The sequence below is a fragment of the Corylus avellana genome, chromosome 4 (genome assembly GCF_965113065.1).
Source record: "Corylus avellana chromosome 4, dhCorAvel1.hap1.2, whole genome shotgun sequence".
Lineage (NCBI taxonomy): Eukaryota > Viridiplantae > Streptophyta > Magnoliopsida > Fagales > Betulaceae > Corylus > Corylus avellana.
Window position 1 is genome coordinate 18,316,573 of NC_142493.1, and position 72,089 is coordinate 18,388,661.

General features: G+C 37.8%; 3 protein-coding genes across 3 annotated transcripts; 1 reads left to right on the forward strand and 2 right to left on the reverse strand.

Annotated features, from left to right (window-relative positions):
* Positions 1-4,608: 4,608 nt before the first annotated feature.
* On the forward strand, positions 4,609-22,589 carry LOC132177845 (Rubisco methyltransferase family protein). Its single transcript, XM_059590316.2, has 5 exons — positions 4,609-5,097; positions 19,449-19,615; positions 20,460-20,750; positions 20,856-21,119; positions 21,993-22,589. The coding sequence occupies exons 1-5, from the start codon at positions 4,767-4,769 to the stop codon at positions 22,368-22,370; spliced, it is 1,431 nt and encodes a 476-aa protein (XP_059446299.2). The 5' UTR covers positions 4,609-4,766; the 3' UTR covers positions 22,371-22,589.
* A 1,620-nt stretch (positions 22,590-24,209) lies between these two features.
* Positions 24,210-24,764, reverse strand: LOC148586402 (uncharacterized). The gene has a single exon (XM_088516081.1). The coding sequence runs from the start codon at positions 24,662-24,664 to the stop codon at positions 24,455-24,457; it is 210 nt and encodes a 69-aa protein (XP_088372207.1). The 5' UTR covers positions 24,665-24,764; the 3' UTR covers positions 24,210-24,454.
* A 10,052-nt stretch (positions 24,765-34,816) lies between these two features.
* Positions 34,817-35,242, reverse strand: LOC148586403 (uncharacterized). The gene has a single exon (XM_088515613.1). It carries the CDS (start codon positions 35,240-35,242, stop codon positions 34,817-34,819), a length of 426 nt encoding a protein of 141 aa, XP_088371739.1.
* Positions 35,243-72,089: the final 36,847 nt, after the last annotated feature.

Consider the following 72,089-nt stretch of genomic DNA (forward strand, 5'->3'; position numbering starts at 1 on the left):
GGAGTTCAGTACTGATACTCAGATGGAGGCGAAACCACTGAAGGAGGCTATGCAAGATGGTGGTATTCCATCAACATGACCGTTGAGTGCTCCAAGAAAGAGTTAATTGACGGTCGGGCATGGCTGAGGCCACAGTTCAGTGCCATGGTCACAAGGACCCGCAACCCTCGTACACAGGGGTAACAGTGTACATGGGCCCTAATATGAGAAAATGATAATATAATATCAACAATGATATACCATGATAATTTACAATGATGAGTTACAATGATGATTTATAATGATGCATTATGATGATGATTTATAATGATGATTTATTACTAGATGTAATAGTATGTATATGCTACGGGAGATGCAACCGTACATACATATATTATTATGGATGGATGTATATATATTTGTGAAAACATTTTTTTAAAACTGAGGACAATGAGTAAAACTATTTATGGTTGTAGACTTTACTTGCTGAGCCCCTTTGGGCTCATTCAGTTTTATTTCTTGTTTTCAGGTAGAAAGGATGGTAGAATAGGAGGCCGGAATGGGGCAGGGATAATTATTAACTTTCAAAGTCTTTTCATATCAGTTATTGTAATAATATGATATTCTGCAACTAAAGTTTAATGTTTTCTAATTTCGCTTGTAATAAAATCTCTTGAAAAATGTTCTATACATTTATCGTATCCTTTAAAATCAAGTACTTTGATAAACCTTATAGATCTTTGCAAAAACTTTTGTTGTAAAACAAGAAAAGTGGCAAACTCAGCCTTAACGGATTGGGGATGTTACAGACATAGATAGCAATAATTTAAAACCACAATCATAACTACGAGAGTGAAAACTGAAAGCATCATAACATAGATATGTCTCCAAATGTAGTTAGAGATCAGTAATCAAAATATATTACACATCACCCATAACTGTTCTAAATAAACTAAGGCCTACATTTAACTAAATAAAGCATAAAGATGATTTCAAGCATCTCCAGACGAATAAATCTGTTAGCATTCCACATCGACTTAAGCCATATAGGGTCCAAGTCCACCCTAAAAAATGATCCTAAGCAAATCCTTCATAATGACTAGGTGTCTCCCTGAATCTATCCTCAGTTAAACTATTTAAACAACAAAATTATACATAATGGAGGGAAAAGTATACAAGGGTAAGTCCGATAACTTAATAAGTAAAAATGCACATGATGTACATGCCATTTAAATGATGAGCTCAATTTTTGATAAACCACATGTAGCATTATAAAGTGACAGTTTATCATGAATGCAATATAGATATAGTATATGCTGTAATTATGAGAATCACGTCATAGTTTAAACTATATGGTCAAGCCGAGATATTACCTCTTCGTAGTAGGGTTGGTGCTATCTCAAGGGACATGTAATACAATTTTGGTGCCTCGGCCATTGTACTTTACCGTCCATCAAGCAACCCGACTAAGTCCAACCTCGGGTGGCCACACTACTAATGATGTACGTCATGTAGTGACCCACCAATCAAACATGGTTGCTTCGGTCACAAAACAACTATTGGATCTAAGGCTCATATAACACACACACACACATTTGACTATAGAGTTAACATGTATAGTAAACCCATGACCGTTATCCTGCACGTATTGATGTACCATGTCATACAATACAATTAGTCTTTTCAATATTTTACATGCATGCTCTTACAAATCTTGCTTAAACAACACACATTTTCACAAAATTGAGTTCATAGTACATTAAAATGTATTTCATGAGAGTTGTTAAGATGCATGTTTGGTACACATAAAATAGTCATGCAATGCGGGAAAAATAACAACAAGTATTCATGTGAGTTTGTACTCACTTGTGTCATAAGGCTCCTCCAAATACTCATCCAAGTGTTCCACACTCTCCAAATCTGTGGAAAGACCTATCATCAATCATAAATTTGAGCTAAAATGAGTCCTAGACCTAAAAAATGTCCAAAACAGAGTTTTTGCCTGACCACCGAACGTTTTGTCCAGATAGTGCGAATGTTCAAGCTTAAAGTCGAATGTTCGGCTAGAAGGATGAGAACATTCTCTGCTGGGCAGAAAACCTATTTCGAACCAATCTACCTCCTAACCACTTCTAAGAGAGTTTTAAGGCCACAACAAAGTTCCAAACATACTCCTAGCCCAAAATAACATTTATGTGCATAATAAAATATGTCTAATGAGAACGAAATATCAATCCATGCTTAAACCAAGATTAAAACCTAAAACAACATAAGCCCAAAACTAACAACCAAGCTATGAAAAATACTTAACCAGCATAATAACTAGGTAAGGAACAAGCTAAGGTCAGAAGGTTACCTCTATAGAATAAAGATCGCTAAGAAACCTTCATTTTTCTTCTCACAATTCACAAAACACTCAAGCATGGTTTCTCTAGGGTTTAGAGGGCAGAATGAAGCTTAGAAGGGCATGGGAGGGGGGGTATTTATAGGGCTAGAAAAGCTGGGGGCGCTGCTGTGCCAGTCCTGTAGCTTAACGAAAGTTTGGTGTTCCTAGGGCGAACATTCGGTGTATTATTTGCACAGCAGTTTTAGGGTTGTAGGTTGAACGTTTGGTCATTACCTAGTCGGTCAAAATTTGTTCAACGAACGTTCGGTGGTCCCCCTTGTGAACGTTCGGCCAGAACCCAAAAACACCAAAAATCCTATTCCCAATGAACCCTAATGAACTGAAAAATCTTGGCGTACTAAGCTAAACGCAACCTAGTAATTACCCGGGGCACTACAAAAGATACAAATGTAAGCTCACGAATTAGTGAGTAATAATACACTTGGTGTAACTGTTATTATATAAATCACTTGCAGTAATATACGGTAAGATTATTAGTTTAAAGGGCTTATGACGTGATGATGAAATATAGATATAATACATTATAATTAAGCGAAACATGTCATAGTTTAACACCATATGATCTACCTGATATATTAACTTCTTCACGGCAGGATTGATGTTGTCTTGAAAGACCTGTAATACAATACTGGTGCCCGAGATATATTATGCGTACCGTCCATGACTAGTAGCCTGATTGAGTCTGACCTCGGATGACCTACTCTCCTAATAACGCATGTCTATAACTGCCAATCAAACATGGTTGTGCCTGTCACGAAACAGCCATTGGATCCAAGGCCAAACATAAACATAAAACATCTTTTGATCATAGGGCTAACCCGTATAATTTTAGTAAGCTCATGTTCATTATCTTGCACGTACTACTGTAGCATGTCATACAATGTAATTTATTATTTACCGTCTTTTACATGCATGCATTTACAAATCTCATCTTTCATCATTTCATTAATTCAATACTTATTTTCACAAAATAGAGTTCACAGTAATATAAAATGGGTTTCATGAGAGTTGTAAACATGCATGTTGATATATAAAATAATCATGCTTATGCGGAAACAAAATAATAACAAATATCCGTGTGAGTTTTACTCATTTGTGTCGTAGGGTCCCTCCACAAAATTCTCTTGAGGCCTAGAAATCTAAGAAAAGACCTACCTTTAGACTCAAACCTGAGCTAAAACAAGTCCTAAACCTTAATACGCTCAAAATATGCTTTATGTCTGACCTTTGATCGTTTGTACAGAAGGGGTCGAATGTTCGTCTAGAGGAGGTCGAGCGTTCAATGCTGGGCAAAAACCCATTTCCGAACCCAAAACCAAGAAAACCTCATCTAGGTAAGTCGTAAGGTGTTAACATGATCTCTAACAGAGTCCTAAGTCATAATAATGTACCCATGTCAATAACTATAGAGCAAAACTGACTGAAAAGTGAAAGGGGTAGAAATAAGTTGAAGGGGCGTAGGGGAGGGGTATTTATAGATGCCCAATGGTCTGAGGATAAGGATGAAGCTTTATCCATAGTATTGCCACCTATCGAACGTTCGAGGTGTACTATTGAACATTCAGTGTACTACCGGACCAACAGTCTTAAGGTTTTAAGTGAACATTCAACTGTACTAACTTGAACGTTCGGAGCTAGGGTTTCAAGTGGACGTTCAGTTGTATGATGTTGAACGCTTGGGTCTAGGGTACATTCAAATGTTCGGACATCCAACCTTGAACGTTCAACATTCGGGTTTGCTCGAACGTTCGGCTATCCATCTTTGGACATTTGGTGCAATAGAAAAATCTTTAAAAAGTTCAAGGTCTTATTTAAAAAAAAAAAAAAAAAAAAAAAAGTTCAAGGTCTTATACTCTATCAAATGAGAACTAACCCTAACATCATTAACTCATAATTAGAGTTTACGTAACCCTAATATATATTCGGGGTATTACAGGCAATGAGCATATTCCAACCTCTTAATTTTGTTTTTAGTTTTAAATTTTAATGTATTTAAAATTTTAAAATTTTATATATTTATTATTATGAGTGACAAATGTTGTGATTTTATTGTCTCTGGCGTGGTAGCATTACATAAACAAAATCTGTCAATGTTTTTTTTTTTTTTTGACAAAATTTAACAACAAAGAGTTATTTATGCGCATACCCATATTATATATATACCTCTCAAAATATTCTGATATCACGTAAAACTGATTGCAAAACAAGTAAAATTGATTTTGCATTTTTCTCCGATTATAACCATAACTTTGAAATTCTTTCTACACGTTTCTTGCAAAACGTTGGATTTTTAAGGAAAAATAATTGGACAGAAGAAAATCCTACAGGGCTATAACCGGCGAGTGGTGGGTGAGTGAGTGAGTACTGAAGTGGCTCCAACATGGCTACCTCAAAGATGGTTATGGCCTCTCTAACCCACTGCCGCGCTCTCACTTGCGCCTCCACGGCCTCAGCGTCAGCCTCTTATCCTGCGCGCCTGGTGCCGCAGCCACCAGACCTCATAAAGTGGGTCCGGAGGGAAGGTGGCTTCGTGCACCCGGCGGTAAAGATAGCTCAGGACGACACCACCGGTCTTGGACTCATTGTCTCTGGAGACATTCCAAAAGGGTCCGACCTTATTGCCCTTCCTGATCACATACCCTTGAGGTTTGAATCGGATGGTGGACATGGGCTTGACTCTGTCTTGGCCAATTTGGCTCACCAAGTTCCCGGTATGGATTTTTGCTTATGCACTTAATTTAGTTAGTGTTGGGGCTGATTTTCTTTTCTACACCGTGTATTTGAGATGTTTTGGTTAATGGGTATCTGCATTTTGCCATTTTTGTTTCTGGAAAACCATTGTGATTGATTGTGAACCGCGATATGGGTTTTGGATTATTTGAGTTCTTGAAAATTATAGATAAAATAAATGGGTTTTGGAAATCCTTGAGTTTTCTTGTGTCGACAATATTGTGCAATTTGAATTTTTATTTGAGTTGGTCTTATGTCAAGTTTGTTTCAACTGTAATGAAATGTTGTTCCTATTTCTAAACTAAAATGTACAATGGGGCAAGCACAGAAAGTGCATAAGGTGAATCTTTTATTTATTTCAGCTGTGAACTAAATAGTGGGTTGTTATTGTTACACTCTGCTTCCCTCACAGAAGTATAAAACCAACACAAAGTGTATCACTCAAGAAAATGAGAAGAAAAACTGCAATTTCTTATTGATCAAGCTACTGTAATAGTCTCCTAACACCGAGAGTCTAACTAAACAGATTGTCTATGAAGCTAAACTAAACTAATTACAATGACATCAAAAGCTTGCATGCTTCAACAAGAATGAACTCCTACTATTTATACTACTGTTGTGATTACAAAGAAAACACCCACAGGCTATCATCACCCTTTCAGCAGTTGTAACAGAAAGAACCACCCAAAGAGCACGTGTGAATAACCTCTAACCATCGCCAGGCTGTTAAACAGTTACTTCAGTTACTGCCCTGCTGTCATTCCTCCACATGTGATAAAAGACATTTTCTGTTATACTCAAACTACCCTTCGAGCAAGCTACTGACCTCCCAAGTCCTAAGCCTTCAAGTCCTTCTATCCTCATGATAAGACTTGTAACAAATACCCTCCTGTTCAAAACACCTTGCCCACAAGGTGTGGGTAAGTAGACTTCAAATGATGAAAAGTTTCCCAAGTTGCTTCCTCTGGTAACTGCCCCTGCCAACGAATCAATAACTCCACAACAGCCTCATTGTGGACTTTTCTGGACCTTCTCTCCAACAATTCCTCAGGTTCAGGTTGAATCACTCCCTGCTGATTTACTGAAGGTAAATGAGAAATTGGAAAGACAGCTCTTCCCACTTGCAGCTTCAACTGAGACACATGGAACACAGGGTGGAATTGAGACCCTGGCCAAAAGAAGTCCTTCTTAGCTCTGTGTATGGTCTTGTCATAACCTGCATGAGCTGCCAAAGGGCTGGAATGAACAAACTGTAACCCCTTTCCCTTCAAGGTGTCTGGAATATACATTCTCTTTTGATACAGTAAAATCCCCTGTCGGATAGAGAACTTTAGGTTGGTCAGTAACCCCTCTTCAGACGTCTGCACTAAGGGTTGCAATGTAGGGTCAGTAACATAACTCTCTTGGGCTTCCAGTAACCATTCCAGAGAAGGGTATGAAATTACTGCCATTGAAGCAGTCTGCAATTCTTCTTCATTTCTTCTAAACAATGCATCAACCACCTTGTTTTCTTACCCATTTTTGTATTTCACTACAAACTCATAACCCAGCAACTTAGATACCCATCTTTGTCGCATAGGAGTGCCAAACTTCTGTTCTAACATGAACTTGAAACTCTGATGCTGCTGCTGCATTAACACTGCCCCAATACCCCTTCCAGAAGCATCACACTCAATCACAAAGGGTAAGCTGAAATTTGGTAACACTAACACCGGGGGTTTAATCACTGTTTTCTTCAACTCCTCAAAGGCTGCTTTAGCCACTTTTTTTTTGATAAGTAATAATGATATATAAAAAGTGCAGAGGGACGCAACTCACATATACGGGAAATATAAAAAGAGCGCCTAAGAGGGAGAGAAATGAAAAAGAATGTCAGAGAAACTAATCACTAAAAGAGCTAGCCAAGTGGCCGTCCAAGACTAAAAAGTAAAGAAGAAAAAAGGAGTCGGTTCCTCTATAGTCCTAGTGGAATTCTCAAAACATGTAGCATTTCTTTCATTCCATATACACCACATAAGACATAGAGGGATCATCTTCCACACCACCGCGCTGCGAGAACGTCCTCCCGACCACCAGCTATCGAACAAGTCCCTCACCATGCAAGGCATGACCCAATGCAACCCAAACTGATTAAAAATAGTATGCCAAAGAGCACTTGCAAGCTCACAGTAGAGAAGAAGATGATCGACTGACTCTCCGGTCTTCTTGCACATACAACACCACTTCACTACCACTAGGTTCCTCTTAAGCAGAGTATCGTGAGTCAAAATTTTGTCTAGGGCCGCAGTCCACCCGAAAAGAGCCACTTGCAAAGGCACCTTAGTACGCCAAATGCTCTTCTAAGGAAACACCTCATGGTTAAAATTGGACAAGGCCTTGAAGAGCGACTTAACCTCGAACTTGCCCTTCTTAGACGAGGACTAGCAAATACGATCTGCAGTGCCTATGGAAATCTTGCAAGAGTACAACTGATCAAAGAAAGGAGAAACCAAATCCATCTCCCAATCTTGGACGGGTTGTACAAAAATAACATTCCACTCGACAACCCCATTCCTCCAAGTAAAGTTATCCTTCACCCATGCTTCTTTGTGTCTAGCGATACTGAACAAGGACGAGAAGGCTTGCTTCAAAGAATTATCCCCACACCAAATATCATGTCAGAAGCGAATTTTCGAACCCTCCCCCACTTCAAACCGAATACCTTTGGCAAAAAAGTTCCAACCTTGTCGAATATGCTTCCATAAGCCCACACCATGAGAACCCGAAACCTCCTTCGTGCACCACCCACCTTCCTGGTATTCATACTTAGCTTTGATAACCTTATACCAAAGAGCCTCGCTCTCATTCGCATATCTCCAAAGCCATTTCCCCAAGAGAGCTTGATTAAATTGGTGCAACTTTCGAATGCCAAGACCACCATAGTGTAGAGGACGACAGACTTGGTTCCAATTTACAAGATGCAACTTAGGCTCATCTCCCATTCCTCCCCACAAGAAATCTCTTTGGACTTTCTCAAGCCTTTTAGCTACACTCATAGGAATTGGAAACAGAGACAAAAAGTAAGTCGGAAGATTAATTAATGTACTCTTAATGAGAGTTAAACGACCTCCTTTAGAGAGATACATTCTCTTCCAACTTGCCATTTGACGCTCCATCTTTTCGATCACATCATTCCACATAATTGTATCCTTATACGGCGCCCCAAGAGGGAGACCCAAATACTTCATAGGCAAATCGGCAACACTACACCCAAGGATATTAGCTAAAACCCCAATGTTCTCCACCTCACCAATAGCCACAATCTTTGACTTTCCAAGATTCACTCGCAAACCCAAAATAGCTTCAAAACATAAGAGAATGAGACGCACATACCGGATTTGCTTGATAGAAGCTTCACAAAAAATCAGAGTATCATCAGCAAATAAAGAGTGAGAGACCACCAACTCCGATAAGACCCTATTTCCCACCGAGAATCCAGTCAAAAAGCCTTGATCAACCGTCGCATTCACCATCTTACTCAATGCCTCCATAACAAGCACAAAAAGTAACGGAGAGAGAGGATCCCCTTGCTGAATTCCCCTTGAACTGTTAAAGAAGCCTTCCGGAGAACCATTCACAAGAATGGAAAATCTTACCGACTTAATACACCACTCTATCCAAGCCCTCCACCACTCGCCAAATCTGCACCTATGCAGCAAATACAAAACAAAGTCCCAATTCACATGGTCGTAAGCCTTTTCTAGGTCCAATTTACAAAGAACACCTGGCACCCCTGATTTCATGCGACTATCCACATATTCATTTGCAATGAGAACAGAATCTAGGATTTGCCGACCCCCAATAAAAGCATTTTGAGAGCAGGATATGACCTTACCCAAAACAGTTCTCATCCTGTTGGCAAGAACCTTAGACACAATTTTGTACACCCTTCCCACCAAGCTAATGGGCTGAAAGTCCTTCATCTTCACTGCATCCGCCTTTTTCGGTATCAATGAAATAAAAGTTGCATTCAAGCTCGTCACCAATTGACGTCTACGATGGAACTCAGCGAAAACCGCCATAACATTTTGTTTAACAACACCCTAACAAGCTTGAAAAAAAGCCATGGAGAAGCCATCTGGACCCGGTGCCTTATCACCATCAATGCCTTTTACCGCCTCCTATATACCTCATTTTCCTCAAAATCTCTTTCTAACCACCTATTATCCTCCTCATCAATGGACAAAAAAGGCTGGTTATCCATTCTAGGTCGCCAAGTGCTTTGTTCCGAGTATAAGCTTTGATAATACTGCACAATGTGATCTTTTACCTCAGCTGGATCATCAAATAATACGCCATTAATACGAAGCACTTCCACACGATTGTACCTGCGATGAGAATTAGCCACCTTGAGAAAGAAACGAGTATTTCGATCCCCCTCCTTGAGCCACAAAGCTCTTGATTTTTGGCGCCAATGAATTTCTTCACACAACAAGGTATTCTCCAAATTTTTCAACATATCCGCCTTTCGAATCTTCTCCTCCTGATCTAAGCCTCTCGACTCTGCCAACTCATCCATCTCCTGAATACCTCCCAACAACTCCTTCTTTTTCCTCCCAATATCCCCAAACACCTCCTCTTTCCACTTTTTCAAATCCAATTTAAGGGATTTCAATTTATTAGCAAGCACAAAACTAGGTAAACCCTCAAACGAATAAGACCCCCACCAAGAATTAACCTTGTCAACAAAACCTTCGGCTTTAAGCCACATATTTTCAAATTTGAAACACTTATTACCTCCGCAAGGAGCCCTACAGACCAGTAATAAAGGGAAGTGATCGGAGAGCAGGCGTTGAAGTCTTCTTTGTGACACTACTGGGTAGTGATCTTCCCAATCCGAGGATAGCAAGAACCGGTCAATTCTAGACCAAATATCATTTTTTTGATTATTAGACCAAGTAAATTGACCCCCCATCATCGGAATGTCCACCAAATTGTTCTCTGAAATGAAGTCCGAGAAATCCATCATGCCAGAAGAATAATAGGAAACACTAGAGCACTCACTAGAAAACCGTACAATATTAAAATCCCCGCCAAAACACCAAGGGACCTCCCACACATTCACCAAACCAGCCAGCTCTTCCCAGAGTGCCCTTCTCTCCACATCCTCATTCGGTCCATACACCCCCCCAAACGCCCAAACCAAGTTGTCCTCCACATTTTGAAAAGAGCATGCCAAAGTGAAATGCCCCACACACTCTTCCTTACACTTCACCACCTTCCTATCCCACATCAGTAACATCCCCCCCGACAAACCATTAGACCCTTTATACTTCCACCCCACATGTTGACCTCCCCAAAGACTATGAATCACCTCACGGGAGATAGCCTCCATCTTAGTCTCAATCAAACACACTATATCTGCTTTCCACTCTTTTAAGAGACCCATAATACGCAACCTTTTTTTGAGGGCATTCAACCCTCTTACATTCCATGCTACGATGTTAAGCTTCATGATCCACCAATTCGACCCTCTCACATTCCTCAAGCTCCTCAATTCCTTTGGGAGCGGGAACATAGGCAGAAATGCCTCCCAAATTAGAATCATACTGCATTCTAAAAGCTTCAATAGAATTGAACAAAACCGCCAACTCCTCCTTTTTCCCCTCATCAGATACACCAATTTTAGGACAAAATTTGAGGCAACTTTCAACTACCTAGCTGGAAGAAATCGTCTCTGACCCTAAATCCTCCAACCTGACTGTTACTGAGATATTGTCCTCATCCATACCTGAGCCAGGCCCAATGAGCTCCAACTCCGGCGTACGTTCCACTCTTTCCTGTCCAACTTGAAGCGACGGAACCAGACTCATTGCCTCCCCCTGACAAGCCTTCTGCGAACAGCCCGCCACAATCCTCCCAACATTCCAATGAGAGGAACTCTCCCTCAGAAGCTGCTCTGCGGACGAGCCCGTGCCCTCCCCAGCATCGCCGGACTCCACAGGGCACTCTGGCAACCTCTGATGGTTCTCTGGCGAAAGTTGCGTCTCCGGCACCCTCTGGGTATATTTCAGCTTCGGCCCAAGGATTCCTTTCAACTACCCACAAGCTGAAACAGAAGCTTCTAGTGAACCCACCAGTGCAGCGTCGCATCTCTGCGGCCTAATCTTCCTCCTCCTATATGTCAACAAAGCTTTGCCCTTACCAGTGGGCTAAGCCTCAATCACCGGACTTAAAGGTTCCCTGTTGCTGGGCTTCTCTCCGGCCAGAGACCCATCAACGCCCCATGCAGAAGTGCCGATAACCACCGTGGGTGTCCCTCCTGCTACTGACCCTGCCCCCCCTCCCATTGATGGGACCCTTTCAGCCAATGACGATGAGCTTGCCGACCTTGCCATGTATGGTCGCGAGCCTTTCGAGACTTTCTCAGTTTCCTCCGTTGAAGCCAACCCATCTGAAAAATTAACTCCTTTTGGTCCAGCTTGAACTGGGCTATTGCTATAGCCTACGCCTGAGCCCACAACTCCTTTAGGCTTAAAAACCACTTTCTTTTTCACCTGCAGCCTACTATTGGGCTTCGTAATTTTTCCTTCCAGCCCAAACTTCTCCTTCCCTTTCATTGCTGATTTCCACTGGCCACCTGATTCCTTATCTCCCTGCCCAAGCCCACTAAACTCCATCTATTTGATCACCATGTCTATCTTTGTCATCCCCACGTCACACTCCCATTTCAAACATCTCAATGACTCCTTAACATTGAGGAGCTCGAGATTTACATCAGAGTAGGTCTGACCAGCATGGTGCCCCATCCCCTCCCGTCCCTTCATGTGTTTAGAGACTGACATCGAAGCAAACTGCACCGCCGACGTTGGGGTACAACTCGCTGGAGCTTTTAACGAAACCTCCATGCAACCTCCATCCTTCAAACTAGGCAATCCAAGCTCTACATGACCTTGAATAGACTTTGCCGGACAAAAGGACTTTGTCGGAACCACCATGAGCCCTCGCTGAAGCATGGGTCTTCGTCGGAACCAACGCTTTCTTGCCAAACTCATGGGCCTGCTGTTCCATATATCCAGAAGCACCTTTTGGCCACCTTGACATCTTGATAACCGGTTCTTGGTAGGAATTGCAACATTCCTTGGTTGACTTCGACGACAGTCTCAGTGTCTCCACATAACTCCTCCGTTCCTTAAACTCCTTATCTCTCTTTTCTTCCCTGAACACTCTATGCTCACTGATCACTTGATGCTCACAGAGAGAGGAGTTTGCTGCTCGCATTTCCTCGATGAAACGATCCCACCCAAACCCACGATGTCCTTCTGGAATGATGATCGAGCCACACCTTCTTCTTCCATCAAATTCCTCTACTGTCAGAAAACATCCATGCCTATTAGAGCATTTCTAAGCGATTATTCTAGGATACCCAGCTCTGGATTGATCCCAAAAGACTTCAGAGTTGTCGACTGCCACCAAATCATCCACTATTCGCACCATCCAAGCTAGCTCATCCTTCTTCAAGAAAATTGACCTTTTGATCCTTTTACTCCTCTCAAAAATCCTCATCCCTGATTCCCCTACCTTGATCAACACCTCAAACTCCTTGGACTCTACCGACCACCTTCTCGGACCAGCCATGACACAGCCTAAAACTAGCACTAACCAGCTCTCACGCGCCCCCACGCGCCGACACAGGCGGGAGTGTATGAGAGAAGAGAGAGAGAGAAGAGAGATCAAGAACCCTAAGCGATTATTCTTGGGTTCTGTTCTGCTTCAGCCACTTCACTCCACACAACCGCATTTATTTTCAAGAAATCAGTCAAAGGTGCTGCAATGGCATCATACCCTCTTATAAATTTTCTGTAGTACCCTGTAAGCCCTAGAACCCCTCGTAAGGCTTTCAAAGACATAGGTTTTGGCCACTCCACCATAGCACTGAATTTCTTACCACCATAATGCCCCTCATGTGTCCTAAATGCTGTTATAGGTATGTTCTCAGCCTTAACCCGAATGTGGTGTTATCCAAACCTCAAACCGAACTTAGAAAAAATCTTAGATCCATGAAGCTCATCTAGTAATTCATCAATCACAGGTTCCATTTCTAACCCCAAAGGTTCCATCACAGATTCTTCCACATTATCTAACAATTGCAACAATAAACCCTTCGTACATTCACCCTTATAGCCCATCACTTCTGTTTCTTCCCATAAGTATGGAGCTATAGGTCATTGTAACAGGAAAGTATTATTAGCAATTGTAAACTCCATTGTTAGAACTTTAAAGTTCCATATGATTGAACCTAAAGATACTAGCCACTGAATCCCTAGCACCATGTCACAACCATCTAACATGATGATATATGCATCAATTTTAAAGAAAAATTCTTGCAGCTGCACATCTATATTATTACATTTCCCTTCACTTACAGCCTCTTCTTCATTAGCAAGCTTCACTATAACCCTCTGTTCTCTACAATTTGAGACTCTCACCTTCTTACCAATTGAGGAATCTATAAAGTTATGGGTGCTACCACTGTCCACTAACACTATGACCTTCTGAGTTCCAATCCATCCTGCTAGTCTCATGGTTTTAGGATGTTGGCTGCCGGTAATAGCATGTAAGGATATTTCAGGATTATCCTCAGCTCCATTAAATCCTCCTCCATTTTCAAGTTAGGAAACTCCTCTAACTCTTCTAATCCTTCCAACAAAAACATTTTAGGGTTTTGGCATTTATGCCCATATTGCCGCTTGGCATCACAATTATAACACAATCCCTTTTTCCTCCTATCATCCATCTGTGCTTGTGAAATTTTCTGGACAGGAACTGTGGCTTTAGGAGTTCCTATGGCTAAATTCTGGTTGTCATAACCCCCACACCGAGGTTCATTAGCAAAATTCCCACTTGCATTCCTATACCTCCTCCCCTGTCAAGACATGTTCCTCCTGTATTTTAGCCAAACCATAGGCTGCCAGTAAAGTTTGAGGTTTAAACATTCTTACAGGTAACCTTATCTCATCCTTTAACCCTCCTAAGAAACAACTCACTCTATTATGATCATCTACTCCCCTCACCCTATTTGATAATGCCTCAAATCTCTCCTTGTAATCATCAACACTAGTGATTTGTTTCAATTTAGAAAGTGCCTTCATAGGATCATCATAACCGGAGGGTCCAAACCTTTCTAATAAAGCCTGAGTTAATACATGCCAATTATGCAAACTACCAGATAATTCCATATCCTGAAACCAAACTAGTGCTTTGCCTTCCATATGAATAGAGGCAAGCAAGAGTTTCTGATTATATGGTTCTATGGACATGAAAAAACTTATTGGCTTTGTAAATCCACCCCGAGGGATCATTGCCATCAAATGTAGGAAATTCTACTCTTACCGGCCTGGTTATAATGGCCAACTGCTCCTTTCCTTGCTGATCACCTCCATAACCTCCATAATGATCACCTCCATAACCTCGATCTTCCTGGTATGGCCTTCTCCAGTTCTGTTGAATAGGTTGATGAATTCTCCCCTCCAGCCTCTCTTCCTGCACTTCTGGATGATAAGTATCAGCAAAGCCTTGCTGCCAACTCATCCTTCCCTCTCTGTTTCCAGGATAATGAAAATCATTGGAATGTTGCTGAATGGGAGATCTTCTCTGCCACTGCACTGGAATACTTCCACCAGGCCAGTCCACTTCCTCTCTCATCACTTCTTTATTCTTGCCTCCAGCAGCTGGTAAAGCAAACTGTTGCTTCCTTACTTCAACTTCTGCCTCCCAGCCCTTAGCATCTGCTGCTTGATGAGATGCTCCTGGATTTTTTAGTGCCCTCATCATATCACTTTAAGTCCTTCTATCCTCATGATAAGACTTGTAACAGTTATTAACGCAGTATCTTTTAAGATGAAATGGAAGTTTCTTTTGCCATGATAAAACACCAGACAATAATATTTCGATTACTTATTAAAAGAAAAAAAACACACTAGATAATGTAGGGTTTATATCATTCAATCAGGTGTTTCTGGACCTCCGATGAAATTTGAATACATTTTGTGGGCTTGCACATAGCATTTGATTGCCCAAGTTGCTAGGGTGGCTCAAAATGTCGATGATTTGCATTGACATTAAGTTCAGTTTCTTTATCAGCATTCAGTTAATATCTATTCTGGTTCATAGAGAAATGCCCTTGATATATGACTGTTTTGGGAAATAAGCAGTGATATCAATACAGATTCTGTTTAGAGATACAATGTGTTCCTACCTGTTTAACACAAGTGGTTGGTGGCAATTCTATTTTGCCAAGCTTTCAATTAAACCTGGTTACTTGACCTTATTAATAATAAATATGAGTACTGAGATATGTGAAAGTATCCATTGCTTTATGCCTCAACTCGTAATTAATGTCCCTAAGCTGTGGCCAGTTGTAGATAATTTACAGGAAGTCAACTCATATCCTTGTGTATATAAGATGTCAAAAACCACCTAGACTTCTAGTCTATGCAAGGTCCAAATTTGTTATGTGAAGAATAAGATTTAAGAAAAAGTGGTCTTCATTATTGTATCAAAGAATTTCTAGACTCCACACAGGGTATGTTGTACTTCACATACTTTTAATATATCTAACGACATGTCTTCCAACCCTGAAAGGGTACCAGTAGTGGCTGCAGTAACACTGCTGGAGAACGGACATCGTACTTGTTCAGTTGATAAACGGTGCAAGCTGCAACATTTTTGGAAATCCTTGCACTTCAACTCCCAAAAGAAAACTTGAGCTAGCTGCTTATACGTTCAGAGGACTCCTGAATGGCCACTTAGCTTGGTGTTATGGAACCCGTTGAGGAGAAGAGGTTTGAAGGGTGAATCCGGTGAGACAACGATTCTGCCCTTGTAGAATAACACCCCATCTCTGATTTGGTACTGATTTTTTTCTTCCTGGCCGTTTTTGACATGATCCATTAAGGTCTGCATATATGGGTCTGTTCTGTTGGCCTCTTTGAGTTTGGTTCACAGTTTCAGCTGGGAGTATGAGATGGCTTGAAGCTCAGGTGATCTAGCTTGTCTTGAGAATGAGTTTGCCACCAAATTCTCCACCTCATGTTGGCTGAATGTGCACTTAGAAGGCTTGATAAAAAAAACTTCTTTCTTCTCAGCACCTCGAAGGCAGTACGGATATGCAAAATATGGTCATTCCAATTCCCACTGAATGTTAGTATATCATCAAAGAAAACTAAGAGGAACTTAGAGAGGAATGTTCAAAAAATGGAGTTCATGGTGGCATGAAAAGTCGAAGGGGCATTGCATAATCCGAACAGCATCAGCAGGTATTCATAGTGGCCATTATGCATCTGGAAAGCGGTTTTGTGTATGTCATCAGGGTGGACTCTAATTTGATGGTAGCCAGCCCTTAGGTCCAATTTTATGAAGTACATGGCGTCATGGAGCTCGTCAAGCATGTCATCCACCGTTGTGACTGAAAATCGATCCTTGATAGTCACCAAGTTCAGTGCCCTATAGTCGGTGCAAAACCTCCAGTTGTCATCTTTTTTCTTCACCAACAGAACAGAGGAAGAGAAAGGATTTGTGTTGGTTTTAATGATCCCTGTAGACAACATCTTAGTCACTTGCCTTTCAATATCATTCTCCTGGAAATGGGCATACAAATATGCTCAGACATTGTTAGTGGTGACTCTATCCATGAGGGGGATGCGATGGTCAATTCCTCAAAGATGGTGGTAGTGTCCGAGGCTCTTCAAAAGTGTCTTGATATTCCTGTATGAAGATGCTAATATCGTGGGGTTATCGGTGGCTTTTCTTAACTGCTGTCTTTTTTTATGCATAAAGCAAATAAGTCACCTCCCCTTACAAATTGCAAGCCGATGTGTGTAGGGCTGCATGTTGTACTGGTCTATTGTGCTGTCCCCTGAGAACATATGTACGAGTTTTTTTGAGAGACTGGATGCCCTACATGACATCTAGACCAGATAGCAGCAAAGCGAGTAGGGAATGGCCAGAATGTAAACTGAAATTCTTGGACTCCATCCAGCCCAACCTTCAAGCCAAGCAGCTGGGCCATGCCACCGTCATGGCCCCATCAACAACATCTCCAGCCCATGGCATGCCACCCCTCATGCCTGGGCATAGTGTCCAGCAAGGGTGCAAGGCACACACACCCCAGCTGCCACGCGATGGCCATGTCATGGCTGTGACAAACTGTTCAATCAACACCCTCAAATTTCATTGGCTTGGTGGAGTAAGCCTTGGCCATGATTGTCACGATCCTCAGTTTTTGGTCCTGACCACCCTGACAGTGCATGTAAGGAAATCCTGGGGTGCTCCTGGTCCAAATCCGCTTTTGGTTCTTAATGGGCAAAGTCCTCTGAGAATGCTCAATGACACATATCTGAGGTGTTAGACACCTGTGGCCAGGTGTATACTTTTCCTTGCAGCTAAAACATAACCCTTTCTCGCTACATTTTGGCATTTCTCCCCACGAGATTCGCTTGACTGGTAGATTTGAACATGGTTTGGCATTGTTTAATACTGAGCTGGTAGTTTTTGCCACATATGCCATCTTCTGTGCTTCTGTTTTGCCTTGCTTAGTTTTTTTGGCCAATCTTTCGTCTCTCATTTGCACCACAACAAATGCTCCCCTCAGGGTCTTTTATTTGGATGAACGAACTTCAGCAACAATCTCTTCTTTCAGCCCACCTACAAAGGTTCCAATCATAGCCTTTTGTGGCCATCCCACCACTCGATTAGCAAGTCGCTTGAACTTATGTTGCTATTTCCGCAAAATCCCATGTTTGATATGAATACCATTTTGTCAAAATTTTCATATTCGGTGGAACCAAATCGGGCCTCTAACTTTCATTTGGACATATCCTAGGTAACCGCCGTTCTTTCCTCCTTGTGCACACGTTGCAACCATTGCCACCATTGGTTTGCTTCTCCTTCAAGGTGGAAAGAAGCAAGGATAACTCATTGCTTTGTTGCGGTTCCTTGGTACTCAAAGAGCTGCTCCACTTGATTGAGCCACACCGATGGATCATCCCCCGAGCATCATGGGAAGTCCATCTTAATGTACTTCGGGGGTGCAGCATGGGAGCTAGAATCTTCCTTAGGCCCCGAGGATTGCGTCGATGAACTTGTTTCAGTTGAGGATGGCTTCTTGGGTTGACCACGGTTATTCATGAGAATTCTTGCGATTTCCTTCAATGATGCCTCCATTTCCTGTGAATGCGCGTTGGCGCTCTGCATCTCGTCTTCCAGTCAGTGAATAGCTTCATGAACCTCATGCACCGCCACTTCTACCTTCTATATACGCTCCTTATTGGTAGCCATGCTCTGATACTAGAAGATGGATATTGAGACACTCTACTGGAGGAAATTATGCTGGTTTTGGATAACTGGCTCCCTTAGGGTGGGAGTAAAACCACAATACAAGTATTTGAGATTCAAAAACTACCCAACAACTAAAAAACACCCATATATATACACCACACTCAACACTAAATGTCCTCCACGTATTCCTACCAAACTCCCACATTTAAGCAGTTGTAAGCCGCCCCTGAGCTTTGTAACTTCCATGTTGCATGAACCACTGCCGACAATATTTTCAGTTACTCCTCACATTCAGCATGCATGGGTTGTTGCCCATGTGTGTATTGCTTCGTGGGGCCATGTCCTCCAACCTAGTTTCCTCCCGATTACTTTGGGTTGCTCGTAGCGAGCGTGTTTGGGTCTATCAAAGCCAAGGTTTATTCCACATCAATCATTCCTTAGCTTGGTAAATTATTTTTGGATATAATGTGATGGTATAAGGCATATAAAAGACATTTTGTTTGTTATTATGTTATGTCTGGCAGTCTGGCATTCCAGATTCCCCTTAAGAATATAAACATGATTGTTTCCCAGAACGTGCATGTAGTAGTTTACCAAGTGATGACATTTCCACCCTCTTAAGATGGGGTGGTGGATGAGAGGTCCCAGGCTCTAATCGCACAGGGTGCATGAATTAAAAAAGAGAAGTGGTTGATTTTGAGAACTTCTGTCTGCATTTTGTTTTTATAGTATGACATGTATGTATGTGTATTTTATAAATTTTACTGATGGCATAATCTGAGAAGGTGTGGTTAAGTTCTGTTTTCATTAATAACTTAGCTATGGCATGCATAACTGTGTGTTGTTCTTGTGCTATATGTTGTATGCAAATCTTCTCGTAACATAAAACTCTACTACTGCATGATAGCTCATAGGTTTCTTTATTCAGTATAGGTTAGTAACTTCAAGTTGTGCATATTAGGCTGTACTGAGTTTTGAATATGAGTAAATTGGACATTGTGGGAGCATTTGACAGAGGAACTGTGGGCAATGAAGTTGGGTTTGAAGCTTCTGCAAGAAAGAGCAAAGGTTGGGTCCTTTTGGTGGCCATACATCAGCAATCTCCCTGAAACTTACAGTGTACCCATCTTCTTTCCTGGGGAGGATATAAAGAACTTGCAGTATGCTCCTCTTCTTCACCAGGTATGTCATTTTAGCAGTTTAAAAGACAACACTTACAATGTCTTAAAACCAAAACTGCTAAAAGGCTGTGTGTGCAGCTGGAAAATCCTCTCAGAAAATCCAATTTTTCTTCAGTTTTCATCGAATGTGTTCTCTTGCTCTAATACTGTTGCAAAATTCCTTGGTTATGTTTTTGCTTGTTGTTTCTCTTGGTTATGTTTTCATATATGCACACTTATTCTTTGTTTCATGAACTCTTCAGGATGTGTCAAGTACCCACGTTAAGCATAAAAGAGATGGTATGTGTAGAGACGTGTATGGAAAAATATGGGAAAGAGAGAGTGACTAAATTGATTCAATCATAGCCCTCTCAACCCCTTTATATAGATTTGATTAAAAGGTAGAATTACGAGTGTCTTTTAACAGCTCGCTAACAAACTCGTTGCAATTTACCAAACTAACTAATTCTACCAACAGTATGAATGTGGAATATGTGTTAGAGAGCCACCAAACATATTCAAAGGGCGAATAACAAAGGAAGAAAGGAACATCTTCACTAATTCAAAATTACTTTGCATATTTGCTTTTTTGTTAAATGGCACAACAAAATCTATGAAAGCACCTATGTCAGGCATGTACACTTCACTTTCCTCTAAAATACAAAAGAACAGAATCAGGCTCCTCAATAATTTGGTCTTGTCTCCTTATTTTTAAAGCGTTAAGGAGTTAGACAAACCCTGGTACTCAGACATCTGTATCCAACACCTAAATATGAGTTGTTCTAATATAGACACTGTCGTTATTCCTTGAATACATATTGGGTTTTCAATAATATTTAAAGATGCTAGCAATTTTCTTCTACCAGGTAAACAAGAGATGTCGGTTTCTTCTTGACTTTGAGCAAGATGTCAGATATGCTCTTCAAAATCTGAAACCAGACGATCACCCTTTTGGTGGCCAAAATGTAGAGGCATCTTCCCTAGGATGGGCAATGTCAGCTGTCTCTTCTAGGGCATTTTGTTTGCATGGTAAAAAGCTCCCAGATGGAACCCACAGTGATGTCCCCATGATGCTTCCTCTCATCGATATGTGCAATCATGGCTTCAATCCAAATTCCCGAATAGTTCAGGAACAAGATGCCGGGATGCTAGTAAAGGCATGTTCTCTATTTGCTTTCCATAATTCTTTGAACCCGCAAATCTTAAATGGGTGTTGAAGTTGGATCACATTTTTCTTTGCTTAACTCTCTCTCTCAAACCAGGTTGTAGCAGAAACAGTGATCAATCAAAATGAATCTTTAGTACTTAATTATGGCTGTTTAAACAATGATCTTTTCCTGCTGGATTATGGATTTGTGATGCCGTCAAACCCCTATGACAATATCGAACTCAAATATGATGGTGCTCTATTGGATGCTGCAAGCATGGCAGCTGGAGTTTCTTCGCCCAACTTCTCTGCTCCTGCTCCATGGCAGCAAAAGTTTTTATCCCAGCTTAATTTAGATGGAGAAACTCCTCTTCTCAAGGTCTGTCTCTCTCTTACCATCATTGTTCCCCTTTGGATTTACTTTTAATTAATTGAAACGTGTTTCCTCGTGTACAACTTCTCTAGGTTGAACCAAGCTTTATTGTCTATTTTCTTTTCTCAATCTCAGGTGAAAGAAAATTCAGCTATTTTAGTCTTGCTTTAATTTTTTCCTCTTCTTTTTCCCGCTTGTATTTTGAAGTTGCATTTGGTCTCATAAATGCCACTGTTTAAGAAATCTTGTTTTGTAACTAGTCATATATGATTTTTTTTTTTTTTTAATTTTTTAATTTTTTTTTATTTAATTTTTTTTTTTTTACACTTGGCGGCTGAATTCCTTACTATAATCTGTAAGATTTGGCCAAAATAAGAAATTGGAAAAATTGGATAGCCCGAGGTAGTTAAATAAAATCAAAACCGATGAAAGCACAAGGTGTTTATTTGATATTTTCACTAAAACATCCTTGTGCCATCCCTTGTAGATTTAGACTTTGTGCTGAATGTTTGATAGAATACTCTTCCTCGTTATGTTTCAGTTTCAAAATCCTTGAACAAACTGCTCTTGTAGAGTATCCAAATAATGGTACTTCTGTGGCTGCTTGTTTATTGGGAAGGCGACAAAAATACGTTGCCTGTTGACTATCAAAAGAGTGTTGAACAAGCCTAGCCTCATTGCATATCCAACTCCCCTACAGTCATCTTATAAACATAATCTTGTAAGCTGTATATTTGCTGTTAGTGGTTTTTTTCAAGGCATAAGTTGGAGCAATACCATCAATCTAGTTGCAGTAATGCTTAACAAAAACATGAAAAACTACCTCTTTGTAGTAGTTTAAGGATGATCATTTCCATTTTCCTTCTGTTTTTCAAACAGGTCAGCTTAGGAGGGCAAGAGTTGGTGGAGGGACGCTTGCTGGCAGCCTTAAGAGTACTCCTTGCGACCGATATGGAAACAGTGCATAAACATGATTTGAACACGTTGAAATCTTTATCAGCTGAAGCTCCTCTGGGTATTGCAAACGAAGTAGCCGCTTTCCGCACTGTTATCGCACTCTGTGTGATTGCATTAGGACACTTCCCGACCAAATTAATGGATGATGAATCCCTATTGAAAGAGGGTGTATCGGGTTCAACCGAGTTGGCCATCCAGTTCAGAATGCAGAAGAAATCTGTGATCATAGATGTGATGAGAGATCTCACAAGGAGGGTGAAGTTACTATCCTCAAAGGAGGCACCAACAGCAAAATGCTAATTTATGATGGTGGGAGTCATTTTCAGTGTGCTTCTTGGCTCTCAACGATCTCACTAGTCCAACATTGTCATGTATGTTACCATTGCTAAAACTTGTTTTTTTTTTTTGCTTTTTCAGTAACCTGATGATTGGGTTTCTAGAAAATTTTGACTGTTTATACCTCCTTGTTCACTTATGGTTTTTCACAGGGGTTTATTTTAAATTTTTACTGTTTATTTATTCACTGTTTATTCTCATCTCACTGGGTTGACGTGCCAACCTCCATTAGTTATTAAATTTATTTGTTTTTTTAGAAAACTTCACTTAACCCCCTTAAATTGTCTGGCAATTACTTCTTTAAACTTCAAACAACTTTCAATATAGTGTATTCATCTTCTATTTTTTTTTTTTTTTTTTTTTCAATTTCACCCATATATTTCACGCATATGTTAGGATTTTTCGTTAAATCATGTCATAATTCTCAAAATACCTCTTTTTTTAATATATATATATATATATATTTGACACCCTTTCGTTAGTATTTAACAAAAAGTCTTAATAGATATTAAATTGGAAAAAAAAAATGAAAAATTAATATCCTAAATTGAAAGTATTTGAAGTTTAGAGAATAATTACAAATGTGATGAAAGTTTAGACGATTAAGTGAAGTTTCTTCTTTATTTTTTTAACAAGAGCTGATGAGTACATTTGCCTAATTTCATTAGGTTAAAATGGGAGAGTATAGTATCTCCTAAAAAATTGTTTAACATCTGGCCTTGTACAGATTTAAGTAATTTTTTTTAAAAAATAATAATAATAATAATAAAAAGTTTATGGAGCAGAGCAGATGCCTTGGGTTTATCGTAGCATTATTTCACACATGCACTTACGTGGGAATTAAATAAATAAAGAGACGAAAGACCGTGTTTAATGTTTATCCTCCCATAATTTCAGCAGAGTGCAATAATGTAATTATGAGATACAAGCCTCTTTTTCTTAAAGTGGGTGACACATACACGCAGACATGCTGAGTATGCGGTTTGCACTCTCAGATTCCAAGCATATCTAATTTTGTCCTCTAAGTATATTATTATTTCAAGAATAATTTTTATTTTTTATTTTTTATTAGTAAGAATAATTTGTTGAAAATAGTTGTCCAAAATATTTTAATGATGTTTTCTGTTTTGAGATTCTGGGATATTGTGTCTGTAAACAGGATTGATCCTATTTAAAATGTCTTTGCTGAAGTAATGCTACAAGTTTCTCGCTTTGTAGACTTGGTGAGCATAAAAGTTTGTTTGTTTGTTGTTGTTTTTTTTATTTTTTTTGCCATTTTTTATGAGAAAATGATATTTAGTAAATTGTTAAACGACTTTGTGGCAATTAAAACCAATCTTTAATCATTTTAATCCAGTAGGCATTACATTGTTTGATTTGAGTGAAGGATAAAGCATGTAACTTGGTAAGCAAGATTGAGCTTTGCTTGACATGCTACAATAATTATGACTTAGTGTGCAAGGAATTGGCCATTCTTGAGATACTGTAGTTCTCTCAGGTATTCCTCAAGAACTTTCAGAGCTGTGGAAAATTATATATATCATTGGGTGATGGTAGAATTAGTAAAAAAGAGGGTAAATTTTCAAAACCACCCAAAAAAAAAAGTCGTTTTTGACAGTGGGGTGGTTGAAGTGTTAGGAATCTTGCCTTGACAGAATAAACAAAATATGGTTGAAAAAAAAAACAAAAAAGAGTAAAAAATATATATATATTTTGAGATTAATCGTAGATTCGCAATCCAATACAGAAAACTATTGATGCATGCATGTTTAAGAAAAGAAGAGGTAATTTTGCATTCAGATACGTGCGTGTTACTGTTAGCGAGAGAGACAGAGGAGGAAGAAAGGTAGAACAAAATTCTGGTATTCCATGAAAACAGAGCAACAAGCGGTCTGAGATTTCAAATGGAAGTTTACGACACAAAAAAAGCCTTTCACCATATTCTTTCTAAGTTCAGACCAAATCCTCCTAAACCAAAATTAAGGATAATTTTTATTATGTACAACTAATTAAGCCCCAGAAACCAACCACATAAAACGACAAACATCCTAAGCGTTCCCAGTCAATCCGAGCGGGGAAGGGGAGCGCTCCCTGGCGAATCCCCGGAGAAGAACACGGCTCATCTCCGCCTGCTGCAGCGACGGGTGCTGGATTTTCTCGATTTCTTGCTTGATCTTCATCACTTGGCTGTGAACCGGCACGCCCCTGTATCCATCTCTGCCGCCGGCCATGCCCTTCTGGTTGGTGTTGTGCTCCATCGATCTCTGCCGCCTTGTTTTCAATTCCTTTGGGTGCAAGGAAGAAGGAACTCGAGTAGCTCTCAAATATGGGGTTTTGCCTGGGAATGGGATGGAGCTATAAAAGTTATCAGGTCAATGGTATATATACGGAAAGAAGGGAAAAAGACACACGAGTCCTTCATGAATAGCGCGGAAACAAGGAAAGGCGGTCCACAAGGGCAATAACTTTCTTCATTTGGGTGAATTTTTATTGCCAGCCGATTTCCTACCAAAATTGGCCCCTTGGGCAACTCTCGGGACTCTTTCGGTACATTGTATGTTAAGTTATCGACCGACTCCCTGTTCATCTCACATGGTCTTTTTTTTTGGTAAAATTCATCTCACATGGTCAATATAATTATTTTTGTACTTATCGGTCTGTCCATGTGGTCTTATTATATATATAATGTTTTTTCATATGAGAGGATTGTAAGAATTCTTAATCTGGTATTCAGCAAGTAATGATTTGAATACATCTTAAATAGATTTAATGTTTTAACTACATTTATTCCCCTCTAACTACCATTCTTTTTGCAATGTCTCCTCAATGATTCAATTTTTGTAATGTTTCTCCTAATCTACTATTAGAGTTGCAATGTTTTTTTTGGGTTCTGAATGGGAGACATTGCTACCCCATTCGCATAATTTTTTTTAGTTGAGGGAGTGATTTCAAAAATGATGATAGTTGTTGAAACAAATTCCTGATTAGATGAACACTTGTAAAAGAGGAATCAAGTAATCACGAGAGCTTGCCGGGATGTGTTATCACTTAAGTTAGTTATTTGTTTTAAAAAATAATGATGAGTAGACAAGAGTTTTCTATTCGGGAGTCCATAAGTCCTCATTACCTCATTGGTGCTTCCTTTTTATAGTGGCTTGCAATAACCTTTGAGCATTGATTATGGGTCCCTTGGATTGTGGGATTAATGCTTAAGACTAGGATGTTTGTTCCCTTAAGATACATGAGATTGTTGAATAGATCTCAAGAAGCGCGAGATATCTCACAAATGGATCCTGAGATTCTCTAGCTCGCAGGAATAAATCTCTAATTTTCTGGATCACACATCATACTAGATCTTGGCTAGCCTAGTTTCAAGTCTTACTTTGGTATTTGAGCCTATGACGGAGTAAGTGGAGCACATTTTTGTGGGGTGGACTTCGCTGTCAGCCTAATTTTCAACCGTAATATTCTCAAGGGGTAACTTAATCGGCTGGAGACCACGCCTTATAAAACAGAAGTTACTAATTCGAATCCTTCATCCCTCTCTTGTGTGGACATGTCAAAAAAAAAAAAAATTCCCAACCGTAATTATAGTGGGGTAAATGTAGTTTTCCCAATATTTTTAATGAATTGATTGAATATTAATGAGAATACTTCAATTAAAAATTATACTTCAAAAACTTAATGAGTTGTAAGAAACCAAAGGTGTAATTCTTGAGGTTAAAGTAACATTACAGATTGATCATGCCATCCTTGGAAGCTTGGGTATGATAATTAAGAGGGTAATTTTATTGAAGAAATAATTCACAATTCAAACAATTCTTATTAATTAGATGACAAAGAGAGTAGTTGGTTTATTTTTCTACATGCTTTCTTCCTCCTATGCACAATACATGTATAAATTCTGGCGTGGAGTATTATTTTAGGATATGAGAATATGATTGAAAAAGGAAAAATAACAAGAAAACGTGGGGAAAAAAAAAAAATCAACAATGATGTGACTCATTTCTTCCTCTATTTTGGGTGGCCAAAACAAAGCTTCTTTCCATGTGTGAAACAAGCCTTAAAATCCCACGCGTGGTAACCAAAAGTGGACTTAACAAAACAAGGTGTTATATTATTGAATCAAATAATTACATATATATTTTAATTTAATAGGTTATTAATCTAATTCTAAGCAATTAATAATTAAGTAATCTCTGGTCAAAGCATGATGGCTAGTAGTAGAGACTAGAGAGGATAGGTGTGATTGGGTGGCTAGCCAACTGCTTCTACACTTGTTGGAAGGTTCCATCACCTTCTTCATTTGACTGACTCGTATATTACAACCTTAAACCGACTCTGCCATTTGATCCACTGACATTCATTCCTGCCTCTAATTCTAGGGCTACAAAGGCAGGGACGGAATTAGAATTTTTTATTTAAAATGATCAAAATATAAATAAGAGGTCAAATTTAATTTTGATGTAGGCTAAGATTTATTTTTAATTTTTTTTTTTTTTAAAAAAAAATTGAAAATCCGAAGGAAGCATGCAGAAGGGCAGAGATTTGGTAGAAGGTTAGCTGAAAGTTATAAGAAATTTCTTGTATTATGAAAAATGAAAAAAATAATAATCTCATAATTAGGAAGATTTCTGCTATTTTTGAAGTCAAATTAATAAATAGTTGACTTTTTTAGGGTTTCAGACAAGCAAAAGGTCAAAGATGGAATACAAAAAGGAAACAAATTAAAGTGACATTTGCCGACTTTTAATTCGTGGTAATTGATATATATATATATATATATATATATGCGCTAATATGCATGGCTGCTTTGAGTGCTTCCGTGTGTTTGACTTTGACAGTTTGGCCTATTTTTCGTTCTGACTTTGATTATTATAATAAAATTAACTACGATTTTATTATAATAATCTCACATTCACACCTAATTAACTAAAATAAGCCCTTAAAAAAAAAAAAAAAAAAAACTAAAATAAGATTAGGATCCCTTTTCTACTTGCAATCAGCTTCACTAAAGAAAGAAAGAAGCGGGGGAGGATAAATGCAATTTTAAATTAATTTTTTTTAAATGAAGTTTTTGAAATTACTACTTTTTAAAATCATACAAGCTTGGTAAAACATATTAAAAATTAGGGGTAACTTCATTTTAAACTCCTGAATTACCATGCAATTTGACAAGTGCCCCTAAACTTCGAAACCTCTCAATTTGAACTCTTCTGTCAGATTTAGCTATTAATTTCTAACGGAAAAACCTAAAAGACAAAAATATCCTTAATTTTCATTTTTTTTTAAAAAAAAAAGCAAAAAAGAAAAATTGGCCAGGAAACCTGTGGGTCTGGCCGTCCCCGACGCATGGTACCCAACCTTATTGGTGCTCATGCTCGTGATCGGCCTCGTCGTCACCGCCTCTTTTTTCATGTAAGCTTGATCCGTGTGGGTTTGGCCGTCCCCGACGTGTTGTACCCAACCCTATTGGTGCTCATGCTTGCGATCGGCCTCGTCATCACCGCCTCCTTGTTGGGTGGTCCCTCTTATGTGGGGACCACATGGGCTATAAGCCTATAACAAAACAATAGGGTTTTGTTTTGTAGTATAAAAGAAACACTTATATGTGTGTTTTTTGAGTGAGATAAAGAAGAGAAAAATAAGGAGAAGAAAGAAAGAGTCGGCCCATGGAAAGTGCGGCATAGGGAGAGAGTGAGAGAAAGAAAAAGAAAAAGAAAAAGGTTTTTTCTTAATCACATCGGTCAGAGATTGGAAGGTCGTTTGTGGTCTACTTTTATGCAATTTTAGTATGTTGCTCCTGACGACGAGTGCTACGTATTGACTGGTGTCGATCGTTGGAATTCCTCTCCAGTCGCTTGGTTGCTATTACCTACTTAGTGAGATCTTTCTTTATTCTTGTTGGAATCCACTTTAGGGTGATGAGTTTATGTTTAATCCAAGAGTACATGTATTCTTGATGTGGTGATAACCTTTAGATATTTCTCTATGGAAGAAAATTGTAAACTTATTATTGTTGATAGTGAAAGATTGAACTGGACTAGGTCCCGTGGATTTTACCTCCGCATTGAAGGGTTTTCCACATAAAATCTTGGTGTCTTGCCTGTGGGTTGATTTATTATTATTATGCTACTGTGATTATTTAATTTGCACAAAGAGGGGTAGATTAATTCCGCTGAGCATCTGAAATTGGTGTTCACCCCTAACAAAGTGGTATCAGAGACTTTGGTTCATTGTTCGTGTGGAGTTCTTGTCTAAATTAAATGCAAGAGTTATCTAACAGCATGGTTAAACTTACAGCTTCCAATTATTCAATTTGGTAGACTAGGATGAAAGATATTTTGTATTGCAAAGAGTTGTTTGACCCCATTGAGTTGAAATGTGTTAAACCAGTTGCTGTAACCAACAATGATTGGAAGAAATTGAATAGGAAAGCTGCTGGGTATATTAGGCAGTGGGTTGATCAAAGTGTCTTTCATCATGTAGCCAAAGAAGTTGATGCTTACAGTCTTTGGCATATGTTAGAGAGCCTTTATGAACGAAAGACTGTTCAAAACAAAGCCTTTGTGATAAGAAGGCTTGTGAATTTAAAGTACAATGATGGGCATAGTGTAATAGAGCATCTAAGTAATTTTCAGAGATTGTTGAATGAGTTGTCTACCATGATACTTGCACTAGATGATGAGGTGCAAGCATTACTTGTGTTGACTTCTTTGCCAGACAGTTGGGAAACCTTGGTGGTGTCACTCAGTAATTCGGCTCACAACGGTGTGATAACTGTGGGTATGGTAAAAGACAGCATGTTCAACGAAAAGGCAAGAGGAAAAGAGCAAGGTATTTCTTCTCGTTCAAAGGCACTTGTTATAGAAAGGCGGGGGAGAAGTAAAAGTAAAATACCTCACAGGTATGACAGTCATGACAAGTCAAGAGGAAAGTCCTACTAAAAAACAGACATAAAATGTTTTCAGTGTGGCAAGCCTGGGCATATAAGAAGAGATTGTAGAAAGTTTAAAAGTGAACAATTAAAAGGAAAAGACGAAGAACATCAAGAAGGAAAAGACTCTGTAGCAGTTGCCTGATGGTGATGTAGTATTTGCAGCAATTCCATCTGATGGTGATGTAGTATTTGCTTTTGATGAAGCTTATGCTAATCTCGCATGTGATAAATCTACGTGGGTAGTTGATATAGTAGCATCTTTTCATATTACTCCACATAGAGATTTCTTCTCTTCCTACACCAGTGGCGATTTTGGTTGGGTCAAGATGAGAAATGAAGCAAAGTGTAAAGTTATGGGCATGAAAGATATACAGCTAGAAACCAGCATTGGGTGCAAATTGATTCTCAAGGATGTCAGACATATTCCTGAAATGTGCTTCAACTTGATTTCTATTGGGAAACTTGATGATGAAGGCCACCACAATTATCTTGGAGGTGGACAGTGGAAACTGAGTAAGGGTTCTCTTATCTTAGACAGGGGAAAGAAGATTAACACTATCTACCAAGACAAATGCAAGACTAGTCAAGGGTGATGCGATTGTTGACGAGAATGAAAACTCCACTGAGCTATGGCACAAGAGGCTTCGCCACATGAGTGAGAAGGGACTTCAGATTCTTGCCAAAGAACAGCTCCTACCTAATAATAAAGGTATATCACTAACGACCTGTACTCATTGTCTTGTTGGAAAACAAAGAAGAGTTTCATTTCAAAAATTCTCTTCATCAAGAAAGTCTACTATTCTTGATTTAATTCACATTGATGTCAGCATTATGGACACTAAAACTCTAGGTGATGCACTTTATTATGTTACTTTTATTGATGACCACTCTAGAAAGGTATGGGTGTTTACTTTGAAAACTAAAGATCAGGTATTGGGTGTGTTCAAAGTTTTTCATATGAAGGTTGAAAGAGAAATTGGAAGGCAGTTAAAATGCGTCTGTGCAGACAATGGTGGTGAATACAGAGGACCGTTTGAAGAGTATTGTAAAAGCCATGGGATCAGGCTTGAGAAAACTATGCCCAAGACTTCGCAGCATAATGGTGTAGCAGAGAGAATGAATAGAACCATCTGTGAGAGAAGGTGTATGCTCTCTCATGCAAAATTGCCTAAACATTTTTGGGGTGAGGCAATGAGGATAGCAGTTGACTTGATAAATCTTTCTCCTTCAGCTCCTTTGGATGGTGACATTCCTCAAAGGGTTTGGACAGGGAAAGATGTTTCTTTTCAGCACTTGAGAGTGTTTGGCTGCAGGGCATTCTTCTATATTCCTAGAGATGAGAGGTCAAAGCTTGATAACAAAGTCAAGCAATGTATCTTCATGGGTTATGGGCATGAGAATTTTGGTTACAGATTGTGGGATCCAGTTAATAAGAAAATCATATGAAGTAGAGATGTCGTATTCTTTGAAGATCAAACCCTTGAAGACTTGGATCAGAAAAAGGCAGAGTCTTTCAATGAATACCGTGTTGATTTGGATCTAGTTATTCCTCCTTGTATGATGCATGATGAACACATGGGAGATGTACAAGAAGAATAGGTTGATATAGTTGGTGAAAATGGTGAGTCTGCAATTGATAATGTGGAGTCAAAAGAACACCTAGAGCAAGCTTCTTCAGAACCATCCACTGAGATTCAATTGAGGAGATCTAGCAGAGACCGACAGCCTTCCAAAATGTATTTAGTTAATGAGTATGTGTTACTTTCTGATGGGAGAGAGCCAGAAAGTTATCAAGAGGTTATACTACATTACCAGAAAAATCAATGGTTAGAAGCCATGCAAGACGAGATGAAATCCTTGCATGAGAATTACACATATGATTTGGTGGAACTGCCTAAGGGCAAAAGAGCACTCAAGAATAAATGGGTGTTTAGACGCAAGATTCAACCAAACAAATCACATCCAAGGTACAAGGCGCGACTTGTCGTAAAGGGGATCGGTCAAACAAAGGGCATTGATTTTGATGAAATTTTCTCACCCGTAGTAAAGATGTCTTCTATCATAGTTGTTTTGAGTTTGGCTGCCAAAATGAATTTGGAGATCGAACAGCTTGATGTGAAGACTGCTTTCCTTCATGGTGACTTGGAGGAAGAAATTTATATGGAGCAACCAGAGGGGTTCACAGCTAATGGCAAACAACATCTAGTGTGTCGGTAGAAAAAGAGCTTGTATGGACTCAAGCAGGCACCGAGACAGTGGTATAAGAAGTTTGATTCCTTTATGGTTGATCATGGGTATAACGGAACTACAGCAGATCATTGTGTATTTGTGAATAAATTCTCTGATGGAGAATTTATTATTCTCTTGCTATATGTGGACAACATGTTGATTGTTTGTTGTGACACTAGTAAAATTGACAGACTGAAGAAAGAGTTGAGTAAGTCCTTTAATATGAAGGACTTGGGACCCGAAAAGTAGATCTTTGGTATGAAGATCTCTTGTGATAGGAAGAAAGGAAAATTGTGGCTATCGCAAGCGAGTCATAACAAGAAGGTATTGGACAGGTTTAACATGAGTAAGGCAAAAGAAGTGAGCTCTACACTTGCAGGTCATTTGAAGTTGAGTTCAAAGCAAAGTCTTACAAGTGAGAAAGAAAAAGATGAAATGAAGAAAGTGCCTTACGCATCAGCCATGGGTAGTTTAATGTACGCCATGGTGTGTATGAGGCCTGATATCACTCATGCTGTTGGAGTTATTAGTCGGTTCCTTTCTAATTATGGCAAAGAACATTGGGCAGTTGTGAAATGGAATCTCAGGTATCTCAGAGGTACTTCGAGAGTATGTTTGTGCTTCGGCAGTGGTCAACAGGTGCTTGTTGGGTTTACAGACGCATATATGGTTGGGGATATTGATTCAAAAAAATTTACTTCAGGGTACCTAATTACTAATTCAGGGGGAGCAGTGTCATGGCAATCCAGATTGCAAAAGTGTGTTTCTTTGTCTACCACAAAGGCAGAGTACATTGCAATCACTGAAGAGGCCAAAGAATTGTTTTGGATGAAAAAGTTCTTATAAGAACTGGGTCTACATCAAGAGAGGTATGTGTTTTACTATGACAGTCAGAGTGCCATCCATCTCAGTAAGAATTCAACTTTCCATTCAAGATCGAAACATATCGATGTTAAGCATCATTGGATTCGTGATGCACTGGAGGATAAGCTGTTATAGATTGAAAAAATTCATACTGATAACAATGGGTCAGATATAATAACAAAATCGTTGCCTATGGAAAAACTTGAAATTTGCAAAAGCACAGCGGGCTTGGTGGAGCCCCCACATAGTAGGGAGGGGGAGATTTGTTGGGGGGTCCCTCTTATGTGGGGATCACATGGGCTATAAGCCTATAACAAAACAATAGGGTTTTGTTTTGTAGTATAAAAGAAACACTTATATGTGTGTTTCTTGAGTGAGACAAAAGAAGAGAAAAATAAGGAGAGGAAAGAAAAAGTGCGGCGCAAGGAGAGAGAGAGAAACAAAGAGAAAAAGGTTTTTTCTTAATCACATCCATCAGAGATTGCAAGGTTGTTTGTGGTCCGATCTTGATGCAATTTTAGTATGTTGCTCTTGACAACGAGTGCTACGTATTGACTGGTGTCGATCGTTGGAATTCTTCTCTAGTCTCTTGGGTGCTAATACCTACTTGGTGAGATTTTTCTTTATTCTTGTTGGAATCCACTTTAGGGTGATGAATTTATGTTTAATCCAAGAATGCACGTATTCTTGATGTGGTGATAACCTCTAGAGAAGACAATTGTAAACTCATTATTATTGATAGTGGAAGATTTGACTCGACTAGGTCCCGTGGTTTTTACCTTCACATTGAACGGTTTTCCACATAAAATCTTGGTGTCTTGCTTGTGAGTTGCTTTATTATTATTCTGCTACTATGACTATTTAATTTGCACAAAGAGGGGTAGATTGATTTGCTACTGTGACTATTGGTGTTCACCCCTAACACTTCTTCATGTAAGCTCGATCTGATCCCCAAAGTGCACTTTCGTTTGTATTTCGAGAACAATTTGTTTTGTTCACTGCTGTTGGAATTTCTAAAGATTGTGCTAATGTGATCTAGCGCGCAGTGAAAATAAGCCACTTGGATGATAATTTGTTAGTTGTTTGTTGAAAAATAGCATGTGAGCATGTCCGATTTGTGTGTGAAAGAGATATATCGAATTGTTTTCTGAAGCAATTGCCGATGCTATGGTTTGAAATGCTAGGGTTTTGAATGGCCAAAGACCCCCCCCCCCCCCCCCCCTTTTTATCTTTCTTTTACTTAAAAAGAAATTAAAAAAAAAATTGGAATTAAGGGTAAATTTAAAATTTTATAAAAAAAGTCAAGGGTATAAACGTCATTGTTCCACTTTTAACGTTTTAAATCTGACGGAGGGGTTCAAATTGACTACAATTAAAAGTTCAGCGGTTCAAATTGAGAGGTTTTGAAGTTTTTTTTTTTTTTTTTTGGGAAGGGGGGGGGGGGGGGGGGTTCAAATCGTGTGGTAATTCACAGGTTTAAAATGAAGTTACCCCTAAAAATTATTTTTTCTATTAATTGAATATTTGGATAACATTAGTATTTAATTGCAATTTTATGGAAAAATTACCAATAAGGACATTTGTTTATAACAATAAAATAACTAAAATTGTCTATAACCCTCCAATTTAGCTAGGGGTGTAAAGGTGAGTGGTTATTTAACCGCCCGCTTAATCGTTATAACCGCCTAGCAGTTAGAGGTTAGCAGTTATTGAGTTTACTAACCGTAACCGCTAAACACCTTTTTATATAATATATTTTGATAATTATAATTATATTTATACATATAACATAATCAATTGATCATTAAATCACAATTTTTTTGGAGATAATTAAATTACAATTTGAGTATTAATATATTATCACTATAATTTAAATATATCACACGATCAATTGATCACTAAATCATTTGATTATATAATAACAAATTACGCATATATAATATGACATAAGTCATAAGTCATATGTATGCAAGTTCATACTAATATAATAATTAAGTATCTAGAGACTTAGTTCCAATGTATGTTATAAACTTATAAGTCCATATATGTTATAAATTATAATTATACATTATACATATATGCAATTATGCATATTGAATAATATAAATGTATAATATCAATACTTAATTATATGATTCAATGATAATTCAAATACTTATTAAAGTTAATCATATTATTAATGTACAATGATAATGTGATTCGTATAAATCAAATTAAGTAATTGACATTGAATTAAACAATGTGTTACTTATAACCACAATTAAAGTATTAATGTATTATTATTTTAATTTATATGATTATATAATAACAAATTATACATATTTTTTTAAAGAAACTTCATCTTCATTTCATCAAATAAATCTAGAGTATAGAAACTCTAAACAGAATTAGAAAATTGCTCTAAACTTATAATATCAAGGACAATACTAGGGATCTCCTCCATCCATATTTTATCAATCTGTTCACGTGTCGCCATTTTCGCCAAACCATGTGCCGCCCCATTTGCTTCTCTTTTAGCATAAAGTACCTCTCTCCGTCTAAAATAGACTAGGAATAATTTTATGTCTTCTATAATTTGTCCGTAGTGATACCACATAGAGTCCTTATTATTAACGGCTTTTACTACCACCTCAGCATCACCTTTAAAAAGCACCTCCTGTAACCCTATCTCCTTGCAGAATTCCATCGCTCTTAGAGCTCCTATGGCTTCTGTAATTGTAGCCTCCGTATAGATCTCCATAGTTTTACTTCGAGTTGCACATACGAGGCCTTTGAAATCCCTTATGATAATCTCGATTCCCATACGCCTTCTCTCTTTGCACAGGGCTACGTCCCAATTTGCTTTAAAACAATTGGGGGGGGGGGGGGGGGAGGGGGTGTCCACTGTTTCGTTGGCTCCAAATGCTCCTAGTAGTTGCAGCAAATAAATCCATATCCTCTCTATTACATTGTCGAAAAAGATAGTCTAGGATTTCAATAAAATTTGCAGCCTCACATGAACTCTTCTGGAAATTCCGCCCACTTACGCTCCAAACATCATGTACTGACGGGCACGTCCACAAAATGTGTGCCACTGTCTCCACCTCACTACAGCAAAACATGCACATCTCTTCTTTAACAACTCCACGTTTTGCAAGATTGCTTTTAGTGGGAAGAATATCACATCTAGCCCTCCCTAAGAAGACCATTGTTGCATTAGTAACTTGTAGCCCCCAAATATTCTTCCATATGCCAGTAAGCTCCGAGGGTTTTGATCCTTCTCCTTGCATGGATTCCACTCTCTCCTTCTCAAGATAATACGTACTATGCACCGTAAAGTCCCTAGAGTTTGTGGCTTGCCAAAACAGTTTGTCTAGGCTTCTATACTTACTCCAAGGAAGGCTACAAATAATATCTGCTTCATCTTCCCAGAAACCACTTCGAATGAGGGGGGTGTTTCATCCACTTGCTTGTGTATTTATACGAGCACTTACGGATTCATCTGCCGCCAAAATTCTGCAAGGCGTTTGAATCCAAAAGGACGTACTATTTGGAGCAGATTTTTCCCCAAAAGAATACTCTGCCAAGCAAAAGAGAGTCTATTTCCTATTTTTGCATCAAGGAAATCTCCCTTCGGATAGTATTTGGCCTTCAGGATCTTTGCCGTTAAGCTTTTTGGATTTTGCACTAATCACCAACCTTGTTTTGCTAACAAGGCCTTGTTAAAACATCAAAGATCCCTAAAACCCATCCCACCTTGAGATTTGGGTCGTCTCATCTTCTCCCAACTCATCCAATGAATTTTCTTTTCGTTCTCCTTATGACTCCACCAAAATCTTTGCATGATCACATTCATCTCCTTACAAAAAGTCTTTAGTAATAGGAATATACTCATGCTATAGGTTGGAATAGCTTGCACCACAGCCTTGAGTAAAATTTCCTTCCATGCCTGTGATAGCAGCTTGGACTTCCAACACCCACCCTCTTTCTCACTCTATCTACAATATTTTGAAATTCACTAAGCCGGGACTTTCCAACTAAAGCCGGGAGTCCCAAGTATTTATTATACCTTTGCGCAACTGGGAGCCCTAATAGATGGATGAGTTGGTCTCTAACATCTTGGGTAGTGTTTCTGCTAAAGAAAATTGAAGTCTTGTCTCTATTCAATTTTTGCCCCGATGCCTCTTCATATTTCTCCAACAAATGTGTCAACTTATGCCAATCATGGGAAGTCGCTTGACAAAATAGTAAGCTATCATCTGCAAAAATAAATGGTTAAGTCTAGGTCCTTTAGGGGAAGTAGAAACTCCCCTAAGAGCACCCAAAAGGGCAGCAAAATACAATTGCGTAAGCTAAAGAGATAGAGGGTCCCCTTGCCTTGTACCCCGAGATGGCCGAATACATCCCTCTGGAGATCCATTGATAATGATCAAATATTTGACAGTCGTTATGTGCATGATCAACCCAATCCATTTTTCAGCAAATCCCAAACTACACATAACTGTTTCAAGAAAAACTCATTCCACTCGATCATAGGCCTTGCTCATGTCTAATTTATTAGTCATATACCCAGACTTCCCCCACATCCTAGAGTGCATAGAATGTAATGTTCCATAGGCTGCCAACACATTGTCCGTTATAAGTCTACCTGGAATAAATGCACTATGATTTTGAGATATTATGTATGGCAAAATAACCTTCAATCTATTGGCCAAAGTTTTAGAAACAATTTTATACTCCACATTAGACAAACTTATAGGTCTAAATTCGGAAACCTTTTTAGGATTCTTTTTTTTTAGGAATAAGTGCAATGTGTGCATAATTCAATTCCTCATCTAGTACACCTGAAACGAAGAACTGTGAAATGGATTTACATACCTCAACACCAATGTGGACTAGTGTTCCTTGTAAAAACTAGTAGGAAGCCCATCCGGTCCCAGAGATTTTAGAGGGGCCATCTGAGCAAGTGCATCACAAAATTCTTCTTCGGTGAAATCCCGTAGTAGTTGGTCGTTCATATCTGTCGTTACTATTGTGCTAAATACTACCTAAATTAATAGATAATATTTAGTACGTTTTACTCGCAAGTGCACAATATCAAACGATAGTATAGTGCAGCAAGTACGAGATCGATCCCACGAGGATTGTTGATTTTGTTTTAGAATTGATAAAAATATCAAATTGTCACTAAATTGATATTGTGAAAAAGAAACAAAAAGATATAAAGATAAATGAAAAGGTAAAGGCAGTGCTTTGATATCCACCACTAATCATACTTAGACAATATAACAATATGCCAATGATCCAATCATATTATGAATTCTTAATGTTTGCCAACCTAAGGATATGAGTGTCTACTCCTTAAGCTATTGATTTTCCTAAGCAACGAATTAGGCATAGGTGTCTAATTCTTTTCTTTCTTAAAGGATTTAGCATGGGTGTCTACTAAGTTGTTATTTAATAAAGCATAAATTTGTGGAAATCGACAAACACATGAGGCCTATGGCATGGATGTCTACTCCCGGTTCCCCATGTTAATTAACCCAAGAAACTGGTGTGGATTTCTTTTGTTACTCTTATTAAACCCAGGACTCGATCATCCAAATTGATTTAATTAACTAATCTATACCACATGCATATAATGGCCAATCACATACATATGAGGAATTCAAGAAAACATGAATTAATCAAGCTAAGCAACACAATATGATTATCATAAAGGCGCCAATATTGAAATATTAAATAAATATAATTAGGGCTTCAATCTAGCCCTCCTTAAGAGTTAGTTACTCATAATTAAAATAAAACTAAAAGAGAAAAGGGAAAGAAAGAACCAAAAACGACTCCTTGAAGTAGCCTCCAATTCCTCTCCCCAAAGTTGTCTCATTGAAATTGTGTATTGAATTGTGAGCCTTAGAGGTCTATTTATAGGGCTTAGGAGAGTCCTAGAAGCACTACTAATCCTAGGAAATTCGGAGATTTAAGTCCTAGTCCAATTAGGATAAAGAAAACCTTAGTCCAAATCGGAATAGGATTCGCCCAGAATTGCGTTCCTATCTTGCAGGGTGATTTTGGCATAGTGGCAGTCCGAATTAGGAAAATTCTATTTCACAATGATTTGTATCATTTTGAGTTATATTCCCAATGCCACTTTAATCACTTCAATCTGATATTTGAACTGAAAGTTATAATTAAAATACCGAGACATGTGCAGAATCCAAATTTGAATCCAATCTGATTTTGACTCTAATTTGAGAAATTCCGATTTAATCCTTTCCTTTATTTGATTAAACTTCTAGGTCTTCCCAATTTGCTCTTTAAGCTTGTAACTTTTTCGGAAACGATTTCTTTTCTTCCATGACCTATAAAACAAAGAAAATGCAAAAAGAAAACAAAATAGCACAAACACTACAAAACAATACGCTTTTAGTGGCGTGGCAACTGTTCATTAGTTGTTGCCACATCACCATTTGGTAATGTGTGAAGAGACGACACGTTACCAGAATGCTTACTAACGTGTCATTTTCCACATGTCACCATTTGGTGACGTGTCAAAAATGCCATGTTACCATAAGATGACGTGTTAAACGGACACGTCATCATATAGTAACATGTCATATTGACACGTTACCATATTGTGACGTGTTCATTCAACACGTTACCATATGGTAACGTGTTAGGATGCTATGTTAGCATATGGTAACATGTCAGGATGCCACATTACCATTTTTGTAACGTGTTAAATTGACACATTACCATTTGGTAACGTGTCAACTTAACACGTTACAAAATTTGTAACGTGTTAAGTTGACACGTTACCAAATGGCAACGTGTCAATTTAACACATTACAAAATTGTTAAAAATTTAAAAAAAATTAAAAGATAGATTTTTTTTTTTTTTTTTTTTTTCAGAAATTTGATGATAAAATAATTGTTTCAGTGACTCCTTGCATTATTTGCTAGATGAGAAGAGTTTTTTTTATACAAGACTACAAGTGTTGAATCTTGAAAACAATCATTCGATTCTGTTGACATTCATTCTATTATTATTATTATTATTATTATCAAATTTAGTACGTGTATTAATAATTCAAACTATAATAAGTTGTAAAAACTTGAGCCATATATATTACAAGTTTAGTGAGAGTGATGAGTTGTTAAACATACATATAAAAAGGAAATGAGGGCTTAAGACTTTGTGGCAGGCAAATCATGATTGCATGCAATGCTATAGTTAATTAAATTTAGTGACTCCTTAATTAGCAATCTGATAGAGTAATTATGAAAAGAGCTAGATTCTTAATAACCTTATCAATTAATTAACCAGAGGGATCGGAACTGAATGCAAGCACTGAATAGGGTGGAAATATGCATGCCATATTTTAAGTAAACATGAAATAAACTTGAGCAATACATTACAAAGTTTATATAAGCTAATGAAATAACTAAACAAATCAATACTATCATACTTTTAAAAAGCCTAAGGGTAATTATGTAATTTTTGTTAAATTGGACGAATTTTTTTTAAAAATAGTGTAAGGGTAATTATGTAATTTCCTGAATTTTCGTCCAATTTCACGAAAATCAGTAACAGACGGTTTAAATTGAAAATTTTTGAAACATTAGGAGGTTACATTGCCAATTTTTAAACTTTGGGAGTTTAAATTGAATAACTCCTAAAACTTCAGGAGGGGTAAAGTGGATTTTTCCCATAAAGTATATATGATATGTTTTTTTCTACTATATTGTCATATAGTAATTAAGTTCTTTATAAGGGAAAATGCAATTTACCCCCTTGAAGTTTCAGGAGTTTTTCAATTTTAATCCCAAAGTTCAAAAATTGGCAATCTACCCACTGAAGTTTCAAAAATTGGCAATTTAAACCTTCCGTTAAATTGGACGGGAAATTTTTTAAAAAAAGCCTAAGGGCAATGATGTAATTTCATAGATTTCCTTATATTTTGACGGAAAAATTAAACAGAGGGTTTAAATTGTCAATTTTTGAAACTTCATGGAGGTAGATTGCCAATTTTTGAACTTTGGGGTTAAAATTGAAAAACTCCTAAAACTTCAGGGGAGTAAACTGCATTTTTCCCTTCTTTATATTATGATTTATGTTTTGCATTATATATAATTATAAATTTTATATATATATATATATATATATATATATATATATATATATATATATATCTGTGTGTGTGTGTGTATATACTTATCAATTATAAAGCTTAAACTTTGTGTTAAATATTAAGTGTGTATATATATATATATATATATATATATATATATATATATATAGTAACATGCCTTATGTGGTACGTTACTATTGGCCTCAGGAATACGCACCAAGCTGGCCATGCCAGCTTCTTCTTCTTCCTCTCCTTTTCTCTTTTTCCCCCCCTCTTTTCTTCTCCCCCGCGCGCAGTGCTTCCTCTCCTCTCCAATCCAAAATTTTTCTCTCTTCTTCTTACATAGCCACCTTCTCTTCTCCCACCTGCATGCGAACTCAGCTTCTTCTTCCCATTTTGTAGCTGGCCAGCTCAGCTCATCCTCCTCGATCAGCCACCACCGTCTTCTCTCTCCGCCGGCAAACTCATCTCCAGCCAGCAGTGGCGGAGCCAGCCATTTTATATTGGGGTTGCCGCTAAAATTTTTTTGGGGTCTTAAAAATTTTGTCCACCCTAAAAATTTTGTAATTCACACAATATATGCATCACAAAAAATATCTATAAAAGTTGATAAATATGTGCTTAAATTGCCGTGGGTTAAATGGCGGTGCGGAAGAATGGTTGCTGTGTCTTGGGTAATGGGTAGGTAAAATTGTGAAAAGAATTTTTTTTTTTTTTTTAATTTTTTATTTTGAGGGTGCCTTGGGTTAAAAAAAAATTTAATCCTTGGGGTTGCCGCAGCACCCCCAAGGAGTAACGTGGCTCCGCCACTGCCGGCCGGCAACTCACCTCTCACACATTTTCCGGCCATCTCCCGCCTCATCATCGATCATGTATATATATATATATATAATTTTTTTTGTAGTGTATATATTGATAGTTTTTTTCTCAGCATTAATTTGTATATATATATATGAACAAATTTTTTCGTTAGCTAATTAACTTATTAATTTGGTTGAAATATATGATTTTTAGGGTCCTATGTTTTTATGATAGGTACGTACATAGGAATGTAGGATTATTCAATATGAGCATGCATGCAAAATATTTATATCTACATTTTTAGGTAAGTAGTTTGAAATTAGCTAGATTTTTTTAATTTTTGTGTAGGTTTTACAAACCTATTATATAAATGATTACAAAAATAATAATAAAAAATAGAGAATGCTAAAAAAAAAAAAACATACCTACCTAGCTAGTTAGATGAATTTTATTTAGGGTCCCCATATGAAGTTTAAATTATGTAATTGTATTTAAAAAATAAAAAAAATTGCGACAAAAACATAACTTAAAATTATTTTATTTAGGGTCCCCGTAATAAATTATGCTTTTCAATTTGTTTTATATAATTTGGTTTAGGTTTTGCAAATTTAGATTAGAATACATGTTATTAAATAAACAACGAACGTAGATTTTTTTTATGTATGGTACCCATGACAAATGCTTTTAATTTTGTATTATAATGTGGTTTAAGGTTTGGAAATTTAGATTTTGTAAATTACATAAAATAGATAAGGATAGTAAAAACATGTCTTGAAAAAAAAAAAACAATCAATTAACCTAGATTTATTTTATGTAGGATCCCCGTAACAAAGGCGATATAAAATAGGAAAATATAAAATGTAGATTATGTTTAGGGTTATAAAAAACCTATACGACACAATCACAAAACAAATAACTAACCTATATTTATTTTATTTAGGGCCCAAATATATACATAACAAATGCATTTACAAAAACTGGCCACAACATACATAGATTTAACTTATTTAGGGTCCCTGTACCAAATGCATTTAAGTTTTGGGCTTCAATTTTGTGTTTGGGTTACTTGCAAATTTAGTTTATGTAAATATTAAGCAAAAAAAAAAAAAAAAATGGAAAGAAAAGAATAACAAAAAAGTAATGAACCTAGTTTTACTTTTTCATTTTTACAGTTCCCATGGGCCATACTAATGCATTTATGTTTAAGTTTAGGGTAATTCTTATATATTTATATTTCTAATATACGTAGTAACGCTATGAACAAGAGTTGGATGAAGAAGTCTAGGGGTACGAAGGAATACAAAGATGGATGTAGAGCGTTTGTGGACTTCGCAGTTAGGAATTATGACACTCTAGACAAACTTATTGTGTGCTCCTGTAAGGCGTGTCGCTGTAACAGGAGACACCCCCCCAGGTTTGGTATACGACCACTTGACATGGGGAAAGGAATGTGGCCCCAATACAAATACTGGATTTATCATGGCAAGAGGCCTGTTCGAGATCCCGTTAAAGACTTGAATTCAGCACATCCGGCCACAGCTGTGGGTGCAAGCACTGAACAGGGTGGAAATATGCATGAAGTCACAGATAACAACAGTGAGCCTCGAGTTGAGGTGCATGGAGAGGAAGAACACATTGTGCATGACGAAGCCGATAGAGGTGAAGTACGAAAGTACGAGGAATTGCTTAAAAACGCAGACAAACCGCTTCATGATAAGATCAAACATAGCAAGCTGAGTGCTACTGTACATCTGTACAATTTGAAGTGTGTGGGTGGAGTTAGTGACACGGTATTCTCATCTTTTCTCGAGCTAATCAATCAGTTGCTGCCTGCAGATGATGGAGCTTTGCCAATTAATACATATGAGGCCAAACGGTTTCTGAGGGACATGGGACTCGGGTATGAGAAGATTCTGGCTTATCGCAATGATTGTATGTTGTTCTGGAAGGGCAATAAGGACTTAGATTCATGTGTTAAATGTGGAAAATCTAAGTGGAAGGACGAAATTCATTTGGACGAGGATGGCCACCCTATATCGTCGAGTGAGAGACGTCCGGTCAAGGTTTTATGATGGTTTCTCATCATACCATGACTATAGAGGTTTTTTATGTCAAAGCATACTGCACCCTATATGAGGTGGCATGCAGAAGGCCGCACTAAGGACGGCGTATTATCCCTGATTATTTCAGAGATAATACGCCGTCCACAGGACAGTAGGAACGTAAGACTTGGCCTAACCTCGGACGGATTTAATCCTTTTGGGAACATGAGCACATCCCACAATACTTGGCCTGTAATGCTTGTACCATACAACCTGCCTCCTTAGATGTGCATGAAACAAGCGTCTTTCATATTATCCCTGATTATTCCAGGCCCAAGTTCACCTGGAATGGATATAAAAGTCTACATCCAACCATTAATTGAGGAATTACAGCAACTATGGAGTGTGGGGGTACGGACACTTGATGTCTCCCTGAAAAAGAATTTCATGCTCCGAGCGCAGCTGATGTGGACAATTAATGACTTCCTGGCATACGCGGACTTGTCTGGGTGGCCTACAAGGGGTGGAAAGGCATGCCCTTACTGTATGCATGCAACAAGGTCTAGACGGTTAAAACACGGTAATAAGTTTTGTTTTATAGGGCATAGGCGATACTTGCCCATGGATCATCCGTGGAGGCGGAATAAAAGGACATTTGACGGTAACCAAGAACTAGAATGTCCCTCTGAAATGCCAAATGGAGATGAAATCCTAAAACAGTTAGATGGAATGGTATTTGGGGATGAGAGCCCCGGTAAGTAAGTTAACATTAATAATTCACATGCAAAGAGGAAGATGACTGATAATGTATTGTCGAAGAAGAAAAGTATTTTCTTTCAGTTGCCGTATTAGTAGGATAATTTATTGTGGCACAACCTTGATGTGATGCACATTGAGAAAAATGTGATGAACAATATAAGTGACACAATACTCAACATTAAGTGGAAAACGAAGGACAACCTTCAAGCCCGTAAAGACTTGCAATAAATGGGTTTGAGACATACACTTCATCCTTTCACGGGTGATGATAGGAGAATCTAGATGCCTCATGCTTGCCACATGATGTCGAAAGAGGATAAAACTAATTTCCTAAAAGTGCTTCGAAATATAAGGGTGCTAGACGGATATGCCTCGAACATTTCCCGATGTGTAAAACTTAAGGACCGAACGATATCGGGTTTGAAGAGTCATGACAGTCACGTATTGATGCAACAACTTCTCCTGATTGCATTGTGTGGATCACTGCCCGGTAACGTGGTTAGACCTCTGGTTGAGATGTCTACATTCTTCAGGGGCATATGTTCAACGGCATTGACCCAAAAAGATATGGCCCGACTTGAGGCTGACATCTATATCACTCTGTGCAAGATGGAATAGATATTCCCCCCTAGTTTTTTCACCAGCATGGTTCATGTTGTGGTGCATCTTGTCCGTGAATGCTGACTCAGTGGACCGGTACAGTATAGGTGGATGTATCCGGCTGAGAGGTAAAATTTTGCGTAAAAAATTAAATTTAAAATTCTGTTGCTCTTTATTTATTTAAAAACAATTATTATATGTAATGATTGACTAGTTTTGATATATAGGAGCCTCGGGGGATTCAAATCTACTGTGCATAATAAAGCGGCTCCTGAGGGCTGCATTGCAGAGGGTTACATAGCAACCGAGTTGGTGACGTTCTGTTCGATATATTTAGAGAACGCACCGACATTTCACAATAGGGCGCAACGAAACCTCGATGGGCCTAAAGGGGCGGGAACCCAAGTCGTCCTCGACCGACTCACGATGACACAGATTCACCGTTACATTATGTTTAACTCAGATGAGTTCCTCCAATTGCGGGCGTGAGTATTGTGTAATCAAGATATGCATGTTCATATCCTGTAACACCGTTAGTTGTGAATTATAAGTAAATGCTTTTATCTCAACATGTAAGATGCACAGGGATCCGATAAGGCAAACTGCAAATAGGGGTGAACGATGGACGATCAATTGGAAACCCAATATTTTGAGCAATTTTGCAATTGCTATCGTGACTACGTAAGACTAATGTCATGCACACCTTGTAAATTCCAAAATGTTTCCTCATCGCACGAACTACACTTCACCATTGTATATGACTCGTAGGTCGATTGTTCGGACGATCGGATATGGGTGACAAACTAGTAATGTATTGTAGAGGGCCGATGGTCTCAGCTGTCCAATATAACAGATATGTGGTATACGGCAAGTTCTTTCGCACTGTCACACATGATGTGGGAAAGAGGTCTCAGAATAGTGACGTGTGCGTGCCGACTATTGATGGCGAAACATACTACGAGAAGGTAACACAAATACTTGAGGTGGAGTATTACGACAGGACGCAGTATGTTATGTTCTAGTGTGATTGGGCAGACAACACAAGGGATAGGGGATACAAGGTGGATGAGTATGGCGTAACGGTTGTCAACTTCAAAAACCTTGTCCACAGGGGGAAGCTGATTAATGATGAGCCATATGTACTAGTTTCCCAAGTGGAACAAATTTTTTACGTCGAAGATGAAAAGAACCCAGATTGGGCTTGTGCGGTGAGGACTAAACCTAATAACGTATGCGACATTGGTCAGGGTCAAGCGTCTCATGATGATGATCATGCCAACTATCATGAGAGTGAGCCACTCATTTTAAACAATAATCACCTAAACAATCCGCATGATGACATCCAATACATCCGACCCGGCATCACACCAATCGAAGCGTATGTAATTCCATATGAATTAAATATTGTACGTTGATTGGTTTGTTGTTATTTATTTGTACATTGATTGTCAATTTTCTTTTACATAAGCAGTGAATATTTCTTACACTATACACATAACTAATTGGGTGCGTGTTATATTTCTCAGGTAGATATGAGTACTCGGGGGAAGACAAGAGGATGGAGGACACAATCTTGTGGGTCGAGATCGCATCATGCCCTTACTGACAGTGAGTCGCAGGAAGCCGCTATGCTTCTAGGGCAGCAATCAGGGTATCGACCGATACTTCCACAGCATGTGGAAGGGCATACACCTGCGAGAGACGATTATGTCTTCGACATTTTCGGCTCTTCGATTGATCTTGGCCCGGATTTTCTTGACCCATCCCATCCGACAGGCCTTAGCCAGCTAGGGTATTGTCGATATGAGCCTACTCCCCGCGACTCCAACGAATCCCCGCGTATGCTATCCCTGGGACCCACATTGACACAAATTGGTATACTGCCGCACGGCTATTTTGATTGGCTGCCACACAGCAGAGCACGTGTGGATGATAGTAAGACATATGCCCCCGATGACATGGATGATGGGACAGGTGATGCGCACAATCAGCAGCATGACCCTGCTTGGCCAGTATTGGCAATCAACTAGGTTTGCACGATAGGTATGTATGTATGCTATTCTGAACTATAAATTTGTACATATTTACGCATGATGGTATATGTAGTTAATTAGTACATAAATTCAAATAATATATGTTTCACCATTTGTGTGTTAATACTTCATCATTGCAGATAGCGATAATAACTTTGAAGTGTTGACCGTAAATGACTCCCACAAGTTGTGGGACATTCCTAATGGGAAAATGATCGCCATGGAGTATAATGGCTCCGGCAGCCCATAGGACTAAGCGGTTCAAAATTTAGATGGATGATGGGGCAAAACTTGCAAGAGCGGGTCCTTTATCTGGCTGTCTGACGACTAGAAGGAGGTACCAGAAAATAGGAAGGAGGATTTATTTGAATCATTGATGGTAAGTGTAGATTAAATGTTCTTAATTTATGATATGTAGCATTTGTATATTAAATTTCGTAAAACAACCAGCGCTTTAATACCTTAGTTTTTAACTGATGCAGAATCATTTCTACATCATGCCTGGGTTAGATATGACGGAAATAAAAAAAGACGCGTTCAGAGACATGGGCGAGAAGCTAAAGCTTTTGAGGCAAGAGTTAAGGAAAAAGCTCATGATTCAGAGTGGCGATACTCCTGTGACAGTGGCGGCGAGGATGGGCCAAACAATTGCAAAGTACAACCCCGTAGACGTGAAAAAATTGTTGGTGAAGTGGTGTGATCCCGCTGATCAAGTAAATCACTTCAAACTATTTGTGTTTCGTTAATTGTAATTGTTCGATGGCTTAGCTATTAATAACGTCTACATGTTGTGTTCGTAGGATTATTGTGCACACATGAAAGACATACGAGCATATAATCAAACACCACACTATACCGGCTCGAAGAGCTTCGCAAGGGTGGCACATGAGGACATACTACTCTAATTTACCATAACTATATGTATATATCATATATTGCGTAGTATATATACCAACGTTTCATTGATGGTTTGAACTTATTGTAGGTAATTACTTCGGGCAAGGCTCGTACGCGAGTGAAGAATTACATCAAGACCCATAGAAAGAAAGATGGTAGCTGCCCAAATTTGGTGGTTGCAGAGAGAATTGTAAGTGCCTTACACCTTGTCGTGAATTTTTATTTATGTATTAACTTATTGAGTCTTAACAATTATATATATAACAATGATCATGTACAGGCATGGATGAAGGAGTTATTGAAAACTGACCCTGCAAAACTGGTAAATGGGCCCTAGGGCACGATTAGGTGGACACCAAATAACGCTTATGCCCAGGCGCACGGCAATAAGCCTAAGTATGCGGGTCTTGTTCGAGGGGTCAGTAAGAATATTCTGCCTGCACGTGGCACCATCCACTCATACTATACACCGTCCCAAGCACGGTCGTAGAATCCTGGCGGGATGATGGTCTCCTGTGCTGAACTTGAAAGAGCCATTGAAGCTGAGAGCGAGAAGCATAAGGAGCAATTGGATGCGAGGCTGGCGCAGCAGAGGGAGGAGATTACTGTGGTAGTGACCGCGCAGGTGACTTAGCAGATGGCAGCTCACATGGCGGCGTATGAGGCCCGGTTTCGTAGCCTTGAGAGGTCGAGACGTATAAGCTCTGAGCTGGAGGTGACGACTATCAAGAATCCGCAAGATGCGGAGTCCCCAACCCGAATGATTGTGAGATCCTCAGTTGATAGCCGATCAGGTAACAATATATTCTTATTTTTTCTATTTGAGTAACACGATTATCTTACGAGATGACTATCATTTTAATGACTAGTAATTTTGTTTGGTAAATAAACTTTGTTCGTATCGAACACAATTGTATATAACATAATTGCAACATAATATGTATAGATGGCGTAAGAGTAGAAGCTAAGGACGACAATCACAATGAAATCCAACACCAGATGCTGGCTGGATAGAAGTCTCATTTGTCAAGACATTATACGCGTCGTTCAGCAACCCCGAAAGTATATATATAATCGAGTAGCTTATATATATATAAACTCAAAATAATCTACTTTTTGTTCTTGGATGGTTTGTTTGTGTTGGAGCTTTGCATATTTAATCTTAACATATTTGTTGAAGCCACCTCATTGAATAAATGTATATGTAGATGTATATGTGTTTGTGCATAAGTCGTGCAAATATATATGTTGAGGTTGTTTATGTGACAATCATTCGATTTTATTCTCATTTACTTGGACGTTGCTCATCTCTTAGGACTTGATATGATTCTACGACAAGGGTCAATTTGCTGATTAATTGTTTTTTTATCATTTGTAGTTAGTGCGGAGAAGTCGGGAGATAATGATGATGATAATGTTTACTCGGATTTCGTCGGAGTATTGTTTGTTTGATAGTTTTTTGTGTATAATTTAAGGCTTAGGTATTTTGTATTTTTGAATAACGTAAGTTGTATTGTATTTTACTATTTCCTATGTTGATGTGTATATATTTAGAGTTGGATTATTTGTGGTAGTTTGATTATATATATATATATAGTTGAATTGATGTTGGATTAATAGATTATTGGATTATCAGGTGCCGACCGGAGAAAATTCTAATATCACAACCGGAGAAAATGAGGAAAAAAAAAAAAATTTCCTGCCAAGTTTAGTAACGTGTCAATTATGACACGTTACCAAATGTTAACGTGAATTGACACGTTACACCCTTTGTAACGTGTCATCGATTGACACGTTTTTAACGTGTCAATAGATGACACGTTACAAAGGGTATTGACACGTTACCAAAATGGTAACGTGTCAATAAGTGACACGTTACAAAGGGGTTGTAATGTGTCAACTATTAACACGTTACCATTTGGTAACGTGTTATAATTGACACGTTACAACCCCTTTGTAACGTGTCAATTATTGACACATTACCATTTTGTCATAATTGACACGTTACTAAACTTGAAATAGTTACGACCAATTTTTTAACCCGTCAAACACGTTATCATAGACACATTACTAAACTTTAGTAACATGTTAATACCATATACACGTTACTAATGGTCTGTGACCAAAAAAATACATTCTTGTAGTGAAATTAACAAAACTAAGGAATTAACAAATATAAATTATGGGGCTAAAATACATATATTTTAGCACTTATCAGTTACCCTTCCCTGCAACCCACCCACGAACTCCGCCACCCCACTAGCTGAGACGTCGTGAAAATATTCTCAAAATATTGGATGAAAGCAACTTGGATCTCCTCTTCAGTAGAACTGTGAGCATTCCTCTCATCAATAATGTTTTTTATCAAATTTGTTTCCCATCTTTGTTGAACACTAGCATGAAAGTATTTTGGGTTTTTATCCCCATCTTTCAACCAATGCTCCTTAGCTCGCTACTTCCACCTCACCTCCTATCTTTCCAATAAATCATTAATCTCAGCTTGAAGAGAAAAAATTCCCTACGCGTCCAAAATCTCCTCATTTTGTTGCAAAGCTTTAAGAGTTTCAGTTTTTTCCTTAATTAGCCCCCCTTCCAGATGCCAATCACCCTTTTGTTATTTGATAGCTTTCAGCTATATTCCTCCACGCATCCCTAGGCCTTTCGTTAACCCTCCAAATCTTCTTCAAAGCATTTTTTTGTTTAATAACCTTCCCCTACCCTTCTTTATAGAAAAACCAAGCCAGTCTTCTCCTTCTACGTAAATGTATACTTTTTAAAGTAATAAAAAGTGGTGCATGATCCGAGCATCTAGCAGCCAGCACTTCAACTAGCATCTCTGGAAACAAATCAGACCACAAAGGATTAGCTACTACTTTATCAAGATGTTCGTTGGTGTAATGGATAACCCCACCCGCTCCCCCTCTCCTCTTGTTATTCCATGTGAATTTTGGCCCCACTAACCCCATATGATGCAAAGAGCAAAAATCAAGAGTTTGTTGAAAATCCTCAATCTGCCTTCTAGGTCTTCTAGGCCCACCACTTTTCCCGAGTTATCCAAAATCTCATTGAAATCCCCTACGCACACCCAGGAATTAGGTTGATAATCACAAAGGTATCGTCAAAGTTCCCAAGATTCATTTTGTTTAGGGACTTCCGAGTGTCCAAAAAATCCAATGAACTTCCACCAAGGTTCCAAATCCTCCAAGCATACCTTTGCATTCATATGTCTTCTACTAAAATTTTGAATTTCCACCTGAATATCATCTTGCCAAAGTAATGCCAATCCTACGCTTTTTCCCACACAATCCACCACAAACACACTCCCAAAGCCCAACTTGACCATTATAAATTTCATTCGGGTTGCCTTCAATTTTGTTTTCATTAAGAAAACAAGTTTGAATTTCTTCTCCTTTACCATTTGGTAAATGTCTCTAACTGTCCGGAGGTTCCCAAGCCCCCAGCAATTCCAACTTAAAAAACTCATAATGCTTGGCGGGGCTATACAACAGCCTTCGCCTTATTTTCACCTCCATTTTTTTGATTATTCCCCTCAACCTTCCATTTTTTCCTTCCTGTTGCAGGTACTCCTACAGCATTTCTTGTTCCCGTTAACAGGTTGATAGGACCCCCCACACCACCTGCCCCCACATCAGAATGGGCTTTCTTTTTCCAAGTCCTCACAGACGTTGGGCTTTTTACTTCTCTGTCATTTGACCTTAGCCTCTGGCCTAAAAAACCTCCCTCTACATGTGAAGTATTTGGCCCACTTCCATAACCCACGTCAGCCCTTATTTCAGTTACTCTTTCCCCCACACTGTCCACCTCCTTTAGGACAATTGTATCTTTCCTCTTATGGATTCCTTCATTCACGCTTGGGACCATTTCTTTGCTCAGACCACACTTATTATTGATTCTTGTACCCTCCTTTGCGTTATCAAAACCTCCATAAACTGGACCAAGATTTTCTCTCTTCTTACCTCCATTACCTCCATTAACCTCCCTCATTATTGCATCCACGCCCGCACAAGGAAACTTTCCCATTTCATGTTGACCGTTTTGCTCAACATTAATGGGAAAATCTCCACTTTCTCTCCCAGAATCTTCCCTTAACGGATGCTCTTTTTTCTCCGGTCGAAACGTCGTCGTCGATCGACTATTACCACTGCCAGCATCCATGCCAGAATCACGTTCCCTGTTCTCTTCTCTTCCTCCCCCCCCATTTCTTCTCCGGCCAGGATTTCACATATGATACACATAACCAAGGCCCCTATTGATTTTCCTCGTCAAACCCCAACTTCCTTCTCCCGTCCCCTTCCAAACACCCCCTTGCACCATGGCATATTACACCACACCGAAAATAGAACTTCGGTATTTTTTTCATATTGAAATGCAATCCATAATGAACGGTTCTTCATTTTAGCATTGTCCCACGTGGGAGCGATTTGAGAACATTGTCCCGGACTTTAACCCGTAGAAACCCACACCAGCCAATACCATCCTCATTTGTGTCCACATCTTCCACTTCCCCTATCATGGCTCCCAACTTCTATTCCATCTCTTTCCCCATGCATGCTAGTGAGAATTTGAACATTCGCACCCAAAACACAGTTGTCTCAAACTTCATCTCACTGGGTGATATTAGTCCATCAAAATCTTCCACCGAGAACAATTGCCCTTCAAAGACCCATGGTCTCCTCTCTGAAACTTGCAACATGTCCCAATGGTGCTCAAAGTCCAAGAGGAAAACGTTTTTCCCCAAAACTTTAAAAGACAATCTCCGTGTAGGTTTCCATCCACGGATCAGTTTTGAATGAAGCACCTCATTGCCCATGAATCGATCCGCCATAAGCTTGCCCACCAAGCATGTTTTCCCTCTTTCCACTATCTCCTCCGCTTCCTCTTCCAAAAATTCCGATCCATTCGTCTCCATCTCCGAGAGAGAAAAATTCCCCCAAAGTTTCTCTAGGTCTTCAACGATTGCGCTCAGCCAATCTCATTGCCCCACCATCCACGGATGTGCAGCCAAATTTCCTTCTCCTCTAGTTTCGGAAAGAAAACTTAGAGAGAAAAAAATGCCTTTAGGCAGAGATAGTTAGATAACAAATTATACATATGTAATATGACATAAGTCATAAGCATACCAATTCATACTAATACAACAATTAAGTACCTAGAGACTTAGTTCCAATGTATGTTATAAACTTATAAGTTTATGTATGTTATAAATTATAATTATACATTTATGCATATTGAATAATATAAATGTATAAGATCAATACTTAATCATATAATTCAATGATAATTCAAATACTTATTAAAGTTAATCATGTTATTAATGTACAATGAGAATGTGATTCGTATAATATCAAATTAAGTAATTGACATTGGATTAAACAATGTGTTACGTATAACCACAATTGAAGTATTAATGTATTATCATTCTAATTTATATGATTATATAATAACAAATTGAAATTATACATATATAATATGACATAAGTCATAAATATACCAATTCATACTAATACAACAATTAAGTACCTAAAGACTTAGTTCCAATGTATGTTATAAACTTATAAGTCTATATATGTTATAAATTATAATTATACATATATGCATATTGCATAATATAAATGTATAAGATCAATACTTAATCATATGATTCAATGACAATTCAAATACTTTATTCAAGTTAATCATGTTATTAATGTACAATGATAATGTGATTTGTATAATATCAATTGTTTAACTATTTTCTATCTTCAATTGTTTAATATCAAGTTCTATTCAATTCTATTTTCTATTTTCAATTGATTCGTATAATATCAATTGTATAATATCAAGTTAATCATATTTTAAAAAACAAATATTTTCTCTAAGTCCTAGCACTCTCTCTCTCTCTCTCTGTCGCCTACCTCCCTCTCACTCTCACTCATCACTATGTCTCCCTCCCTCACACTCCCGTCACTGTCTCCCTCCCTCTCAGAACTGTCTCTCCTCGCCGATGGCTATCGCCGCTCTCTGGGACTGTCTCTCCTCGTAGGTCGCTGTCACCGCTCGCCGCTGTCTCTATCTCTGCTCACTGTCTTTGTTGCCGCTCGCTGGTCGCTGTTGCTGTCGCCGCTCGCTGTCTTTGTCTGGCTATTGCCGCTCGCCATCTCTGTTTGGCTATCGCCACTCGCCGTCTCCATTCTATCTCTCTGTTGCTGCTCTATCTCTGTAAGGCTTTCTATCTCTCTGTCTCTCTTATACAATATGTAAGGATTTTTATTTTTTGAATTGTTGTTTGGACGTTTGTATCATGTTTGGATTTTACATGCCATGATAGGATTTTCTTAGTTTAATTATACATATATGCCGAAATTCATGTTTCTTATTTTAATTTGGGGCAACATGTTTATTTTGAGAAAATTGGTTATATGTTTATCTTGAGAAAGCCCAAAAAGGCCAAGAAAAAAAAGTCCAAAGAAATCCAAAAAGCCCAATTTTGAAAAAGCGGTTATAGTAGGCGGTTACATGTTTTACTAACCGCTAACCGTAACCACCTTTACACCCCTAATTTTAACACATTTGCAAACAAAACTATGACTTAGAAGTCATACTTTTAGAAGCTTGGGCAGCGTACCAAGGAGTTCTACTAGGTAGAGAACTTGGTAGGGCTCAAATCATTTTAGAAGGGGATGCCCTGGAGTATGGAATGGTGGTGAACAATGCAAAAGCTTGTCTACTGCAGTTTTCCAAATGGGAGGTGAGGCATCTACAACGATAGGCCAATTGAAGTAGCACACCGATTGGCCAAGATGGTAATGAACCAGACAGAAGATAGGTTGTGGTAGAAGATTTTCCCAATTGGGTGCATGATATTGTATATGCTGAAGCAGCACATTCTTAATGATAAGGAAAGTTTGCTTTTCAAAAAAAAACAAAAACTTTGAGTTTTTCACGTAAGCAATGGTATCTCGCCATAGTACTTGTTTCTATATGCCTTCTTTTTTTTTTTTTTTTTTTTGAGACAAAGATTTCAAACAGACATATAATAAAGAAGAGAGGATTTTAACATATTTTAGGTGGGTATTTTTGGAATTTTTTTTATTTACGCTCAAAAATTTGGTAATTATTGCGCCAAATATTTGTTATGTGAATCGTGATTTTGCTTTAAATTCGCACTTTCTTCAAATAAGCACCCATAGCGTGTTTCATTTTTAGATTATGCGTTTTTTAAATCGCAATGCCAAACGCTTAGCGTTTTGCGATTTCTTTTAAAACCGCAGATTAATCTTGCAAAATCGCATGTGTATTTTCATAAACAAAAAATACAATTTTAAACTAAATCGTGGAAAATTGATTGTTAGGGTTGTGTTTAATATATATATATATATATATATATATATATATATATATATATATATATATTATTTTTTTAAAAACCCATAATTTTAAAGGCTAAACCTAGATTTTATATGTTAAATCCCCTTGAACTTTCACTCGTGTTAAATCACCATTTATCCCAAAAGCCCCTCACGTGTGAGCTTAAACTCCCTACTCCCTTTTTAATTGGTGAGGCTATACACGTGGAATATTTAATTTAAATGGGGGTGAATTGATGGAGTCAAGGTTTGATCCTAGGACCTTTGGCTCTGATATCATGTTAAATCACCGCTTATCCCAAAAGTTTAAGCTTGTAGGAAAAGGTAAATTTTTAAGCTTGTAGGAAGAGGTAAAAACTCTCAATTAAGGGTATCAAACTTTAAATTTCTTTCAATTACCTAATTCTGTTAGGATTTTCTTTTAATTTTGGTCAAAATGCCCCAATTACCCCTATATATATATATATATAATAATAATAATAATAATAAAATAATAAAAAAAAAAAACTACAAAGATGTAAAAATATTGCAAATATGTCTTTTTATAAAATAATAATAATAATAATAATAATAATAATAAACATTGAATCTTTACCATTTTTAATTTTTTTTATAACAAAAAATGAGTATTTTTGGATTTTTGATAAGATTTAATGGAAAATTCTAATAGAACGGGGTAATTGAAAGTTTGATACCTTAATTGAGAGTTTTTGAATTTTGTAAGTACTTTCAAAACGCATAAAATTCACGAGGGCTTTTGTGAGTTTTTTCAACATTATTTTTAAATCGTACTTTTTAAAACTGCAAATACAAACTGGCCATAAAATTAATAAAAATAAAATAAAAAATAAAAAAATCAATTAACGCCAATTTAATTAGCAAGAAAATAAAAAGCAATAAATATGTGATGGTATCAAACAAAATAAAAAGCAATAAATATGTGATATCGATCATGTGCAAAAACGTGCTTGGTGTTTATTGAAAAGGCGTTGCCTCACCTATAAACGTGTAACAATCCGATCAAATCTGGTCGTGACCTTAAAACTTTAATAGACAGAAATTAATTATTTAGGATAATAAATTTGTTTTATTTGTGTTCCAACACGTGTTATAAATTCCACCTCGTTCTACAAATAACAAATTCGCATAATTTATATTTAAGCTCATGTGAAAATAAAAACAAGGTCAAGTTCAAAGTCAGGGACAGTGGACAGTGGACTGTCCTAGGTACTGTAGTGTAGTGGCACACCCATTAATTAACGACGTGTTCTTCTTCTCCAATATTTGACCATTGATTTTTTTTCAAATAAATATTAGTATTTCTTTTGTTAAATTATTAATATTGTCTTAAAAGTTTAACTTGGAATGAAAATGTAAATTTCCTTCTTTTTTTTAATTAATATTTTAAAATTTTAAATTAATATGAAAAATGTGCAAAAGATGGAAAAGGACCTTGAAAATGAGTGCAAAGTTGACAAAAGATGTTAAATAGGAGAGCAGAAGTGAGCTGGCACTTTGTGCTTTTCTTACACGGTAGGTTATATGGTCAATTTTTTTTTTGGGAAATCATATATAAAATTCTTAGGTCAACGCGTTATTTTTAAAAACTCTTTGGGTATTTTTTTTTTGGAAATTTAGTCCCTGAGTAACTCGAAACAACTAGAAACTCCCTACCGCCAATTTTTGTTAACTGCCGTTATTTGAGTTAAACGAACCGTTTCACTTAAGTCCATCTCAGTGGAATTTTTGTATCCTACGTGTTCACATTGGACACATAGGATATAAAACTCACCGTTTTGGACCATCCAAAACGATGAGTTTGGCTTAAACTTGAGAGTTTCTTTCTTGAAACCCATCACTTTCATATGGTCACAAAAAAAAAGAACCTAGATACACCTCAAGTGCCGAACCCACCGACGCAGAACCCACCGGCGACACTACCCACCGGTTAAATCACTCATTCCGGCGTCACTTTTCCGGCTAGGTTTCCGTCGAATCACAAGATTTTGAATCGAAAAATCTTGTTTCCACGAAGGTATTTTCCGGAATTTCTTTGTGGGTTATGTTGATTGACTGAAATGGAAGCCTTTTATAGTAGTTTTTTGAATTGTTTTGTTGTGTTGGAAGCTTTTGGTCAAAACCCCATCCCCACGCTTTTTTGTCGAGCATCTGTCGAATTACTATATACACCTTTGAGAGGTTGTATTGGAATATTGTGTATAATTTATTGCACTTATGAGCCAAGATTAGTGTTGATTGGCAGTGGGTGTGGTCCACCTTGGTTGTGGTCCTGGAATGAGACAGTGGGCTTTTCGTGTGCACTGGCAAGTTGGTCAAGGGCGATTTTTTCATCTATATAACTATTGATTTTATTTTTTTGCTTCTCTACTCAAATGGTGGATTGACAAGGACATGAAAGTAGGAATTGCATGTTTGATTACACTGCATATTTGCATGTTTGTAGGGAGCCGCCTATGCTCATATACCATCTCTAGCTGCTACACTAACAACTTAGTATTGTTTAAATTACAAATTGAGCATTACTATATCTGCAGGGGAATCAAATTTTAAACAATATGATTATCTTTTGTTTAGGGTTTTAGGGTACATTTTTTTTTCCCAGTATTATTTAGATTACAAATTGAAGTGAGAATAATTTTTTGGCAAGCTTGATTTTATTTTTCTTTTATGAGCTTAATTATTCTCTCACATGTCAGTTATATATTGTTAGGTTCATATTATAAGATGAACAGGAGGAAGAAAGATTTCGGGGAAGGAGACAATGAAAGCGAATTCTACGATAGGAGATGAAAAAGGTTTGTGAATTTTATTTAGTGAACCCCATCAGGGAACTGTGATTACTTCTAATAATTGTGGGTTTCACTGTAGAATGAACAGTCGACAGAATCGGCATCTAGAATATCATCGGGCAAAGAGGATATAGAACCTGTGCAGTGTAGGTGAGGACTTACAAGCCCAATTATAACATCCACGACTATACAAAATCCTGGGAGGCGATTCTATGGGTGTGCTATGTATGACCGTAAAAAGGTATTTGAATTTGGATAATCAAATTATCAAATTACTTCGTGCTTGTTCGTAATTATCAAAAAAATTTGTGTAATTACAGAAAGTTGGCCAATGTCGTTTTTTCCAATGGTATGACGAAGAAACCTGTGCTCGTGGAAGGGAGGTCCTACCTGGGCTGTATAAACAAGTTCATTCCCTGAAAGGTGAAGTGTCATTACTTAGGGGCAAACTAAAGATCCAAACATATATGTTGGTTTTTTTATTGGTGATTTGTGTACTATTGATTTGTCTAAGGTTGATGGGACATTGAGGCATGGGAAAGAGGCAATTAGATTATTATGAGTGGAATAGACTATCTATTTTGTGGTTGTCAAGGATATTGTTTACTAAGCTATGTTGTCCACAACAATATATGGTTATGGATTCTACGTAACAACTATTTTCATGCATTAGAGGTTGGCTGATTACTTTTATGGAACAACTATTTTCATGCATTAGTTTTATTCGTATGCAGCAATTTATGATTATTTGTATGCTGCTCTTAAGTCAGAAATATTGAACCCTACAGTAGAATTTGTAGGCAGAATTAATTTTGGGAAATCCACTAATACGATCCGGAATTGGTAATTGCCATGACCAAATTGGAAAATGTAATTCAATAACTAACATTGCACGTTTAATGCTTCATAAACAACATTCAAGTTAACAAGCACATGAAGTCCCAAAATTAATCCCCCAATTGTTTTTGTAATCCCCCAATTAGCCCCAAGAGATATGGTAAGTGAGAAATGTGATCATTGTGTGGCACTACTTCCTCGGCTTCTTAGTACACCTGTAACCCTACGTGTACTACCATGATGTGATAATTCCGCTGCTGCTTCCGCCTGTGGTTTATGTTGAGATCCAAAGAATACGTTAACAAAAATAATAATTAAATGCGTTAAAAAAAAAAAAAAAAAAAAAAAAAAAAAAAAAAAACTCGGAAATCATTGTGAATATTACTTTCTTAAGCACAAGTATATGAGTTTTTTTAAGCACAAAAAAAACTTGGATTTTACCTGTGACTGAGTAGCCCTCCGTGTACATACACTTGGCTGTGATGACCCATGGGCTTTTGCTTCTGCCTGTGGTTCATGTTGGGATCCAAAAAATGCGTTAAAAAAATTAAAAATAAATAAAAAACCAAAAAGGAAATCAGTGTGAAATATGAGTTTTCTTAAGCACAAAAATAAATTGGATTTTACCTGTAACTAAGTAGTCATACGTGTACGTATACTTGGCTGTGATGACCCGTGGGCTTCTGCTTCTGACTGTGGTTCCTGTTGGGCTTGTGATCCCTACAATAATTTAACCAAGCATTAAGACAAATACCAACAATAATTATTATATTACTTAAATAATTATTAAGTTAACAAATTTTGGAATTTTACCTGTGCTTGATCAGCATCTTTTTTCGGCTTATATTTCTTCGATTTCTACCTCTTCCGGTCCGGATTCAAAGGTAAATGACAACCTTTGTAATTATGCCCTAAACCCCCACAATTTCCACATTTAACGATATATCCACTACGAGTTAGCTTGTAGGGGTTAGTTGGCTCATCTACAGCTTTTCGCCTACTAATCTTTGGTCGACCAGGAGCCTTTCTAATGCAAGGTGGCAAGATTTGATCGTATGGATCATCAGCTGGCCATGTTTGTGGACCTTCCATGCCATAAACTCGAGCTGCATATCCTTGCATGTACTTATCCATCTTGTAATAATCATCCAAATAATCCTCCGGTTTTTGCTTATGCATGTAAATTGCAGCACAAGCATGTGAGCAAGGGATCCCACTCACTTGTCATCTTCCACATGTGCATGTGTGATAATCTAACCGGACTAAACGCCGTGGCTCGTATATGTGCTCGATCTCAAACTCCAACTCATTTTGCCACCGACTAATACAATTCCTTGCATCACTTTTTGACCTCTTCAATTTTTTCTAAATCTTAGAGCATATGGTGTAGTGCGTCGACTGGATTCCATTCCTTTTCTGCTGGAAGCGTGCCATTATTTGCATACGAATTTCTTCAAGCATAGTCAGTATAGGCTTACTCCTAGCTTCCTTAATCCAGGCATTAAAGCTCTCAGCCAAGTTGTTTAATAACATATCACTTTTGGTTTGGTAGTTGAAAGCATATCTGGACCATGATGCCTTAGGTACACCACTAAGGTAATTGTGTGCCCCTTTCTCCATTGACAATATATTTTACATGTGATGGTCAAACGCATAAACATTGGCTGCACATGCAGCCCCCCACAACTGATCCTTCATAGCTTTCCCTGTGTAGCCTTTCGCTTTGAGGTCCGCATGTAGGTGCCAAACACAAAAGTGATGCTCAACATGTGGCAACACAACCTCAACCGCAGTTCCAAGCCCCTACACACATAAATTTATGTTAAATTATATGTAATAACATAAAGAAATAAAATAACACAATAAGAACATAAATAGTATATTACACTAAATACCTTCTTTCTGTCAGACATTATAGTCCAACCAAGTCCGCCTTCTAGCCCGCATAAGTCCTCCAATAAAATTTTAATAAACCACTGCCATGAATCTGTCGCCTCTGCCTCAGCCACAGCAATTGCAATGGGGAACATGTCGTCGTTGCCATCCTTGCCTATGACACACAACAATTGCCCCCCATATTGCCCTTTTAGATGACAAGCATCTAAACAAATTATGGGCCGACAACCATGTCTAAACCCCTTCTTGCATGCATCAAAACAAATATACATCCTCTGAAAGAATGCTTCATCTCTATGTACGTAAGCACTAATACCAGGGTTGGTGCTGAGTATTGTCAGTGCGTATCTCCGTGTGAGGCGATATTGCTTAGAGTGGCTACCAAAAAGTTGATTCAATGCTTCCCTCTTCACTCTATAGCAACGATCAATAGGAACATTTATGTTAAGGTCTCTCTTCACCCTCTGTTTCAATGCATATGATGTCCACGTCGGATCATCCTTGAAGTCCTTCTTATAAGTACGAACAAGATACTCAACATCGCATCTAGAGTTTTCGTACTGATGACCACAAATATGAACCGGGTAGTATGTCTTAATTTGAAAACTAGTCCTGGTAGCATCAGTAGAGGCATGAATCCTCCATGAGCACTGCTCTGCTTTACAGACTGCACTGACCCTACTCATGTCATTGTGCTTGTAGTTGTAATCAAACCCATTCTGCACAGCATGCTTCTTCAATGCCATCTTGAAGGAATTGGAATCTGCAAATTGATCCCCAAGTTCAAACGTCACTGGAATCGTCAAGTCGTGTTTCAGATTGAACTGTCTATATCGCTTCCTTTTTTTTTCCAGCATCACTGTCTTGCAAACTTGCAAGGCCATCACTTTCATCACCAGATTCCTCATCCCCAAAATTGGGTCCTTTATCACCTGTGTTAATGTCAACTTTTTCCCACCATTTGGACGTCCCATCCTTCTCTTTCTTGACCTCATCAGCATCATAGAAAAGGTCCTCATCCTCGCCATCAGTTGCTTCGAAGTTAGTCAACAGCTCCTTGATGACTTCATCAATATCCTCTTCCACTTTCTTCTTCTGTGGCCTACCACCACGTCCTTTTTTTGTTGTACTAGTTTTGGGCACGGTTTTCGCACCAACATTAAGATTGTCTTCCTTGTCCCGCAAAACAGGTTGAGCAACCCGTGTTCTTCTTCTTCTGCGTCCTGAAAAAAAAATATAAAAAAAAATAAAAAATAAAAAACCAATAACAAAAGGATCAACAACCACGACACAATATAATAAATGTGACAACATAAAGTTAGTTGCTGGTGAATATTATTTCTGAAAAAAAAAAAAAAAAAAAAAAAAAAAAAAAAGCTAATAAGAGTCCATCTCAATTTCAATTTGTATGTACCTCATCGGCTGGTGGTGGGTTGCTTGCTTGCTTTCTTGGATGGCGTAACAGAACGGGCAGCCTTAGTTTTAACTCGTGGGCTTTTGAAATGTCTTGATTGAGAATTTTCACATTCTCTAGCTTGTCCTTGTACATCTCCATCTTCACGTGCAGCATTAGGTATGTCCTCCATCCCTAAAAGAAACAATCAAATTTGTTGATAGTCATTCGGGGAGGGAAGGCTAAGTTCTCTCATGGTATATTATTTGAAAAAAATAAACAAATGAGAAATAAGTATACTACCTTCAGCCATAGGTATTTCATCCACCCCGCCACCACCTTCTTCATCTCCATTATGACGGGCAACCCTAGGTATCTCACCCACCCCGCCACCACCTTCTCCATCTCCATCATGACGGGCAACTGTAGGTATCTCACCCACCCCGCCACCACCTTCTCCATGTTGTTCTTCAATTGCTTCAAGAAGTAAATGCTCCTCTACCATTATAGCATTGTCCACCATACGTTCAACATATAAATGAACATCTTCTGATTTGTAATCAGACACAATGTTTACAAAATCTACAACTTCTGTATCACTATTTAAAGATATCACTTTATTATGTGGAATGTCACCGACGTTATACCAACATCTAACGTCGCTCATGTATCCTAAGTCACGAACCAACTCTTTGACTTCCCACATACTGAAATAGTCAACATCATAGGCTTTCACTTCATGGACATCGCCACCAACGTATTTAAATGGGGTATGGGTCATTGTCCCACCGTGGTGCATAATTATATTGATAGCCATATCTGTAAACATATAAAAGAGTGTAGAAAAAAAAATATTTGTCCATACAAAAAAAACGAAAAACAATAATATCTATCTATTGCATGAAATGAAATGATCCAATATATATATATATTCAGACTAAGAATTATACGTGCATGTTTTGGACTCAAGATGCCCAAGTTAAGCTGATTTTGGATGTTAGGTTGACATAGTTCACAACCATTCATTTGGGAAGAAAAGGACAAAACATAATAGTAATAATAAACATATACTTTTGCACATGCATGTTATATGTGCAAAGTGCACTTTTCGCCCATTGTTATATGTCAAAAGATTAGGGGTGGCAAAATGGGTATCTGACACGACCAGATTACGACCCGCGGGTACCCGTTACACGATTAGCCTATACACAAACACAACCCGTTTAGCTAAACGGGTAATCGGGTCTGACACGATTATGACATGAAAATAGTTGGGTAACCCGACACGACCCGTTTAAAATAATCGGGTCTAATTGGGTAGACCTGACCCGACCCGTTAAAACCTTAAACTATAAAATTAAAAAAAAAAAAAAATCAAAATTGTAATAATAATACATTAATACACTGTCAGTGCAAAAAATTGAGTTCTAAGATATTAAAGGCTTTAATAAAGGATAAGAAAAAAAAAAATGAAAAGTGACCGTAATTGTACTCCAAAAGAAATTACTAAACTCATGATTTCACCTAAACTTAAAACAAGCAAGCATATTGACTAAGTTCATTTATTAAAACAATTTTTAGTTTAAAGAAATTTAGTTTTGCTCAAATTACATTCCACTAAAAAAGAATTATGTATATTTCAACACAAAATATGATATTTGTAATCTGTTGAAATTAAATATCTCATAACAGAGATGAATTTTGCAAATCATTTGAAAAAAAAAAAAAATTAAGGACAAAAAGCAAGAAGAATGTTTTTAAATTAAAATCATTTAATTAAATATTTAAATATAAAAAAGGCCCTACCTAAATTTGTTGTCTTAGGCCTCAAAATCTATTAAGTCGGACCTACTCGAGGGGTTGGCTTGGACGCTTGGTTACTAATAAGCCACTTGGCCTTCATCGATACCTCATAAAACATAAAGTCTAAGTAGGGACAAAACTAAAATTTCTATTTCAAAATGATCAAAATATGAATGAGATTGAGGGGTAAAATATGTCAACATTTCCATTATAGCAATAAAGAAAAAGATAATAATAAAAAAAAGCTAACAAAAACAAAATAATAATAATAATAATAAAAAGAAACAACTCAAAACTACATCAACATTAAATTCATAATTCATTATAAAATACTTGTCCACTTGAAGTCTTGAAGGATCCATGATCCATCCCATGTAATCAAAGATATGAATTATGAAACACTACAAATATGCTCATTTTTTTACTTTTTTTTTAACTGGGTCTGGTGGGTACCTGTTAGACCCGGACAGTAACCGGGTCTAATGGGTACCTGTCAGACCCGAATAGTAACCGGGTCTAACGGGTACTTGCCAGACCCGAACAATAACCGTGTCTGGCGGGTCGACCCGCCAGACCCGCTGAGTAGACCCGCCAGACACGAATTAACCGGGTCTTAAACGGGTAGACCCGATTAAGACCCGAACCCGATAAAGCCAAACCCAATACCTGTTTTTTCATGTCATGTTCGTGTCGGGTTCACGGGTCATGTCAAAATTGTCAGCCCTACAAAAGATCAACAATTGCATACAATACAATCACAAACATGTCCAATGGAACTATTATACAAAAATTAAATTTCCAAAAGAGAGTATGTTTATAGTCAACATTGTATGGATCTTCATATAAACATTATACAAGCATCAACCCAAGTCGTCCATTTGGAATAGATTTATTATTTTGGATTATGGGGATCTTATTTTGTGTTGAGATGGATACATTTGACTAATTGTATTTCATGAGGGTTTCGGCCTTGCTTATGTACCTCTTGAATTCTCCTCTTCACATGGCCTAGAAATTATGCAGTTTATTATTACATATTACATATTATGCAGTTTATTATACACCGGTATTATACAGGGAAAGCCCCACTCAAATTAAAATAACAGATAAATTAAACACCAAATTTCACTTCCCAAAATTCAGAGCATCCATACCCTTCTAGAATGAGCACGATGACTTGTGTATTGAGCATGGTGAGTTGTACATTAAATGGAAATTAAGCCCCACAGGAAAAATTGATAGAATGCCTTCTGTATAACACGACAAAACAATAATTGACCAACTTGCCAGTGCACATGAAAAACCTACTGTCCCATTCTAGGACCACAACCAAGGTGGACCACACCCACTGCCAATCAACAATAATGTTGGCTCAAAAGTGCAATAAGTTATACACAATATTCCAATACCACCTCTCAAAGGTATATAAAGTATCCGACAGATGTTCGACAAAAAACCTTGGGGATGGAGTTTCGACCAAAAGCTTCCAACACAACAAAACAATTCAAAAAACTACTATAAAAGGCTTCCATTTCAGTCAATCAACAAAACCCACAAAGAAATTCTGGAAAATACCATTGTGGAAACAAGATTTTTCAATTCAAAATCTTGTGATTCGACGGAAACCTAGCCGAAAAAGTGACGCTGGAATGAGTGATTTAACCGGTGGGTAGTGTCGCTGGTGGGTTTTGTCGCCGGCGGGATCTGCGTCGGTGGCTTCTTCGTCGGTGGGTTGGCGCTTGCCGGCTTGAGGTGTATCGGGTGCGTGTATTTTTTTTGACCAAATGAAACTTGAGGGTTTCAAAAAAGAAGCCCTAAAGTTTAAGCCAAACTCACCATTTTGGATGGTTCAAAACGGTGAGTTTTATATCCTATGTGTCCAATGTGAAGACGTAGGATACAAAAATTCGACTGAGGTGGACTTAAGTGAAACGGTTCGTTTAACTCACATAATGGCAGTTAACAAAAATTGACGGTATGGAATTTTCTAGTAGTTTCGAGTAACCCAGGGACTAAATTTCAAAAAAAAAAAATGCTAAGGAAGTTTTTTAAAAAAGCCCGTTGACCTAAGGATTTTATATATGATTTCCCTTTTTTTTAAAAATAATTTTTTTTATATTATTATTATAATGTTATGAAATAAAAATTGATTGTTATAGATTAATATGATTGAATGAAAATATATATAAAAAATGGAAAATATTAGGTGTTGATAAGTGCTAGAATATTCATATTTTCATCCCTTAACTTGCATGTTTTAATCCTTTAGTTTTGGTTAATTAGGCCATTTTACTTCCTTTTTGTATTTTCTTTGTTTTATAGGCTTTTGGAAGAAAATAAAGCGTTTCTGGAAAAAATTCCAAGATTAAAGGGCAAATTGGGAAGATCTAGAAGATATGATTAAGCTTAACCAATCATAGTTAAAGTTTAATCAAATAAAGGAAAGGATTAATTCGGAATTTCTCAATTTGAAGTCAAATCGGATTGGATGCAAAATTGGATTCTGAATACGTCTCGGTATTTTGGCCATAACTTTCATCTCAGATATCCGATTGAGGTGATTCAAGCGGCATTGGAAAGCTAACTCAAACTACTACAATTCATTGTGAAATATCATTTTTCCAATTCGGAGTGCCACAAGGCCAAAATCATGCCGCAAGATAGGACCGCAATTCTGGGCGAATCCTATTCCGATTTTGGCTTAGGTTTTCTTTAACCTAATTGGGCTTGGACTTAAATCTCCGAAATTCTTAGGATTACTAGGGCTTCTAGGACTCTCTTAAGCTCTATAAATAGACCTCTAAGCCTCACAATTGAGGGGGATCAGACGAAGACGCGCCGGGGGCGCCGTTCTTGGTCGCTTTCCGTGTTTTCTGGGTTTTTGTAGCTTGGAACTCGAATTCTTTTGTAAGTTTTTAATTTTAATGAAGTAATTTAGTTTCTTTATGATTTCTTTTGTCATGAGAGGCTAATTCTTCAACTAAGGTTGAAGATGAAGCCTCACCATTGATTAGTTTTATATTTTTATGTTTCGTTCGTACAAATCCGTCGTTTAATGTAATGTATGTTCGTTTCAGTTCAATTGTGTGACAAAATTGTGATTGATTGTTGTTTATAAATCATGAAAATGTTGGATATTCGTTGTGTTTCATCCAACGGATACATCGAATGATTTGATTGAGACTTATATCCATTGTGATTTACGGATACAATGGATGATTTGATCTCAATTGGATATTCGTTGTGATTTGTAATAGAGATGGATTCATCGAATGATTCAATTGGTTTATAAAAAAACAATAGAACATATATAGGGTTTAATTGTTTGTCGGATGCATGAATGAAAACATAAGAATGTATGCTTTGATTTGGTGAGGTGAATTCTAAAACCTTAGTCGTTTATCTTTTGATTATTTTTATTTTATTTAGTTTATGTTAGTTTATTTTCAAAATCAAAATCATTCGGAACTAGGTTAAGATATAATTGATTTAGATAGAAATTAAATTTCACAAACACAATTCCCTGTGGATCGACCTCGCACTTGCACACACACTATATTGCACACGACTCGTGCGCTTGCGAGTACAATTAAATTTGTACATCAAATTTTGGCGCCGTTGCCGGGGATTTGTTTATTTGTGAAAATTGATTTTTGTTTAAATTGATTTTATTTTTCTACTAGTTATTTTCTTTTTACAGTTTGTTGCCTTTTATTTTTATTTTTTTTATTTGTTTCTGTTTATAGTTACTAATAAAAATAAAAAAATAAAAAAGAGAAAAAGTTGTTTGGTTTTGTTGTTTTTGTTGCAGCTCTGCCGAAGGAACTAGTCCCTGCCAAAGCACTTGATCGCACATCACCTACACTCGAGCGCATTCAAGCCTAACGCAGCAAGCATCCCGCGTGCCTGCGCTCGACACTTCCGCAGGTGTGCGTGAGCGCACACCCCACGCCCATGTACGCTCGATCGCACATCACTTGCGCTCGAGTGCACCTTTGCAGACTACACCAAAACGGGCCAGCACCTTGAATTTTGCCAAACTTATGTTTGGTCCGTTTTGTGAGTTTTTGTTTTGATTTTTTGTTTTTAATTTTTGGTATTTTTGTTTATTTTATTATTTTTTTTTTAAAAAAAAAAAAAAACCAAAAAAAAAAAAAAATCCAAAAAAAAAAAAATTTTGGTTAATGTTTCATGTGGAAGTGTGCTTTGTTTAAAGAGTGAGGATAAGCATGAATTTTCCTTTAGGTAATTTTAATGCTACCCATAGTTGTAGGACACCCGCTTTTTCCAACCATCCTCATCATTTTCACCCACATGGACCATGTTCATACTGCTCTAACCCTTATCATAGTTCAGGTAATTGTCCATCTTGGGGACAATTTTCCAATTTTTCACATGAGCAGATGAACACCAATTTCTCCAGTTTGGGGTCTGAATCAAATTTTAATTGCTACACCCTCAATTGGAGCAACCATTCTAATTTCTCGTGGCAAGCTAATGCTACGGGAAATTATGCTCCCCAATTTGATGAACTGCACCATCATGAATATCCGCAGTTCGACAACCAATCATCTACCCCTTCACCCTGCAATTATCCTCCACAAGATTTATCATTGGAAAACACCCTCAAAGAGTTCATACAGTCTAATGGCCAAACCTTGCAAGAGCTTAAAAATGCCACCATGGTCAACTCCCAAGCCATAAATGAAGTGAAGAATGCAGCCATGGCCAACACTCAAGCAATTGAAAAGTTGGAAGGACAGCTTGGTTATTTAGTTGCTGAACTCACTAGAATAGAGGAAGAAGAGCTTCAAAGTCAGTTGATGGCTGAAAGGCACTACATGATTGATGAGGATGATTCTAGCAATCCTTATCATGAGCATGTCAAAGCCACCACCCCAATTAGGAGAGAGGAAATTGTTGAGGAGACTGTTGATGAGACAAGTATAGAGGACCCATTGGGAAAGTGCTTTGCTCAATTTGGATGTGACCTAGACCTTGACAAGTTACTTGAGCAAGCTAATGCCTTATTGGACTCCACTCCTAAGATGCGAATTGAAAATGGGGAAACCACTGAGATATCATTCCCTAACTCACCCTCATTAGCAGCTGAGCCTTTCATTGTGGGTAACCATGAGGAGAAAGAAAAAGAGGAGCAGGTTGATCACATTGAGCCCCCATCAACTCCAAATCTGACCAGTGACAAGGGAGTGAGTACTGAAGCTCACTCCTTCATCAAAATCCCTCTTGAGACAATTCATGAACCCCAACCTTCAATTCTTCAATGTCTCAAAGAGCCGTCTCATGCTAAAATTCTCAAGGATCTATGCACACAAGGTCACAAATCTAGGAACCATGTTCCTAAGAAGATCTTTCGAAGCAAGCAACTAGGCTACCTGAGACGGCAAAACATCCTTCCAGAGGGATATCAAATTCTTAAGAAGAAAGGATGGAAGGGATTGGTTGGACACCCAAATGATCGAGGAAAGTGTGGTATTCTTTCTTTCTTTTTATTTTCAGCACTTTATTTTGATTTCTTTTCCTTTTTGTCATTTCATTTTGTGTCATTTTCTTTTTATTTCTATCAACAATTAATCTTTTGATATTTGTTTCTATGAGAAAATATTGCTGCTAGATTTTGACAGGTGTTTTGGTGTTCAAGTCTGGGGGACGCCCTGGCCTTTGCACATTCGAGTTTCCGCATCCTACGGTATTGTGTCTCTTGCTACATTGGGGACAATGTGTCATTTAAGTTTGGGGGTGTGGACAAACACATTGTCTTTTTGTTTGTTTGTGTCTTTTTGTTTGTTTTTATCTGTTTATTTTGTCAATAAAAAAAAAAAAAAAAAAATTATGCTATGTTGTTGATTGGGCATGAGTTACATCATAACTGTGGTTTGCATGTCATTAGTGTGTTTAACTTTTTGAACACTGCATGTCATTAGAAATTAGAGTCATTTGACTCATTTGGTGGATTAGAGAGACTTCACATGTCTGAGTTAATTATCATGAGCACACTAGCATAAAGTCTGTGAGGTATGAGATTTGGATTGATTAGGGTGTGCCTTGCGATTTGTAGGATGAAGTGTTGATAAAATCTTGGCTTGAAAAAAAAAAAAAAAAAAAAAAAAAAAAAAGTGTCATCATCAGTTTGAGCTTTTCATTGAGTAACCGGACCTCATGCCTCACTAAGCATTGAGTGTTCGCGTAAAAAGATGAGAAATTCAACTTGGTTGACTGTATGGCTAGTTTGGCTTTGTAGCCTTTTTGACTTGAGTAATTAAGCCTTAGGGATGTTTTACATCTAGTGCCCTAAAACCATCTGGTTTGGGAGTCACTGGCCCAATACTCGTTACATAGGTCAATTAGAAAGCTTAAGGGAGCCGAACATTGCACAGCCTACACAAAAAAATGAAAATAAAAAATATATATATATAAAAAAAAATGCATGTCTTAATCTAAGCCTTTGGTGTTTTCATTTGTGTAAATTCCTATGAATTTTGAGGTACACCAAACTTTGAGAAAAATTGAAGCCTCTTAACTTTGTGTTAGTCTCACTTTGCACATTTGGAGCTTGTGTTGTCTCAAATTTCCACCTTTGAGTTGAATGATTTGTGGTTGGCTTAATGATTTGATTGTGGTGTTTACTTTGTTAAACCTGCTCATGATATGAGAACCATATGTTTGTATGAAAATTGTGTTCGTCAATGACATAGTGCTAAAAATGTTTGTGGGTATCATTTCTATTAAACCCTCACGAGACTTCACTCGTCCTCTAGGGATGCCTAGGGGTTTAAAAGGCTTGTTGCATACGCTAAATGCAATCGTACATCCCACGAAAGATGGATTTATCTTTTGTTTTCTGTTTTTCCATTCTTGTTTTTAGTTTTGTATTGCTAAGGGACTAGCAATATGTAAGTTTGGGGGTGTGATAAGTGCTAGAATATTCATATTTTCATCCCTTAACTTGCATGTTTTAATCCTTTAGTTTTGGTTAATTAGGCCATTTTACTTCCTTTTTGTATTTTCTTTGTTTTATAGGCTTTTGGAAGAAAATAAAGCGTTTCTGGAAAAAATTCCAAGATTAAAGGGCAAATTGGGAAGATCTAGAAGATATGATTAAGCTTAACCAATCATAGTTAAAGTTTAATCAAATAAAGGAAAGGATTAATTCGGAATTTCTCAATTTGAAGTCAAATCGGATTGGATGCAAAATTGGATTCTGAATACGTCTCGGTATTTTGGCCATAACTTTCATCTCAGATATCCGATTGAGGTGATTCAAGCGGCATTGGAAAGCTAACTCAAACTACTACAATTCATTGTGAAATAGCATTTTCCCAATTCGGAGCGCCGCAAGGCCAAAATCATGCCGCAAGATAGGACCGCAATTCTGGGCGAATCCTATTCCGATTTGGGCTTAGGTTTTCTTTAACCTAATTGGGCTTGGACTTAAATCTCCGAAATTCTTAGGATTACTAGGGCTTCTAGGACTCTCTTAAGCTCTATAAATAGACCTCTAAGCCTCACAATTGAGGGGGATCAGACGAAGACGCGCCGGGGGCGCCGTTCTTGGTCGCTTTCCGTGTTTTCTGGGTTTTTGTAGCTTGGAACTCGAATTCTTTTGTAAGTTTTTAATTTTAATGAAGTAATTTAGTTTCTTTATGATTTCTTTTGTCATGAGAGGCTAATTCTTCAACTAAGGTTGAAGATGAAGCCTCACCATTGATTAGTTTTATATTTTTATGTTTCGTTCGTACAAATCCGTCGTTTAATGTAATGTATGTTCGTTTCAGTTCAATTGTGTGACAAAATTGTGATTGATTGTTGTTTATAAATCATGAAAATGTTGGATATTCGTTGTGTTTCATCCAACGGATACATCGAATGATTTGATTGAGACTTATATCCATTGTGATTTACGGATACAATGGATGATTTGATCTCAATTGGATATTCGTTGTGATTTGTAATAGAGATGGATTCATCGAATGATTCAATTGGTTTATAAAAAAACAATAGAACATATATAGGGTTTAATTGTTTGTCGGATGCATGAATGAAAACATAAGAATGTATGCTTTGATTTGGTGAGGTGAATTCTAAAACCTTAGTCGTTTATCTTTTGATTATTTTTATTTTATTTAGTTTATGTTAGTTTATTTTCAAAATCAAAATCATTCGGAACTAGGTTAAGATATAATTGATTTAGATAGAAATTAAATTTCACAAACACAATTCCCTGTGGATCGACCTCGCACTTGCACACACACTATATTGCACACGACTCGTGCGCTTGCG

What these genes read in the sequence shown, in the direction of transcription:
- LOC132177845 (XM_059590316.2), top strand. Translation starts at nt 4,767, where the DNA reads ATGGCTACCTCAAAGATGGTTATGGCCTCTCTAACCCACTGCCGCGCT. An exon ending in TTTGGCTCACCAAGTTCCCG is followed by an intron (nt 5,098 to 19,448) that starts GTATGGATTTTT and finishes AGCATTTGACAG; the next exon opens with AGGAACTGTGGGCAATGAAG. An exon ending in ATGCCGGGATGCTAGTAAAG is followed by an intron (nt 20,751 to 20,855) that starts GCATGTTCTCTA and finishes CTCTCAAACCAG; the next exon opens with GTTGTAGCAGAAACAGTGAT.
- LOC148586402 (XM_088516081.1), bottom strand. Translation starts at nt 24,664, where the DNA reads ATGGAGCACAACACCAACCAGAAGGGCATGGCCGGCGGCAGAGATGGA.
- LOC148586403 (XM_088515613.1), bottom strand. Translation starts at nt 35,242, where the DNA reads ATGGGAATCGAGATTATCATAAGGGATTTCAAAGGCCTCGTATGTGCA.